We start from the raw sequence: 71,195 nt of genomic DNA on the forward strand, positions 1-71,195 counted from the left end.
GAAGAAGCTCCTCCTCATTCTCTCTGTTTTGGCCTTAAGGGAGCGGAAGCGCTTCCCAGACCTCAACAGTGAGAAGAGTCCATTGTTGGGATGGGAGAGGTCCATCATAATCTTCCTAGCTTTGGACTTGCACCGCTTGGTGTAGATGGACAGCAGGTCAGGGAGCTCTGATTGAATGATGCGTTCTGCCGAGCGCACCACCCTTTGCAGATCTCGTCTGTCCTGCTTGGTGCTGTTCCCAAACCAGGTGCAGATGTTTGACGTCAGGACGCTCTCGATGGTGCAGGAGTAGAAGTTCTTGAGCACAAGATGGCAACATAGTCACAGATCATGAAAAAATCAATGAAGTGTTCAGGGATTTTTACTCACAGCTTTACACCTCAGAGTCCCAAACTGACTGTAATGCAATTAATGAGTTTTTAGCTAAACTTAACATTCCTGAAATTCCAACAGAACTTAAAACAAGGCTGGATGAACCCATCTCCCAGTTAGAAGTTTCCTTGGCTATAGCTTCGATGCATTCTGGTAAGTGTCCAGGTCCGGATGGCTTTCCGTCAGAATTTTTCAAACACTTCTCTTCATTACTGTCCACGCAGCTTAGTGCAACCCTCACGGACTGCAAGGAACAAGGATCTCTTCCTCAATCATTCTATGAAGCCTATATTACACTTATTAAAAAGAAAGGAAAAGATCCGTTGGAATGTGCCTCCTATAGACCTATTTCTCTACTGAACACAGACGCTAAAATATTAGCCAAGATACTTGCCCGTAGACTAGAAATAGTTCTTCCAAAAATTATTTCGAAAGACCAGACAGGCTTCATTAAAGGTCGTCATTCATATTTTAACATAAGGAGGCTATTTAACATAGTCTACTCCAGCTCTACAGACTCTGATGAATGTGTGGTCTCGCTTGACGCTGAAAAGGCCTTTGATCGAGTTGAGTTTGATTATCTCTTTGCAGTCCTTGATAGATTTGGCTTTGGAGCGAAATTTACTTCATGGATCAAATTACTCTATTCTCAACCATCTGCTACAATACGAACTAACCTCCAATTGTCAAAACCCTTCAAACTTCACAGAGGCACACGCCAGGGATGTCCTCTCAGCCCCCTGCTTTTTGATCTGGCCATAGAACCCCTTGCCATTGCGTTCCGCAGTTGCAAAGAGGTACACGGCATTTGGAGAAACAATACAGAACATAAGGTCTCGCTCTATGCAGATGATCTCCTGCTCTTTATTTCTAAGCCCTTAGCCTCACTACCATCTGCATTGAATCTGCTTAGTCAATTTGGTCAGATTTCAGGGTATAAACTGAACCTTAATAAAAGTGAGCTCTTCCCGCTAAGTAGCAAAGCCAGTATGTTAGACTTCACCTGCTTGCCCTTCAGAGTTGAAAGGACAAAAATTACATATTTGGGAATCACAGTGACAAAAAAACATAAAAACCTTTTCACAGAAAATGTGAGTGCATTGCTGAACCAAGTGAAGCGGTCCCTTACCCACTGGACACCACTCTCTATGTCTCTGGTAGGACGTATCAATTCAATTAAAATGACCATTCTACCCAAATTTCTATACCTTTTCCAGGCCATACCCATTTTCATTCCCAACACTTTTTTCAATAAGCTGGACTCTGTCATCTCATCTTATCTATGGCAGGGTAAACGCCCAAGGCTCAATAAGATGCATCTTCAAAAATCTAAAATTGAGGGTGGGTTTGCACTTCCCAACTTTCGTTTTTATTATTGGGCTGCTAACATACGATGTTTGGTGTTTTGGTATTTTTACCATAATCGGAGTGGTTGTCCTGACTGGGTCACTATGGAATTGCATAGTGACAACAGTATATCCTTACTAGCTGCACTTTGTTCTCCACTCCCATCCTCTTCATTCAACTTCATTCCCAACCCTGTAGTGGTGCACTCATTAAAAATATGGGGCCAGTTTAGGAAATATTTTAAACTTTGTGACTTCTCCCTCCTCAGCCCCATTGCATCTAACCATTTCTTTAAACCTTCTACCCAGGACGGTGGGTTTGCGGAGTGGCACAGAAGTGGAATAACTTGCTTTAAGGACCTATTCATAGCCAACAAACTAGCATCATTTGAACAACTTGCTAATAAATATATTCTTCCACCATCACACTTTTTCAGATACTTGCAAGTCAGGCACTTTATTTGTTCCCAGATTTCAGGCTCAAGCCCTTCACCAGAGCCTACACTACTAGAAACTATTCTACAACTCAATCCAACCAATAGAGGGCTGATTTCCTTGCTTTACAATAAAATGTTAAATTTGACACATACCTCTTCATCCAAGCTCAAGACACTGTGGGAAGAAGACTTAAACATGACAACCTCTGATGAAACATGGGCCTCTATACTCAAACATGTCAACACTACATCACTATGTGCCCGCCATTGTTTAATCCAGTTCAAAGTGGTGCATAGAGCCCATTTCTCAAAATCCAGATTATCCCGTATCTACCCTGAAATCACTCCATACTGTGACAGATGCAAAACTGCTGAAGCCTCACTGGTCCACATGTACTGGTCTTGTCCCAATCTCACTCAGTTCTGGTCAGAGGTTTTTCGTACCCTGTCCAGAATTCTCAGTGTGACGCTGGCCCCCGGCCCCCTTCTTGCTCTGTTTGGCATCAGTGGGAATGAGGTGCTTCTACCGGCCTCTAAAAAACAGGCATTATCATTCTGTTCCCTGTTGGCCAGAAGGGCAATCCTACTGAGGTGGCGGGACGCTGCCCCTCTGTTAAGAGAATTTTTATTTTAGTTAAATCATTAAAGTATAATCAAGTAGAAACAAGTATGCCTTATAATCAAGTGTTTATATATTTTCACACGGTAAAGCTTACTGTTGAAAAGAACACAATGTATTCCTTGCTTAAGTGTGTGAGATGTTTGACAAAGACAGGATATACATGCATTCTTTACTTCAGTGTCTGCGATGTCAGATAAGCATGAATACTGCTGTGTCGTTGTTTTTCAGTTTGTGTGCAGAAGTTAGATAGCTAAGACAATGCCTGAGCTCTCCCCTCTTCAGTTGAAAGAGGAAGTACTATGTAACCCATTTTGCCTTATAAATAAAGCGAGTAAACGGTGCTCGGTGTGTTAGTCTGCTCAGAGACTCTCACCCGTGCGCACGTCTTTGAAACTCTGAGTCGGTCTGCCAGTGTCTCATTTCTCTCTTACTGTGCTTTTACAAATGTCAACCCCTTGACATTTAATTGGTCCTTCGAGCCGGAGAACTGACTGTTATTTTTAACGTCTAGTTTTCCATAGACGGTCTCCATCGGATCCTGACGTCGTGACGCCTGCGCTGGAAGAAATCTGATCAGTAAAACGAAAAACCCGGACACGTGAATTCGATCTCCGGTCAGCGTTCGGCCTTCACGACTCCAGGACCCGATGAGCACCGGATCCAAAAACGCAGCGCCACAGTAGAGGTGAATATGACACGCATTCCACCAAGCGCTAAAATACGTTGATATTGAGATTTTCCTTTAAGTAGTGTGTAAACCTAGGTACGCCGACAGATCTCAGTGTCCATGCGGGACTAGGAAGACGACAGGCAAGAGCGAAATTCTAGAAAAATCGCTATTAAAAGTTCCGGTCGCTCTGGGAGTGGCTGTAACGGAACAGGTTTCCGGTCACTCAAGAAGAGTGGCTGAAGGTGAAGGTGTTACACAAATAAATAGGCCTACGGAAAATCTCAATAAAAATCATAGAAACGCGCTTTGTTTGTGAGGAGTGAGTTGTTTTTACGACCCAATACGCGGTCGAACCACTTCTCAAACTGTTTTCCTGTGAACACTCACGTATTGGTAAAGGTGAAAAGGGTTGTGCTTCATCACGTAAAATCGATAACCGCTCTCTCAATTAGTGAGAGAGTAGAAGGCTGTTATCGAAAACCCATTCTCACTTTTTCATGCCAAAGGTGTCACAGTTCTGACGTAATTAGTTCAAAATGGGTAACTCTAAAACTAAAGTAAAATTAACAGCAGACGAAGAGTGGTTAGAAAAAACTGTTCAAATGCAGGAATAGTCAGTGCAAAAAGGTGGAGAAATCCACATAAAATATATTGTCCAGCTTGGCAAGGCAAATGCACCCCTGATTCAATAAATGCTTTAAAAACCGCTTTGCAAAAAGAGTTATATGTGGAAAAAAGTCAAAAGCCAAACCAGCAGTTGTAATATATGTGAAAGGTGTGCCGTTAAAAATGTTTTGAGACACAGGAGCTTGTAGAACTGTCTTAACTGTAGAAGTCCCAAATGTAACATTCTCAAAAAACACTATAATTGTGAAATCAGCCTCAGGACATGTGACAAAACAGCATCTAACCGATCCCCTTTTTATGTCACATAGAGATAGTGGCCGTGGCTGCAAAAATCAGTGCATTTATGACCCATCATGCCCAGATTGTATGAAATAAATAAAAGGAAATCATTCATATGAAGACCTTTTCTATAAAAAAGAGAGATGCATAAGGTAGATTAAGGCTGTGTCATTGTTCAGCCAAGGAAAGTGTGTGAAAAGATAAATGTTTCCATCCTGGAGGGTGAGTGAGACTGCAGCTCACTCACGGTCCCTGATGGATACAAAATAAAATATAATAATCTGAAGGTTGGATCTGAGATGAGGCAAACAGAAGACCAGTCTAAAAGTAGGCACAAACCTGTTAAGAGAAAAAAGCAAATCTTGTACAGATTGGATGAACTATAAATTATCTGTTTGCCGAGTAAGATGATCCTAACTATTAAATTGGCTCAGTAATAATATAGTGATATACACTAATAAAATATTGTAATACACTATTGTTATTATATAGAGAGAAAAAGATGATAATAATTAATAAAAATATAATATTAATATTGACAAGAAGTATCTTAGCCAGTATGATGTGAGATGGACAATTGTTATGAAGAAGTCTGCATCAAGCTTAAAGGTTTGCTCAAACTCAGTATAATGACATATGAGATGAAGAAAATAAAAGCAATATCTAAACCAATTAGGTGCATAGAGGCACTTAACCTGCTTGAAAACCTGTCATTTATCCTAGATAAATATTACTGAGATACAGAGCACATCTATAATAACAACTAATAAGCCAAACCCTGTAGATAATAACTAAACCTACAGGATTATGAAGCTGAATTAAATGTGTGGACACCGCTAAGTTGATAAGCATGTTACACATTTTCTTTTATTTTTATTGGTTCTTTTTTTTAGAGCAGAGGCTGCATGCTGTTAAAAGCGAACACATACAGCTGTCTGTGAGCTCAGTTTCCCCTCACACTTCTGCTTTGTTTCTGGCAGCATTTTTCTTTGTCTCTTTGTATCCTGACTCATGTACGTTTTTGTTTTGTTTGATTATTTTGTTAGTTTGGAAACAAATTTGTGCCAATACTTGTGGATTATGGTGACACATAGTGATTAGACATATGATTTACAAATGCCCAGTTTTAGAACTGTGAGCTATGAACAATGCAAAGTTTAGGAAATAATATATATACAAAACAAAAAACTTCAAAGTTTGAAATATGTAAGATGTGTGAATTCTTTGAAAAACTAGAAGGTATCTAAAATTGCCTCAAGTGAAAATGAAATTCTCTAATGACACTCTGATAGTTAGGTCAGCATAAGGGCCAGAAGGCCTGTGAAACCACAATATCCTTTGAGTGCAGAAGCAAAGGAAAGAATTAGGCCAGTAATTGCAGACATGCAGAAAGCAGGTATTCTCGTGAAAACTAATAAAGCCACGTGTAATACACCACTAGCAGTAAAAAAGACAAAGTACAATGGACTCCAGAAGCAGAAAAAGCTTTCGTTGATTTGAAAATAGCACTGCAGATATGTACCGTCTTAGCATTACCAGACTATGGAAAACCTTTCGTTCTCCATGTTGATGGTGCAGGAGGGTATATGAAAGCAGTCTTAACTCAAGCTTTTGGAGAAAAACAACGTCCATTAGCTTTCTACTCATGCAAACTTGACTCTGTAGCTGCTGGATTACCTACCTGTGTTCAGGCATGCGCAGCAGCAGCAGAGGCAGTTAAAAAATGTGCAGACATTGTTCTAGGACATAAATTGATCATCAAAGTCCCACATGCAGTGACCTCTATTTTGCTCCAAGCGAACCTCTCTTTCCTCACGCATGCAAGACAACTTTCTTATGTGGGGATTCTACTTACACAATCACACATAAAAATAGAGAAGTGTGGCCAGCTAAACCCAAGTACACTTTTGCCGATTTCTCTGGACGGAGAACAACACTGTTGCATTCAAAAATTAGAGGAAGATACAAAACCTCGCACTGATATATACAGCTCCCCCCAGAGCAGTTTCAGTAATGTTTTTGTGGACGGCTCAGCGTCAAAAGACATTCACGGTAGAAATTGTGTGGGTTATGCGGTCACAACTGTTGATAAAGTGATAGAAGCAAAAGCTCTCAGCTCCTCAAACTCTGCTCAAAGCGCAGAACTAACCGCAGTCATCAGAGCATGTACTTTATATAAGGGTCAAAGTGTTAATGTTTACACAGACAGTCAATATGTCTATTCAGCAGTTCATCATTTCGCTAAAATATGGCATAACAGAGGAATGACAACTTCCTCAGGCAACACAGTTCAACATGCAAACCTTCTAAAAAAGCTATTAGAAGTAATAACGTTGCCAAAAGAATTAGCACTATGCAAATGTGCAGCTCATCAAAAGGATGACACAGAAATTACGAGAGGAAATAACTTTGCTGACAAAGCAGCAAAAGCAGCTGCAGAAAAACAAATTGATGTTTTAACAACAGAAACCATAGATCTAATACCTTTAGAAATACTAGCAGATGCACAGAAAACAGCATCGCTGAGTGAACAAAAATCTTGGGTGAAAGATGGAGCAGAATTAAAAGACAACCTCATGATGTGTAATGGCAAACCAGTGCTTCCAAAATCTTTGCATAGAACTGCTGCTTTAGTGACACATGGGAAAACTCATGTGTCAACAGGAGGGATGATTAATATTCTTAATAAACAATTCTATACAAAAAATTTTGAAAGTTCAGCACAAGAGTTTATCAGAACATGTATGATTTGCCAAAGACACAACGCACAGGGAAATCTACGTCCAAAGCGAGGGCATTTCCCTATACCACCGCATCCATTTCACACTGTCCACATGGATTTCATAGAATTAAATGAATCACAATCCTCCAAATATGCACTTGTGATAATTGATGTATTTTCCAAGTGGCCAGAAATATACCCAGTGAAAAAAGCAGATGCAATATCAGTAGCAAAATGTCTATGTAATCATTTTATTCCAACGTACGGTATTCCATCTCTGATAAGATCAGACAATGGCACACATTTTGTAAATGAAGTAATAAGTAAAGTTTCTGAAGCTTTAGGCTTCAGCATAAAACATCACTGTTCTTATCATCCACAAAGTGCAGGATTAGTCGAGAGAACTAACGGCACAATTAAACAAAGGTTGAGGAAATGTATGGAAGAGACTAAAAAACCTTGGCCTGAATGTCTAAGCTTGGTTAAATTATGGATGAGAATAACTCAAGGAACAGGTGGTCTAACGCCATTTGAAATCGTACATGGCAGACATTTTCCACTCCCCATAATGAGTGAGCCAATTAATAAATCTATTGCAGAAACAACAATGGCAGAATGGATGACAAAACTATTTGAGAATAAAGAAGTGAGATTAAGCAATCAACTGCCGAGTGACTTTTCTTCAGTTTCTTGCAGGTTGAACCCCGGTGATTGGATTCTGATTAAAGTCCTCCAGCGGAAAAACTGGAGTGCTCCAAAGTGGGAAGGTCCCTTCCAGGTGCTACTTACCACACCCACAGCGTGTAAGATAGCCGAACGAGTTTCGTGGATTCATCAATCCCACGTGAAGAAAGTGTTTGCACCACAATAAGACGCCGGTTCCCCTGACTCTTACGTGAACCCCTGCTGGAGGACAGGGCTGAACGGGTTTCCCGCCCTGTGCTTCCTCGGCAGTGCTACTCACGTGGGAGCTCGGGTGTGCCTGGTCGCCCTGAAGATCAGACTGACCTATCCCACCGAAGAGCAGAACCAATAATAACACCAGGGACGCCTGAATAAAATCTCAACAAGATGACTGAGGAAAACAACCTGATAAATCCAGAAGAAGAACCAGCTTCAGAATCAATGCTAGCACCAGTTCCAGCCCCAAAGCTGTTGTGCTTGGGCGCTTGTGACATCAAACGAAAACTACTCATGTGCTACATATTCTGTCTAATGGCTATCCTCCTGATGACGACACTCTTTTGGTTGATGCCCAGTGGAACCCACAAGACAGTACCAATTATTCTCCGACCTAAGAGGTGGACCCACGACAACTCGCACCTGAAGGAGATAGACAAAGAACACAACCACCCGTGGCTGAACAATGCATGGTACCGGTATGTCCATGACAGAGTGCACAGAGAAGACAATGCCGCAAACTGCTATGTCTGCTCACATATGCCCACGACAGCACTCCATGCCACAGTGTATGGAAAACCCCCAACCAAGGCTGAAGCACTCTGCATATATGACAAAGCCATTACCGGGACCTGCTCAACACCAGGAAAACCTGTGATGGTGATAGGTGGATCCATAAAGGACCAAAACAGCAACACATGCCACAACACTACACAATATATAGTCCCACAGAGTGTAAAGTCTTTAATCTACAACATAACAAACTGCACCCATCAGTACCCAAATATAAACTACACCTGCAATGAAGCCTACTGGGTGCATATAAACGTCAGCCATAGAAAACTGAAATCATTCTCAGTTGTTTTGCCACCTGACATACAACACCCAGTGTGCTTTAACTTCACAGGAGCAACCGGACAAACAGGTACGCCCCAGGGTCTGAAGAAATTAGGACAAAACCGAAACTGCTCCATGATCCTGGCGGCACCAGATTGGGATGGCATCGGCTCATCAACAGGTACATACTGGGTACAGGGCGCAGCTTGGGCGTGTGGCCTGAAAGTCTATTTCATGCTGCCACCAAACAGCACCGGACTCTGTGCCCCTGTTCTGGTATCTGACCACACCTTTAAGATGTCAGTGAACAGCAACACCAGAGCTAAACGTAACACAGGCCTCAAGCCCCATGATCCATATCTTGGTTCTGATGTACCAGATGACTTCAAACTCTGGACCAAGAGCCAGAAGGTAATACACGCTTTGTTTCCATGGATAGGAGTAGGGAAACACGCACTACAGATAGAAACCCTGGACTATCGTTTTGGATTATTTTTAAATGCTTCAACCCGCATTAATCAAGGACAGAATGAAGAAATTGATGCAATTCGCATCACTGTCATGCAGCACCGAGTGGCTTTAGACATCATTCTCGCAGAGAAAGGTGGTCTCTGCGTATTGTTTAACACTACATGTTGTACCTACATACCTGATAACATCCATTCATTAAACATGACAAATGCTTTGAATGTTTTGAAACAACTGAGAGACGCTCAGCAGCAGGACTACGTTACCGATACTCAAGGTTGGTGGGACTGGCTGCTGAGCGGCTCTTGGAAATCTCTACTGATTAAAGGCCTGTTGGCCCTTTTCAGTGTGATGTTACTATTTTGCCTTTTCATTGCTTGTATTATCCCATGTCTGAGAAGCATAATGACAAACATGTTCAAGCGTATGTTAGGAAACCATGTCTTGGCTCAGTCAGTTATGGAGGATCCCTATCGTCAGTATGATATGCTGAGTGTGAGAGAGAGAGAAGAAAATCTCTATGACAATCTTGACAAGCTTGTTGTTTAATTATTTCACTGAATGACGTGCAAGTTGAAAATGTGACTAACAAGTGACTATGCATTGAGTAAAATATGTGAAATATATTAACATCAGGAGGGAATGTTAAGAGAATTTTTATTTTAGTTAAATCATTAAAGTATAATCAAGTAGAAACAAGTATGCCTTATAATCAAGTGTTTATATATTTTCACACGGTAAAGCTTACTGTTGAAAAGAACACAATGTATTCCTTGCTTAAGTGTGTGAGATGTTTGACAAAGACAGGATATACATGCATTCTTTACTTCAGTGTCTGCGATGTCAGATAAGCATGAATACTGCTGTGTCGTTGTTTTTCAGTTTGTGTGCAGAAGTTAGATAGCTAAGACAATGCCTGAGCTCTCCCCTCTTCAGTTGAAAGAGGAAGTACTATGTAACCCATTTTGCCTTATAAATAAAGCGAGTAAACGGTGCTCGGTGTGTTAGTCTGCTCAGAGACTCTCACCCGTGCGCACGTCTTTGAAACTCTGAGTCGGTCTGCCAGTGTCTCATTTCTCTCTTACTGTGCTTTTACAAATGTCAACCCCTTGACACCCTCCCACTCACAAACAGTGGTTATATGACCTCATGGCCTGTCTAAAACTGGAAAAGATAAGACACTCACTTCAGAACTCCACTGGGAAATTTCAAGACATGTGGGGACCCTTCCTTGATGCTTTTCAAAATCTATAAGAATTTTTCAGCGAACTCTCTTAAGTCAGGTGTGGAAATACAGTGTGCGGGTGCAGGCAGTGACCTGGGTGGGAATGAATGGGATTGTTTTGCAGGGATTATGTTACTTTGGGATATATTATACATTTGTTTATATTCTTTTTTTTTCTCTTTCTTTCCCTTTTTTCTTTTTCTTTTTTTTTCTTTTATTTCACAGCCGAAGATACATTTTTGGACTCATTTCACAGCTTAAATGTACTACTTAACCTTAATGTACAGACCACCTGGGTCTGGGTGCAGTTCCCCCCTCCAGGGGCAAGGGTACCTAGACCCGGTTCGTAGAGTACGCTTGGGGAGTGTGATCGTGTGTACAGCGTCTCTTTATGTCTGTCTCCACGTTGGTTGAGTGTGGAGTAAGTGCATATGAGAGCATGAGGGTGGGAATGGATGTTTGTGTCTATATGTCAGGTTGGGTATCAGACGCCACCTCTCTGGGGACATCTCAGGCCCTCCAAGGTTTGGAGGCCTATCTCCACCCACCACCACTTCCCCTGCCAGTGGCGGACTCCCTCAGGTGTCGGTGCGTTGGTGGTTCTTTGTGTCTGGGGGTGGGCGTCCGGGTACACACCGGCTCACTCCTTGGCGGCCGCTTATCGGGGCCTGGAGCCTGGGGCTCGCTCGGGCCACTTCGGAGGTGGGGTGCCCCCGGCCTCTCGGCCTGGGGCTCGGTCACTCAGGCACAGCTGGCTGCCGGCGGAGCTCACGGGCGCGTCACTGCAACTCCCCCTGGCTTCTGCTCCGTGGCTGCTGAGTGAGCCCTCATCTGGGACTCTCCTCAGCTCTTACTGGGACAGTGGCGCGGCTGCCCCTCTGTTGGTCTTCCTTGGTCTGTTGTGTTCTGGGGGCCTCTGGATGTCTGGAGTTTTGATCTCCTCCATACCTGCTTCATGCCCTGGTGGACGGGGCTGTGGCCCCCCCCCCCACACCCTCTAGCAGATCATTACATGGAGAAACCTTTGGAATGCAAGCATGCTGATCCACACAGGTATGCACACAGGTGTACACACGGATATTCACAGACGCGGACTACAGCTTTCTTGGCTGCTGCCTCAAAGCACATTGTGCGCTGTCTATCTTGCGTGCTGCACAATATCGTTTATTATTTAGTATCTACTGCTAGCTAGTTTATTGTGATGGTGCCGTTTTTTTTATTATGTTGCTCTTTGTTGTTTGCTTTCTCTTCTGTTTTTTTTCTCCATACAGGTGACCCAGGTGTTTTTTTGTTTTTTTTTGTTTGTTTTTTTTCTTTCTTCCCCCCCTTCTCACCGTCTCTTCTCCCCTTTGGTTTTCTTTCTCTCCCTCTCTTTCTTTCATTCTTTCTCCCTGTCCTATCCCCCAGTCATGTCTGTCCCGTTTGTAGCAACTGTAAATAAAATAAATTCATAATTATAATAAAGGTCAATCAAATGGACCAATATCGCAAGGCCATGATGATCCACTTGGTAAAATAAATCCGCTTGGCATCTTTCTTGGCCTTAAGACAACAATTCTGATGGCTATAGATCCAAACGGGACACAAAAAAAAAAAAAACCCCTTAATGTACAGATCATCTGTAATCCTTCTCTTTTCTTTCTGTCTATATGTATAATATATATGTTGATGTTTATGTGTACAAAAGGAAACCTCTTAATAAAAAAGACATTGTTTAAAAAAAAAGTGGGATACTTAGACGCCGGTTAAGTGGAGCTTCCTGTTAAGCTGCGGGAAGCGCTTATAAATTAACATAAGACTTAGAAATCGGCCCGCTGTCCTGGACAGAGAACGGTCAATTGAACAGCAAGGTGGGCAAACCTGGGCTTAGAGGCTTTTAAATCTGTCGAAAAGGTAGGATGACCGATATCGGAGGCAGAGGAAGTGACGTTGAAAATGTTTGTTTTCTCTTTGATCTTTTAGTAGAATAAGCGGTTATAATGCACACTTTCTTACACATACTGAAAAAGTGCTCATGAAGAGATGATCTGTTGTGAAAGGTGACTTAGAGTGCAGTAAAAGGTCAATGCATGCACGCTTATGGTCACAGATATTACGTAGATTTATTTCTAGGGTAGAGGTGAAACATTTTGCTTTGTCTTTGCTTAGCAAGTAGTGATGCAGAAGGTGTTAAAGATATTCATGCCATGAATAAGTCGACAGGAAACATATGGAGAGTGAGACACCTACAGTGGGGCAAAAAAGTATTTAGTCAGCCACCGATTGTGCAAGTTCCCCCACCTAAAATGATGACAGAGGTCAGTAATTTGCACCAGAGGTACACTTCAACTGTGAGAGACAGAATGTGAAAAAAAAAATCCATGAATCCACATGGTAGGATTTGTAAAGAATTTATTCGTAAATCAGGGTGGAAAATAAGTATTTGGCCAATAACAAAAATACAACTCAATACTTTGTAACATAACCTTTGTTGACAATAACAGAGGTCAAACGTTTACTATAGGTCTTTACCAGGTTTGCACACACAGTAGCTGGTATTTTGGCCCATTCCTCCATGCAGATCTTCTCGAGAGCAGTGATGTTTTGGGGCTGTCGCCGAGCAACACGGACTTTCAACTCCCGCCACAGATTTTCTATGGGGTTGAGGTCTGGAGACTGGCTAGGCCACTCCAGGACTTTCAAATGCTTCTTACGGAGCCACTCCTTTGTTGCCCGGGCGGTGTGTTTTGGATCATTGTCATGTTGGAAGACCCAGCCTCGTTTCATCTTCAAAGTTCTCACTGATGGAAGGAGGTTTTGGCTCAAAATCTCACGATACATGGCCCCATTCATTCTGTCCTTAACACGGATCAGTCGTCCTGTCCCCTTGGCAGAAAAACAGCCCCATAGCATGATGTTTCCACCCCCATGCTTCACAGTAGGTATGGTGTTCTTGGGATGCAACTCAGTATTCTTCTTCCTCCAAACACGACGAGTGGAGTTTATACCAAAAAGTTCTACTTTGGTTTCATCTGACCACATGACATTCTCCCAATCCTCTGCTGTATCATCCATGTGCTCTCTGGCAAACTTCAGACGGGCCTGGACATGCACTGGCTTCAGCAGCGGAACACGTCTGGCACTGCGGGATTTGATTCCCTGCCGTTGTAGTGTGTTACTGATGGTGACCTTTGTTACTTTGGTCCCAGCTCTCTGCAGGTCATTCACCAGGTCCCCCCGTGTGGTTCTGGGATCTTTGCTCACCGTTCTCATGATCATTTTGACCCCACGGGATGAGATCTTGCGTGGAGCCCCAGATCGAGGGAGATTATCAGTGGTCTTGTATGTCTTCCATTTTCTGATGATTGCTCCCACAGTTGATTTTTTCACACCAAGCTGCTTGCCTATTGTAGATTCACTCTTCCCAGTCTGGTGCAGGTCTACAATACTTTTCCTGGTGTCCTTCGAAAGCTCTTTGGTCTTGGCCATGGCGGAGTTTGGAGTCTGACTGTTTGAGGCTGTGGACAGGTGTCTTTTATACAGATGATGAGTTCAAACAGGTGCCATTCATACAGGTAACGAGTGGGGGACAGAAAAGCTTCTTACAGAAGACGTTACAGGTCTGTGAGAGCCAGAGATTTTCCATGTTTGAGGTGACCAAATACTTATTTTCCACCCTGATTTACGAATAAATTCTTTACAAATCCTACCATGTGGATTCATGGATTTTTTTTTCACATTCTGTCTCTCACAGTTGAAGTGTACCTCTGGTGCAAATTACTGACCTCTGTCATCATTTTAGGTGGGGGAACTTGCACAATCGGTGGCTGACTAAATACTTTTTTGCCCCACTGTATATAGGGCAAAATGTGGTTGAGCTTGTAACCGAATGTGTGCCTGCAAAAGTAACAGTGTTGTACAAGACGTGCTCGAGATGATCAGATAAGAGAAGAAGAGAGCGAGCAACAGGAAACAGCTGGAGGGAAGACGGTGAAAGCGGCTCTTTAAGTGTGTTAAAGGTTGTCAAAAATATCGCTTACACAAATAAATAAAATTGAAGATTAAATACATAAAGGATAGAACCCAGAACATGATAAGTTGAACCAACTTTGAATAATTAAGAGAACAATTGATGAATACATTAGATTACTGAGGCGTAGCAGGGGGAGGAGTTTTTTTTTATACTTTACAGCAGCGGTCCCCAACCTTTTTTGCGCCACGGAACAATATTTTCACGGACCGGCCTTTAAGGTGTTGCGGATAAATTCAACAAAATAAAACTAGTACCGATACCGAAAAAAAGAAGATTTATTCATAACACACGTGAAAAGACCGAGGAAAACCGAGTTAACGATAAAAACACTAACAAAATAACACTGAAAACCGATAAAAACCCTGAAAACCATACATTTCACACCTGAGCCTCAACTCTCGCGGCCCGGTACCAAACGACTCACGGACCGGTACCGGTCATGTTAAAAGAATGTTGGAAATTTGATCAGAATACGGTGAAAATGAGAGAAACAGACATTTTTCTCAGATCATTGTGTTAAATCGTCAAAATCCCCGTGTTCTCTTTAAGACTATCAGCTCTACTCTAAACAACCCTGAAAGCCTCTGCTGACACATGTCATCAGTTCCTTTCTTTCTTTGTAAACAAGGTCGAGTCTGTCAGGTCAGCAATAGAACTTCCTACAGATGACCCATCAGTGTTTATTCCATGACTGTAAACATGTTTCCATTCGTCACTTCAGTCTTTACTCTGAAATACAGGAAATGACATCATGGCTCAAAATCTTTGTCGTTCAAACAATTCTTTATTTAACATTTTTTTAACTTTATTTAACAAAATACATTCAATAAAAACTTCAACTGAAACTGATTTTTAATCCAACCACTGAAAAAAAAGGTAACGACTGAACACAAACACTACAGAAGAACAATTTATAAAGATTAACATTGAACTATAGGAACAGTTTGATTCATAGCCTCATTAGAACTTTAACTTAAACTTAAGGAGAGCCGACCTGAACTCTGTGGAGCCTGATCTCCAGGGTTTTAAGTTGGACTCTGAAACCAGAAGAGGATGTTTCTCTCTCTTCAGATTCGCTGTCGTCCTGTGATGGGAACGGTTTCAGCCCTGCGTGATCGCGCTGATGTTTGCACAGAGCAGATGATGAAGTGAATGTTTTGGCACAGTGGTAACAGTGAAACAGTTTATTAGTAACGTGGGATCGTTTGTGTGCAGAGTATGAACTGAGATTACTGAAGCTCTTGTCACACTGCTCACAGCTGTAGTTTCCTTCCATGTGTGTACGTTCATGCTCGTTACGATGACCTGACTGTGAGAAGCTTTTGTCACAGTGTCTGCACTTGTATGGTTTCGCTCCTGTGTGGACTCGTTTGTGTGTTTTAAGCTGACTTGCAGTGGTGAAGGATGACCCACACTGATCACAGAGGTGCTTTTTGACCCCACTGTGAAAGAGTTCATGTTGTTTTAACTCAGCTGATGTGGGGAAGCTTCTCCCACATTCTTTGCAGTATTTCAGTTTGTCTCCAGTGTGTTTACGTTGATGTATTTTTAGGCCGGCTTGCTGACTGAAAGTTTTTCCACAGATGTCACAACGAAAGTCTTTCCCACCACCACAGCGATGACAGGGTTGAGAAGTGGATCCATCTGTGTCGCTCTGCTTCTAAACAAAGACACAAAGACCGTGTAAGTCAGTCCTTCAACACTTTTATCCTGAAAGTCGCCTGAAATAAAGAGCATCTCTGCAGACGTCCAATTACATTTTACTGTTTCGATTAACACACTCAGTTTACTGGGCTACAATAACTACAATACTACCACCATAATACTACAGCAATACTTATTTAATATTACAGTAACATCTGACTTACACTTAAATGAAATGAAAACCTGAATAATGGCTCAGAGCTACTCTTCGGTGGTGCAGAACTGCTAACATGCTAACACAATTTAATGAGCAGACTTGTTCCAAACAGTCAGACTGAACTTACAAGATAAAAATAAAAATACAAACCTCACAGTAACTGCACTTGTAGAGTCTCTTTCTGGTGTGGATCTGTTGGTGTTGTCTCAGGTACTGTGGAGTTTTAAAAGTCTTCTCACACAGGTCACATTGATAAGGTCTCTCCTCAGTGTGGGTAAACATGTGGCGTTGTAACTCTGTGTCTGTTGTAAAGTATTTGCCACACTGATCACACCATTACACATCTTCTCCGGTGTGAATGCGTACGTGTATATTTCGGTACCCTAGCTGGCTGAACGTTTTTCCACAGATGTCACAGCTGTATGCCTTAATTCCAGAGTGGGTAACTAGATGTCTCTGTAAGTGGCTACTGTGAATAAAAGCTCTGCCACACTGATCACAGCTGTAAGCTTTAACTCCACTGTGGACGACTTGGTGTGTTTTCAGGGAATTCTTCCAGGAAAACGACTTTCCACACAAGTCACAGCTGAACGGTCTCTCTCCAGTGTGGATGAGCTGATGTTGTTTTAGTTTAAACTTCCAGGTAAAATCCTTCCCACACTCGTCACAGGTGTTTTTTTTCTCTCTCTTTCTTCTGTGAGGTTTGTCGGCCTCCTGAGAGCGCTGACTTCTCGGTCCATGTTGGTCCTGCAGTGACAGAGATACAAACAGAGGCAGTGAGTGAAATGCAGTCATTAAACAAACTGAAGCTTCAAACTCCCTCCATTAACACTAGTTTTAAACCTGAAGGTGGAGTGTGGCACCAAACACCTTAAAGGTCTCTTATCCCCACCTACTGGTAGTAGTAACACATTACATCCAACCTGCTGTTAAAGATAATTAATCATTGTTCAAACACTCTAAAATCATGCCCATCCCTCCTGCCTGTGCACAAATATTAATGCTAACACACTCAGAATAGTAATAAATGTTTACCAGGTCTGTACTTTTTTATATTTCCTGTTTGTTTCCTATTATATATTTCTATAATTGTATAATTTATTCGATAATAATAAATCATATGTAACAGTTACTAGCTTGGTTCAGTGAAGGATGATGTCAGAGTCTGACTGTAACCTGACGTTTTTTTTTACTTTTACTCGCTACATTAAAAAAAAAAAAAAATCTGTATTTTCTACTCCTTACATTTTCAACACAGGCTTGTTACTTTTGGTTTAAGTCATTTGAGGGGAGTTATTTCATCACTGCGGGCTTCAAAGATCAAATTGATTTGAGCCTAAACAGTAACACATGAAATCCAATCCTGCATCATACACCAGGCTGTGTGGTAAAGTCCTATAAATGGAGCATGTAACGATCACTGTAACACAAACCGTAAATTTTATCTGAGTTTAAAGGTTTAAATCACCATCAATTTCATCCTTCTATGATTCAGAGTTTGGCGACATCCTTATCATACAGAGTTCCGTTGGCTGAGTTGGGAAAAAGTTCTCAATAGAGTTTTTGAGCTCAGCAAGGAAATCTGTCAGTTCATGGTGTGAGATTATTATATTATCTTATGCCACGTTATACCCCTAATTAAAGATAGTGAAATTATTATGTAGTTTTAGTTTGCATTATTCTCCTGACTTTGAAGAAGGTGACAACTATTACAGTTATTAAACTGATTTGTATTACATTAGACTGCTGATTTATTGTGAATGAGTGATATTGTTTTATGATGCATTATACTGCTGAGGTATAAGAAATACTGTTTTCAGAGAGTCATGGCCTTATTTGTCTGATTAGAAGAGAACAGAGCATACCGGAGAGGTTTTCTGCCCCATCTCATCAGGAGGAGATAAAACAGGGAGCCAAGGCCGTCACTTAGGCGCCGTAAGAGAGAAAGAATGTGAATGTTTAGGTTTTATGACTAGGTGGAGGGGGGCTGAAGCTATAAGAATGTGAGAAACACTCAGACGCTTCGAGATCAGGCGGACACCCTCCCGCGCTCATCTCCCCTCCGGATGGTTTATGCTCAAAAGTGTTGAATTGTATGGAATAAAAGATTGTTGATTGAGCATTTATACACCGAGTATTGTCCTTCCTTCAGCCCAAAGATCAAAAGAATTGGGAGATTTAACAATGGACATGGCATGTATGATGCAGTGAAGGCATTTCAAGTGAAGCTGTCACAAATGCACCAGTGCAACCTGTCTCACTTTCCCTGTTGCCAAGTAATGTTGAACCAAGTCGGCGCACTTTGCTGATAAACTGAGCGCACTGAGTTCGCGGCGCTTTGGTGACTGTGAAGCACAAAAAGAGAATTTCAAGCTTCTTTTTTACGTGGAAACTGCACCTGTGCAGATTCAGATGGAGCTGCAGTGTAATGGTACACTCAAGGCAAAGTACGACACTGAATGGCCTGCACAGTTTATTAGTTCCATTCCTGCAGCAATGCCCCAGCTCCGTCTACATGCAGCTCCAACCTTGTGTATGTTTTCATTTATTTTTTCTGGGGTTTTTGCAGCATGTTCATATTTCTAACTTGCATAATTTTGACAGGATATATTTTTATGAAGATCAAAACATTTAAAGTTAAAGTTGATTTTTTAAGTTTATTTATTCTGGAATAAAATTCCTGTCTGTTTTTATTCATATTTCTGTTTAAAAAACATGGTTTTAGTGTGTTCAATAAATGTTTATCTTGTTTGGCCCGCGACCTAAAGTGTGCCTTGAGTTTTGCTCCCTGTGCAGTTGAGTTTGACACCCCTGGTGTAGAGGATGGAAATCAGCCAGGACAACTCATGAAACATCTGCAGACATCTGGTTGAATTCAGTTGTGTACATCCACAGAGAGCAGCAGGTCAGCTGATCACAGCCTGTACATTAAGAACATCGACTGGAGCTCTCAATAGAAATGATTGTGAGCTGTGACTCTTTTCCCCACACTGAGCCACTACAGCTGATTTTAGGGTTGAATCCTGCTGAATCCCACTTTAACCTCTTCCCTGCCCATTTTCCTCTTTAGAGGCAAAGTCACCCTCTACAATGTAGGCATTGTATTATTACATGAATATTACATTACATTAATATAGCACAAGGTTCAGTTAGTTTTGCATAAAATATATATCAGTACTTCATCTTTTACCCCTTTAAGACCTACCATAGAACCAAGAGCTTATGTTTATATTTTTACTAGAGATGGCACGATACCACTTTTTTATGTCCGATACCATAAATTTGGATATCTGCCGATACCGATATGAATCCGTATTTTTTAATCAACAGAACTGTTTTTTTTTTAATATCTTGCTGTTTTTGTATAAGTTCATACTCAAGTTAAAAAACAAAACACTAAAGCTATTCTGTTATACCTGTATGCAAAAAATACACAGCACCCAAATATTTCATAGTTCAGTAATAGTGATCAATCTAATACACTTAATCCTACTCCATCCTCCCTATTCTGGTATTTTAAGGAGTAAGTAACCTAAATAATAGGGCTCTAAAACTCCCAGCAAAAAAAAAAAATAGATAGGGAATCACCCACCCTCCACTTCATGATGCTTAATCAACATAATCAACTTTAATTTGATGCAGTGTGAAAAAAGATTCACAGAAATCAATTATTTTTCAAGAATAATTAAATAGATTCAACATCTTTCTTCAACAGAATTGCAGACTGCACAGATGGTACCTTCCCAAAGGAAAAAGTAGTAAAGCTTACTAGGGTATATTAGGCTTAGTTACTATATACAGTCATGGACTTCTATACATTTTACATCAGATTAAAACTTTGGGTGTAAGATTCAGATAATTATTTATTAAAATCTAGACATTTTAAATGAGAATAAGAAAGAAAAGGATGTCTTTGTGCCCCCTTTTCCCTGTTAATGCCCTATCGGCCACCCTGGCTAAACTTTGCTAGATCCGCCCCTGCACAGTTACCAGCCGTCAGCTAGAAAAGGATCCTGGTGTAGAAAGTAATATTAAATAAATTCTAACAACAGCTTATCAAGGTTAAACGTGCTGCTGTTGTTCAGCTGCTGGTTTCCTCTTTCTGGCGCGAAGTGGGCAATAAACAAACAAGAGAGACGGACTCGCGACAGAAAAGCCGATCAGCTGATCATGATTTCATGACTGAAGTAGCAGCAGGAGAGGGAGGGGGAGAGAAGAGGCAGTCGCTCCATATATGTTCCATCGCAGGAATGCTTTACAAACATTCAGAGACGAACTTACACACTTGCTTTACTTCTCTCTGGGATAACTTCCTCGGAGATGAAATGCCGGATTGGTAGCAAGGCTACAAATACACACAGCCGCTCTATCACGTGAGCACACTGCTCTGACGTGCTACGGTTATGAGCCGAGTTACGCCATGTCGCAAGTTTTGTGAGGTGCTTTTTTGAAATTTAATGGATCGGATTACATTTTTTATTTCTCTCCGATATCAGATCCAGTAATTTACGTCAGTATCGAACCGATACGATACGTGATATCGGATCGGTCCATCTCTAATTTTTACATGCCCTTAATGCAGGGCTCTAGAGTGCGACCAATTTGGTCGCAAATGCGACCAAATTTTTCAGTGGTGCGACTAAAAAATATATTTGCTTGCACCTGTGCGACCAAATGTTCGGGTAGCAAAAAAAAAAAAAAAAAAAAAATCTGCAACCTTCCCTGTGGTCAACAACAGACACACATTATGCCCCTATCGTGGACTAAACCAATCAGAGATAGTAAGGGGCGGGACCTCTCTGATTGGCCGTGGTCCAGTTGAAAGTGCAGGTGGAAGTGGGAGGTGAGTAGCTTGAATAAAGCGATATCAATTCATTAAATCCTGAATCGACTTTTAAATATAACTGTGTTTTGCCAGAAACGCCAGATTCTCAGATTAAAGCTCACAAAACCATTTCAACAACAACCAAACAGCAAATGAGAGCAGGTACACGGACTCCACACAAAGACGTAAACACAGAGCCAACGCATCAGAATCAGCTTTGTCTTTCTCGGCTTTCTCAGCTTAGCGATCCTGATGCGTCCGGTCCACGCTGTGATTACGTCTTTTTGCGCTGATTCTGAGCTGCAGGTTTTGTCTCTCTCCAACCAAAATTCACCGAGCCAGCAGCAAAAGAAGCAGCAAACTGCGCTTCACATTTGATCAATGTCGTAATGAATTTTGCTGTTTTGCTTCCACGACTATTAAAATCACACTTCATGCACAGCTAGCTCTCTCTCTCTCTCTCTGTACTTCAAGAACAGTTTCCCGTCTCCAATCTCTGTTTTCTGTATTATTCATTCGCTTATTACCCACCAGTCTACCGCTGTTTACGGCGCTGTGGCTGCTGTCTTTTTCTATTCTTTTTTTCACTTAAATGACATCGGACAAGCAAGCCTATTTTTTCTGTTGTTCAATACTGAAGAAATTTAAACTTTATATGCAGAACATTGTAGAATATTTTGAAGGTTATCTGCTATAAAAAGCCAGACAAGGAAAATCTCCTTCATGTTTTTCTGTGTTTTATTCTCAGTTACTTTCACACAAAGGCATCTGCTGTGATGTTCACAATTCTGAAGAAGTCAGTACTGATAAATGATCAGAATTATAATATTTCTGACTGTCTGAGGCTAATTTGAATCGAATCGGGACTTTGAAAACCGGAATCGAATGGATTATAGAAATCAGTGATGATACCCAGCCCTAGTGAGCAGCCTAGGCACGACAGAAGTGGATGTAGCTGTAATAGGAAAAGAACTATTGCTAACTTTTCTGTTAAGTTAAGGCCTGATCCTTCTGAAATTCATAGCCAGTGCTCTGACACGGTGTCATCAATCTTTGAATGCTGAAAAAGCACAGTGTATCCAGAAAAACACATTATATTATATAAATTATTATAAAATTTGTGTGCGCCTAACTTTTGTGCTGGTACACCTAACTTTTTAAAGTTAGGCGTACCGGCAAAAAGTTAGTCTAGAGCCCTGCCTTAATGCCATTTTGGGGAGCATTTCAAGTTGCTATACATCAATATGACCATTATATCCCAAATGTTAATAATATCTATGCATTAAGTCCATAGTAACTACATAAAGTGCAAAAAAACTGCAATAAAATACAAAAAAATTTAAATTGTTTTTGTTTTGTTTTTTACACATATTTGTAGTTAGAAAATTGTATCCCTCAAAACTGTAAATTTAAAAAAGTTGCACATTGTTTCCAACCACAGGAAATTTGTTTTTGAGCATTTTTGAGGAAAAACAAAAATAAATATTATAATGCAAATTTGCAAACAAACAGCATGTGCATCAAAATAAACTATTACCAACAGTGCAGTTTGAGTTCTAAGCATCCCAGAAACAATACAGAAAAGAATAAAGTCAAACATGACTTTTAAAAACACCAGTATAGGTGTCGCTGAAGGCAGGTTTTGGCAGGTAAAGTTGGACATGTGATAGTTCGCGCTGGCATCTATTCCAACATAGGAAGTGCTATGAACAGCAAAGCGTGTTTCTGGTATATTATGCTGCAAGTGCTTTTTATGCAATTTCTGCAAATACATATGTGGAAGGAAACGTGACCTAGGGCAAGCTGATGGCATAAGATGTAAGTACAACTATTCCTAAATAAAATAATTGTGTTAGCTTAAGTGCAGTTCTACCGGGATTTTAAAATTGTTACGCAAAACGGAGCATTCCTGCTCCAATAGGCCTTAAAGGGTTAATGGAGTATTTCTTAACACTAGTATCTGTCACCTTCTTTGTCGAACTCATTGTTTTCTCTGCAGTGGCTGAGCTGAGTCCAAGTAGCGTAAATGTTCCCCTGCTGCTCCGTCAGACTCTTCTCCTCCTGCTGATCAGCTGGGACACAAAACAGAACTTTGTTAGGCTCCACACTGCACTGAAGAGTCAAAGTGTCTCATATGTTCATCTGAGAGCACAAACAACAAATTTTAGCTTCCCTGGGTGAGCAACTTGTTTAAAACATACACAAAAGGTTTGAGCACCGATACCAAATTCAGCAGTATGGTACACCAGTACCAGGAGAGCAATTCCTCTTTAAAAAAAGCCCTGGCAAAGAACAAAAACAGAACAATCGATGGACCTGCATAAACGAGTACAGTGTTTCCCAACCACTGTGCCGCGGCATATATACGTGTGCCGTGAGAACTGATCAGGTGTGCCGTGGAAGATTATCCTATCTGAGTGGGTGTAGAAATCTGAGCCATGATCTGAGTAACCCTCATCACTCAGTCACACTCCGATTCTCTACTTATATCAAGTCCATTGCACTACTTTCAAGCATTCTGCAACCTGTCCTCTAATTTATTCTTACTGTCTTACTATTTATATTGTTTTCCATGCACGGTTGGTGTGGAGCACCCACAATTTAGTTGAATATGTACAAAGACAATAAAAGACTATTCTATTCTATTTTAAAAACTCTGCAGTACTTTTAAAACACAGATCCCCTCTTGGGGTTCGAGGCTGTATTTGTTTTAAAAATGAATCTCTGGTATCTCTGGCCTATCATTATTATTTTGCTAACAGTTAATCAGGCTCATTTACTGAATACTGATCAGAATTTATCAAATTATCTTTGAAATGATTCTAACAACAGGCCTCTCAGAGTGAGGCCAGTTTTTACAATCACATGCCCTGTGGGCTGACACAACTTTGCTGATAAGACAAAGGCAGCTGTGTTTTAGTCTGGAATACATTTATTTTTTACCTTTCTTTTAAATTGATTTCATTATAGCACTTTTACCGCCAACATATTTGGATTTTTTGGCGCTGGAAGTGACCTTATATTGATGATGGCTGGCGTTAGCTAGCTAGCTTGGATAGCATGCTGCATTCAAAAACTATGCAGGTGCCACACAGTGACAGAGATGCTAACTAGCGCTTAGTAACAGACTAATAAAATAATAGAAACTCTGATTACACTTAGCTAATTTAAAAGCTTTCTTCTAATAATAACACTGTTTTCTTCTCTGTGTTTCATTAGCATTTGTTAATATTTTCTTGTAAATTAGTTTATAGCAGCTTGACTTGATGTAGAGGCTTTTTCTTTCAACTGGTTCACAAATAACTGACAACAGAGACCGAGGAGAGCAACAGAAAACTTCACTCAGGAGCTAAATTCAAGATTGACTGAACTCAGATCAAAGTTACCTTAGTGCTTCACTTTAGATGAGGAAGAAAAATAAACTAAAACACAAACGCAATGAAGCGGGAACTTCGCGGCTTCTTCTTCTTTGGGGATTTTCTTTGGCGGTTAGAGCTTTAAGGTGCATTACCGCCACCTGCTGGACTAGATGGTTCTTAAACTAAAACTAGACATTTAAAAGTATTTTAATAAACAATAAAAACAAAGACAAAATGTTTCAGTGTGTTATATTCATGAACATAAACATCAGATGGCTTCAGCTTACGCTTACCCCCATTTATTTAAGAGAATTTGCTCTCTGCAGGCGAGGATTTTTTGTTTAGAGGATCTTTGTAAGCCTGTATTTACTTTAAAAGAAGGGAAGCACTTCTTCATTCTACAGAAAAGGTGACACATTACAGATGAGTTCATAAAAAGTGTCTCTGTCACTCTTTCAAGGCTCTGTCACTTTTTCTTTTTGACTGGAACAGCATGGTAAAGTAGGCCTAGGCTGCCATCTTGTGGCAGTGTGTTGTTACTACAACATATGAAATTGTGTTTCTATTGGAAATATAATTCAGCACCACTGAGCCGCTCTCTCAGTTACAAACTGAACCTGTTTCTTAGACGTATAAATCACTAAGTACAGTGAAGCTTTTGGTTTTGTAAAAGTGTTTCTTATTCTAAATGCATGTTGATTTTTATCAGGGTGAAGAGCAGTTAGCAGTGCATTCATGGACATCTTTAAACTATTAATTGAAGAATCTTTGGTGATGATGGCATGAACTAGAAGCGCAAGCTCCAGGTGAGACTGCACAGAACAACAAGTGTCCTTAAACTGCATCAACTGATGACTTCTCACAATTTTATTCCACTGTGTGTTTTTATCATTGAACGTTTCTGTCTTCAGGTTTCTCTCAGACCAAGATTGAATGTGATGACAAGGGTGATGGATGGTGTGACATGTGCTGCTGGCCCACAGAACCAGGTGAGTATGCTGTCCATGTGCTCTGCAACAATGAGGACATCCAACACTCTCAGTTAAGATTAGTTTTCATGATTGTTGCCTCAAGGCCTGAGATCATGGTGGTGGGCTTGTGATGGACACACATGGCTGAAACCTCTCCTGTAGAGGCTAAGCCCAGGCTTGAAACCACTGGGGTGTTCGTTGGCAGGGGTGACGCAATGTCACTGGTATGCATGAATTTATTAAACTTGATACAGTCCAATAACTCCAGCCTTACTCATCTTGTCCTTCAGATTCTTTATTTCTAGGATTTAACAGCAGCGCAGCGGTCACAAACTGTTTGCTTCCTCCCGATCAACAACACAGCTGCCGCTAATTACGTGTGTCTACCTTAAATATCTTCACAAACTCAAAATGTGACCTCTAGCACCAAACGCTTGCTGCAGTTCTTGGTGTCAGAGGTGACACACAAGGTATAGCACAGATGTCGTTATACTGCTCCAGCTGTGTATTGCTAGCTGTGGGGAGGCTTTTTATCTTGTTTACAGCATCTCTCCTGAGCAGGAAGCTCTGCCAGCCCAGCTCGGCTCTGAGCCAGACGTTATAGTATGAGTGGACCAAGATGATGGTGCTTCCCATCATACTCCACTCGCCAAATACACTCTCTGATGCACCACAGCACACCGCAACCTGGTGAGGTAACAAATCACTGACAGTGAGGCAGAGACAGTGCTGATGCATTACATGACAGTGTTGGTTTACAGTCAGAACTTAGCAAAGAGTTGCTGTACGTGTGTGTGACACATACCAGAAACTCCAGCAATCTGTAGGTCCCATTTACACAATATATGACTTCATCCATGTTCTCCACTGGAGCTTTATGAAACTCCTCCACCATGAAGAGAACAACAGGTCAACAGAGTGCCAAGCACCTGGCGGTAGAGTGTTTCAGAGTTATTATGGAATTAAAAAACAAGCAAATATACATGTTTAATTATTATTGGCCTGAACTGTTTGGGTAGAGCAAGTTTAAACTATTTAATTTAATGTTTTTGCACACTGCGATGCGGTTGTGTGTTACCTGGAGAGAGGTGAGGATTGAGGAGGAGATGATGATGAGAAGCCAGAAGTCCGTGTGGAAGAACTGGCAGATCATAAAAGCCATGTACGCTGGAAAGATCAGCAGGAAGGGACAGAGAGAAACTGCACGGAAGTGCTTCCACAAACTCCTACGGGACGGGCAGCAAAACCAGCGTATGAGAAAGCAGTCAGGTTGATAACAGGCTTTGCAAACACACATTCAGTCAGATTACATTTATTGATGTCAAAAAGACAAACTGCCTGTTTAAGAATGAAGAAAGAAGGACAGTACACCGTAGTATTACTTAACTTATGATGTTAGCATGAGTTGTACTGATGACCATAGATAATGAATTCTGTGATAATTAACTAACTGCCCATAGTTATTAATAGTTGTTTATGATCAGTAAAAAATAAAACAAACAGTGGGACACAGAGTTTTCTTAAAAATAAACACATGAAAAAAGTCTTTGGTATATTATCTTAATTGCCTCTACATGCTCCCAGGGCTAGGACTCAGCTATCTCCAGCATGGACTGCAGGATGGAAGCAACAACAATAAAGAGGATGATAGAGAGGAGGAAGGCTCTGTGGATGACCTGCAGCTCAATGAGGCCAGTTTGGACAGCAAGGATTAGCAAGGTGATCCCTTCAGTCATCCCCCTGCACAGAGAGGAAACAAATTAGAGCAACACACCACAATTATATGCCTTGGCTTTGCACTCAAGTTGGAGATCATATACACGTTTATCCAGACTTGACCTTTGGGTATACAATGTCAATTATTTTATCCTATTAGACAGTTGTGTGAAATGCAGACATCCTTAAAGAACAGTGTAGTAGCGGCCGGTAATAAACCAGTCCTCATAAAGGAACAGTGCTCTTTAATGAATTCAGCACAGACTTTACATCGTAGAGGTAACAGGGAGACACAACAAGTTATCAGTTAGCCATCTAACTATACTCTAACTCTAAAACTTTTCCAACTCCACTTTACTCTTATTTCACGACACCACCCTCTAGTGGTGCAATATGGTACGATCATTACAGGACAACATCTCCTCTCTCTTTATGAAAAGAGTTCACCAAATAGCGTAGTACAGAAATAAAGTAATTCACTGTTTAGCAAGTCACACATACACTTGTGAACTTAAATGTCGCAATAGTTATACCATCAGAATACTACAACTAGCAAAGTTTAATAAGCCTGAAACTATATTGCACTCCTACGTAAAATGAAAAGAAATTATTATTCCAGTTTTTCCATGACAATTTTTTCTTAGTGCATTGGTGGCAGAAAATCAGTTCTTTTTAAACTCAAGATAGAACAAGTAATAACATTTCTCTAATGTTCTTTTTCAAGCAACCTATTATGCTACAATATAGTCTTTGTGCCAGCGAGGCTTGTACTTGACGCGTGGCAGTCTTCTGGCAGTAGGTGAGCCAGTCTGAGTGTGGTGCAGCCTAGCAGCTCAGTAGGTAGAGTGGTGGCCCCATGATCGGAAGGTCGGGGGTTCGACTCCACTGAACGGCTACCCTGAGGTACCCCTGAGCAAGGTACCGTCCCTACACACTGCTCCCCAGGCGCTGCACTGGTGGCTGCCCACTGCTTCACTGGGTGAATGGGTTAAATGCAGAGGAATTATTTCCCTATGGGGACTAACAAGCTCACTTTACACTTTACTTACTTTTACACAGTGTCAGCGTTCTTTTCAGTCACTGGGCGACAGCGTGCTAGATGAGTGGCATTCCAACTCTTTCCATCACTCAGCAAGAAGGCATTCAAGCCTTTGGCTTTTGTTACTGTTACAGGAGGGGTAAATCTGGGATGTCCTTTGGGAACATGGTGGGGTTTCCTTATCCTCACACTCTCTCCTGGTAGAAAAGAAGGTTTCCGTGCGTGACGCCTACCATCAGTGTAACGTTGCATTTTCAACTGATATTTCTGAACTGAGTGACGTGCAACGTATCCAGTGGAGACACAGCAGGAGGCAAAGGGAGTACATCCAGTATAGTACGCATCTTCCTGCCACACAGGAGTTCTTAGGGAGAGGGAAGTAGAGGGAAGTAGTTGCATGCGGTGTTGCACAGTAAACTTGAAGCCAATCCAGCACAGTCGCCTTCCATGGTTTCGACTGCTGGATTGATGTCTGGATACAGGTGCGGAGGGCACGATGAAACCGTTCGATTGCTCCGTTTGCAGCTGGGTAGTAGACAGATGTTCTGCTGTGGGAGATGCCTCTATTCTGGAGGAATGAGGTGAACATTGCAGAGGTGAACTGTGCATCATTGTCAGTTATGATGTTCTCTGGGTTGCCATGACGACTAAAGACAGATGAGAGGAACTGAATGACATCATCAGTAGTAGCATAAGGTGAAAAGGCAAGCTCAGGCCATTTGGAGTAGTAGTCAGTCAATGTTATGACGTATCTACAAGCAGGTATTGCAGTATCAAAAGGCCCAACAATGTCAAGACCAAGTTTTTTCCACGGTCCATCAGGCAGTGGGACGGGTTGGAGAGGAGCAGGATTAGTATGTGCAGTTTTGTCATTGGACTGGCAAAGGAGGCATGAGGTTATGGCAGACTGAACTTGTGAGTCCATTTTTGGCCACCAGTAGAGATCTCTTAATCTTTGTTTTGTGCGCACAATGGTGACTTTCATGTGCCAGTGCAATCAGTTTAGGTCTCACTGAAAGTGGTGCAATGAGCCTTGAGCCTCTGAGAACATAATCACTTAGGGTTGAGAGTTCATTACGGATTTTGTAGTAAGGTGCAAGCGTGACATCAAGTGCTTTGATTGAGGCAGGCCAGCCACTTTGTATTTGTGAACGCAAAGCAACCAGTTCAGGGCAAGTTGAACAGGCAGAGTCAAAGCCCGCAACTGGAAGTGAGGACATGGCAGCAGAAACTTGGGCTACCATTTCATGATCTGAATCTGATGTGGAATGGGAAGAAACGGGCAGGGGCAGGCGAGAGAGACAGTCAGCTGTATAGTTCTGAGAACCTGGGCGGCAAATAACATCATAGTCAAAACACAGGAGGCGGGCAGACCAGCGGGCGATGCGCATGCCAACCCTATTAAACCCTTTGGTGCTCAGCAGCGTTGTCAGAGCTTGGTGGTCTGTCCGCAGAGTGAAACGTCGGCCCCACAAATACGTTCTCCATTTCTCTGCAGCCCACACACAAGCATAAGCTTTTTTTTCAACAGTTGAGTACTTTTGATCTGTTGCAGACAGTGTGCGGTAAGCAAACGCCACAGGTTTTTCTGTGCCATCAGGTTGCACTTGAGCAAATACAGCACCAAGCCCATAGTCACTTGCATCAGTAGAGATCACAACACGCAAGGCAGGGTCAAACAGTGCCAGTGCAGGACTATTCACCAGGAGTTTTTTTACTTCTTCAAAGCTCGCTTGTGCACCTGAAGTCCATGTGAAAGTGTTCTTGTCGTTAGCACAGCCACACATAGGGGCTACAACAGTTGCAAAGTTTGGCAAAACTTGGAGTACCATGACACCAAGCCCAGGAAGGATCTCAAACTGAGGGAACTGAGGAGGATTAAAGGGGCAGCACAGCAGCGTTTTGGAAAATAGTGTAAAGGCTTTTCAGGAAGCTTTTAGGACGCTGTGAAAATACTGAATTTGAATAGTGGAGGCTAGAAGTAGTGAATGTATCCTTCCTCTCTATCATTAGATGGAGAGAGTGTACAAAGGCCGGCATAGTGGGTCTGTGGCCACTCTTGCGCTTTTGCGTGTCCGTCAGCCAGCTGTGGAGAAGAGCAAAGTTTTTACATGCAAAGAGCTGAAGTGAAAAGCAGTGCTCCAAACAATGAAATGTGTCCACTCCTTGTGCTTTTCATGCAGTAATGTTTGATGTTTGAAGCTATTTCTGCTGTTGTCCCATTCCCGGTGAAATCCGCTGTCCCTCCAATCCCGATCCTCTTGCAAAGCAATCAGCATTTGTCAGACGCATCAGTCATTGGCGGTACTCAGACAGGATCCTGGATGACTACACGTCTGGGGTGCCTAAGAGAGCAATTGAAGGATGCCATGTTTACTGAATATGTGCCTAATTTTGTCAGGACATAGCTGGGTCCATTGCTTCTGCGTGCTCTATTTTCACAAGCAAAGGCCTGGCTCTTTCTCCTGGCACCTTCTCAGGTGATCTCCATGCCGTGGCTTCTTCTCAAATCAACGTCTGGACTGCCGCAAAACAGCTGACCGTTGTCGACAGGATTCGAACCTGTGCGGGGAGACCCCAATGGATTTCGAGTCCATCGCCTTGACCGCTCGGCCACAACAACCACATTTGGTTTTGGAGCTACATACTTGAAAGACATACGTCTTCCAAGTCCTACGCCACACGTCTTTCAAGTAGGATGTGCACAACAACGGCCACGCTGGATTGTAAATGCGGTAGCTGCATGACTTTGGTGAGAAAGCTTGTGGTTTTGCAGTTCCGTGAGATTGGTGCAGCACAGCTGCGGTTGAAGCTAGCTGGCTGACATTAGCTTGCTTGTTTGCATGAACAGTAACACACACAGCTGATGATTTTGCCACCGCAAAGAGCTGATCAGTACATGGTTAGTAAAATGTTATCTTCATTCCAAACATTCAGCACAATATTTAAAGTGGGACTGGGTGTCTTTATGAAGAAGTAGCGTGTCCAATCCCAGTGTCATGTAAGAAGGTATAGGTATGAAGTGATGAGAACTCAAAGCCTGTGTGAACAGTGTCTTTCCACAGCAAACGGTAGCAGCGAGGCCGATGAAGAATGCACCTGGCCTGACATTGTAAGCCTTTGCAGAAAGAGCGGAGAACGTTTTTAGTGTAAAACAGTACGCAGCCCACATGCTTGAACAGCACTGCGAGAAGCAACTGCGATGGCCGGGAATCGAACCCGGGTCAACTGCTTGGAAGGCAGCTATGCTCGCCACTATACCACCATCGCTGTGAAAAACTGCAACATCACTGATTCATTGTCCGGCTTATGAAGCTTTCAGGACAATTAACAAGGTGGGCATTGGGATTACTCGCTTGTCAGGTTCTAAACTGGTCAAAAGGTGGATCACTAAAAAGACTAGTGCTCTCATGCAACTGCACATTTAATCTCATCAGCTAAGCTTCTTTGCTACTCAAGTGTGGCCTCTCACGCATTTAAACTCTTGTGTGATTTTTAGCACCTTGAGAGTCGCAATGGTCACGCGAGTTCTTCAGGTCACAGCAGACAAGGTGCGAATAGGTGTGAATCTGTCTTGGGACGAATCTGGGACGAGGACGTCTTTGGCTCCTCTCTCAAGTTATTGGACTTTGGCAAAAAGGTTTCACGCTTAATTAAAAAATGAGAGCAAGTGTCTGTGTCCCGAATACAAAGTGGGAGCTGGTTCCACAGAGAGGGGCCTGAAAAGTGATGGCTCTGCCTTCCATTGTACTTTTAAATCCCCTCGGAAGACAGCAGTCTGAGAGCAAAGCACTCTGTTGGGATGATATGGCACTGTGAGATCTTGTAGACAAAATTGGGGGTGATTATTCAAGACCTTGTGTGTGTGAGGGCAAGTATTTGGATTTTTATTTGGGATTTAATTGGGAGCCAATGAAGAGAGAAGTCCATATGGGGGAAATATACTCTCTCCTTCCAGTCCCTGACTGTGCTCTGGATGCAGCGTTTTGGAAAATAGTGTAAAGGCTTTTCGGGAAGCTTTTAGGACACTGTGAAAATACTCAATTTGAATAGTGGAGGCTAGAAGTAGTGAATGTATCCTTCCTCTCTATCATTAGATGGAGAGAGTGTACAAAGGCCGGCATAGTGTGTGTACCAGAGCAGGGCTGTGTGTAAAGCACAGCCAGGCAGCTGAACACTGTATTGTTCTCTATTTTGTCCTCTTTGAGCGGGAGACGAGCCACCACAGCTGGCAACACCTGTCAGTGAACACATTCAGGATGAAGATGGGCCACACGTCACGAAGCTGCCAAATGCCTTCATGCTCTATCTCAAAGAGCAGAGGCCAAAGGTCATTGCTGAACTCAACATCCCTGGAAGTGCAGCCGGAAATGCAGTGGTGGGACAGAGAGTAAGTGTGTAACTCTGCATACATTTATGCATCTGTTAATGTTGTCTGCTCATGTTTTTGCATGTGTCCCAGCTGTCCTGTAGTTATGTGTAGTAGCAGTGCTCACAGTGTGTTCTTATGATCTTCTGTCCACAGTGGAAGTCGCTTTCAAACGACCAGAAAGCCAGATATTTCAAGCAGGCTGAAACAGAAAGACAGAATCATGCCAAAGAGCATCCAGCCTGGTCGACCAAAGAAAACTATGTATGTCCAAAGTGCCAACATGCAGTTCCTACATGTGTGCATCACTGCACTGAATGATGAAACAGTCACTGCACAGAGTTTGTATCAGCTAATGAAAACTCTGTGTTTGTTTTCCTCATTGGACTCCCCTGTTGCAGCCCTTCAGTTCCAGACAGAGGAAGCCTTTGTCGCAGACAGTGAGGAAGAACTGCTGTCAGTGCTGGAAGAGCTCGACCCCCTCCCCATCACTGCGCAGTCTCAGCAGCCCTCACCCACCCCTGCCTCTCCTGTAGATGCCTCTCAAACTGCATCAGTTCAACCCCGAGTTGAATTATTTCAAGACCGAGATGAGCCCATCTGTTTTGCTGAAATCCAAGAAGACATGTGGTCAGTGCTTGACTACCTCCCCGTCTCTCAGCAGTCTAATGTGCTCTCCTCTCCTCATTCACACAACTACTCGACTCCTAAACAAAATCTCATCTGTCCTGCTGATTCCCCTCCATCCAAACTGGCGTCCTCCCCTGTTGCATTCACTGAATTGCCGTCAACAACCCCCATCTTTTGCCAACTAATGAAAAACAATAATTTCACTATAGACGATTGGACCGATTTCAATTGAATTAAACTGTTACTCCTGTTATTTCAACATCTGTCTTTGTGTAAATAAATGAAAAAACAAACAAAAGATGCTTCTGTCATAAGTTACAGCAGGATGAAACAACCTTCATGTAGTTCTTGTTTTTAACACTGCAAACCTTCTTTAGTTCTTTTGTTTCCTTTCATATTCAGCACACATCTGTCAGTGTCCACTAACTGTCAGGGAAAAGCCAGATAAAAACACTGTGGGGTCTTTTGGGACACGTGCTCGTTGGGTTTACTCATAGATATCAGAAATGATCTGTTCTGTATTCAAAGGATACACGAAGGACGTTTGTATTAAATGCAATATAGCGACTGATCATATGCTGCTTTCTTTGGGGGCTTTTCACCACCATGTTACACAAATCCAGTTTCTAACTGAAAAGAAAATCCTTCACCATTTTCTAATCAAATTCCCTGGTTTCCCATGTCAGAGATGTCATGGCTGAAAGGATCATCGCATATTGAGCTCAAAGCTAAACTCTTGTGTAGGGCCTCTTTCCATGTTGCACCATTCATTTTAAAAAGTCCTGGTAACAAGAGACAGAGGTGACTTGATGTATTACAGTTACTTCCCAATTTACAGAAATGATGTGACTTCTGACATTTTCCTAGCAGGAAATGTGCTACTGTGGGACACTGAAAGAATAAACAGCAAGGCACGTTTTGTTTTAATAACTTTTCTTTACTTCATTTGTATGAACTAGGTTTACCTTACAAAATCTTATACTGTATATAATGTTTTATGTTTAATTCATGTCAATGTCAGCTCGTGTTTACTCGGGTGAGCAGTACCGGCCCACAAAGAGAATGCTCTTGGTGGGTTTATGTCGGATGAAGAAGATGAAGGGATGGTCGGCAACAAACTCAGCGGGAATCGTTATAGAGCGGACTTCCATGTCAACCCCAGTGGCAGCAGCAGCCTCAGCTCCTTCTTCATTTACATCCACCAAAGCCTTGTGGACAACTTTGGACACTATCAGGTCATTTGCTGGAGACATTCCTAGTAGATGAAGAGCCCAGAAATCAGTTGTGTTTTATTCTTTAACAGATGATGTTTTGCAGTTTTTGTGCTCTCAATATAACTGTATAATTGATTCAGTGTGTCTCATTGGTGCAATATTTCTCACCAGAGAAGTCTCTCTTGTAGATGTCAAAAGCGTTCTCCATTCCCATGTTGGTCAGGATTTTCTCCAAGTCATACTTCTCCTCCATCTTAAATCGAGGGAGCTTGACATCAACCTCGTTGGGGCTCATCATGTCTGGGCGAGTCCAGTCCACAAAGTTCTGATAGGTCAGCTCCTTCTCCAGCTGTGTGGATACAGTGTCACTAGCTTGTCTGATTGAAACTGGACATTAAAGTACTGGTAAGTGCATCTTACCTTTTCCAAGCCTGTGGTATCATCTTCTATGTCATTAGGCAGGAATATGAGCATGCTGAGGTCATTTCCTTTATACGGCATCTCAAGAATCTGTCCAGAAACATTGTTTTTATTTATTACTCCATCAAAGATGATCTGACTTCCTAATCTAGAAATTTAGGCTGATATTTGTAAAAGACAAGTTTTAGATCATGCTGGTGAAATCCTGTAATAAGCTGAAAGTGATGGATGTTACCTTGCAGTTGGCCTCAGGAATGGTCGCAAAAGGAAATTTACTTTTCTGCTGCATCATCTTCACCGGCTTAGTGTCGTTCTGAAAAATAGGGGAGACAAGAGAAATGTTTTTTGTGTTTAGTCTCAAAATGATCTCAAAAAGTTCTGTCATGGTTTTATTCCAGCCATTGAGTGGATTTGGATGTAGAGCACACGTCACAACACAACTTGTTCTTGTTAGCCGAAGTTTGTGATGTGCTGTTGTTTGAGATTTATTTGAGAACTTATTGGATATTACATGAATAATAAACTGCATTGCATAACTGCATAAAGTTGGAAAGTGATTGTCCTAAAAGCACGATTTTATCCCCTCAGAGCTCCAGGCTTTATGTTCTCATTCAGCAAAGTCCACAGCTCGTTTGTAGTATGACAGATCAAAGTATAACTGCACCATCCTATGCTGCCTTTCTGCACTGTTACCTTGTTCAGTCGAAACTGCACATCAGCAGTCTTCTCCTCCTTAAACTGCGTGTTCCAGCTGCCCTTGAAGTAAATGGCATTCACGAGAACCAGCTTCGTCAGGCTACCCACTGCATCCTGGCTTAGCAAGTCCTTGATTTTATCTGGTAAAAAGGATTTATGAAAACTATTAACTATTACCAAAGATGCACTAGTTACTGTACAACATCTTCAGCTATAAAATCAGAAAACAGGGCAACAGCAAGATGGTTTTTATTTTAAAAAAAGGGGGAAAAAGCTTTATGATCAGTATAACAGGGAACAAAAAACAAAAATTCAAGCGTAGGCTTGAAGCCACTGAGGTGGTTGTTAGCGGGGGTGACGCGATGCTTCTGGTATGCATGAATTAATTAAACAGTCCAATAACTCCAGCAGTACTTATCTTGTCCTTTTTGGTCTTTGTTCCAAACATTTTAAGATAAAAGCGCAGCGGTCACAAACGTTTTGCCTTCTTATGATTAACAACACACCTGACGCTGATTACGTGCGTCCACCTTAAATACCTTACATAAACCTACCATACAGGAACTTAAAAAGGTGGAATCCTCAGTGGTGCTTGGTGCCACACCCTCAGGGACTTTAATGTTATATAAAAACACTGACAGCTCAATATCTGCCTCAGTCACTCTCCCTGATCCAGCTGAGTCACCAATAGGAAAAATCTGCTTTTCACAGGAACTTGGTAACAGCAATAAGAGAATACGTAGTTTATTCCAAGAAGATATCGTCTCTCTCCCATATATAACATCTTATTGGAACCGATATGTTCCAGATATCAAGTGGAAGACAGTCTGGATGGTCCCCCATAAATATTTGATTGTAAATAAGGTGAAAGAAGTCTCATTTAAAATTCTACATAAATGTTATCCAGCCAGTCACTACATGGTCAAATGTAAAAGGGACATAAATACTAATTGTACTTTCTGTGGGGATCATCCAGAAACTGTGACGCATCTTTTTTGGTACTGTTCTTTTACACAGAGATTCTGGAAGGAATTTAGCAGGTTTGTTATTGTCCATATTTTAAGGGAGTTTTCTTTACGATGGGAAAATGTTTTATTCTGTTTAAGTTCCCCAAGAAGTATGAGAAATGTTTTTTATGATGAATTTGTTCATACTTTTAGCTACATTTTTTATCCATAAATGTAAGTTTACTAACAAAACACCATATTTCTGTCATTATTTTAAGGATGTGGAAATGTACATACAATCAATATCAGACTCCACCAACACAAAGGCTCTCAAAACAATACATGTATGTGAATTCTTATAATTGTTACCTTTTTCTTTTACTCTTGGCTTTTTGTGTTCATGTTCTGTTGTTTTGTATACTTCATCTGTTCGTATGTTGTATACTCATTGTTTGTTAAATAAAGTTTAAAAAAAAAAGAAAAAACTTAAAAAGGTTACCTCTAGCGGCAACATGAGGTATCAACCCAAAAATGGCTCCTACAAAAATAATGGGATTAAGATTGTCTCATTTCCAGCAGGTGGCACCACAGTCCTATAACCCTCATAGAAAGTCCTTGTATCCTATTATTATAGATGGTAGATTTATAAATGGCCTGTATTTGTATCGCGCTTTTATAAAAACAATGAATGAATTTCCTGCTGCACTTAAGATAATATAAAGATATAGAATCAATAGCAGCCAATCCTAAATGGGCCTGAAAAATAAAAATATGTTAAAGACACAAGTGATCAAAGTAGAAGTACCCATCACATAATATAATAAGAATAGAAGAATTGGCCTGCTATTTACAGCAACATACTGCTGTGATGGTTTTATTAATAGCATGAAACCAAACAGTAAAACCCAGAGATAGTGCTGCTTAATACTGAATAGAAATTAGACTGGAAGAACTGGAAACAGAAAATAATGTGGACGGTGGACAATCCGGTAATAATGTCTCAACTGAACACAACACAACTGATCCCCAAGGATTTACAGTGGAGATCATTTAAAGTTACATTATGCTTACCTTGTGTCTGCTTCTCCACCCAGCTGTTGATGTGGACCCTGGCCTCCTCTGCATTTCCTTTGAAGTCCACAGACTCGAGCTCAGCGTTGTAATGCTTTTTGGTGCCTTTTAAAAATTCCTGGAATTGTGAAAATAAGTCACTCGAAACAGATTCAACAAACTACGGAGACTTCAATCAAGTTCAGTCACTGTGTTAAAACATTTTCAGTCCTTTGGATGCAGTTGAAGCTTGAACTAACCAGTCAGCCTTTGTCTAATAAAAGATTAAAGCAAATAGCTTGTTGGATGCCAATTTAAGTAGCCAGCATAGAAAAATACACAGATTGTGGGTAAGCTGGTTTGTAACGTTTCGGTTCAGATGGCAGCAGTTTTTGCTGACAAATGTAAGTTTTAGTATTTCTAAGTATTAATAAATTATTGTTTTACTTCTTTATATATTTCTTTATACTATTTGCAAATATTTTAAAAGTTTAATCTGCTGTGATGACTGGAACACAAAGGAGAGAAATGGTGCCTTGTCTCTTGTTATGAACTGTAAATAGCTAAGTGCTTAGAGCAGCTGGTCCTAGCACACTTCAAATCCTGTCTCCCCCCCACCCTGGACCCCCACCAATTTGCATACCGCCAGAACAGGAGCACAGAGGATGCAGTCTCCATCGCACTGCACTCTGTCCTCTCACACCTGGACAACAACAACACCTACGCCAGAATGCTGTTTATAGACTTCAGTTCAGCATTCAATACAATCCACCCCTCACAACTCATCAGGAAACTGACAGACCTGGGCATCAGTTCCCTCATCTGCAAATGGTTACTGGACTTCCTGACCAACCGCCCCCAACATGTCCGGCTGGATAACCGCTGCTCATCTACCATCACAATGAACACCGGTGTACCACAAGGCTGTGTGATGAGCCCTTTCCTCTACTCCCTCTTCACCCACGACTGCAGACCTGCTGATGGTTCCAACACCATCATTAAGTTTGCAGATGACACCACGGTGATTGGCCTCATCAGTGACAACGATGAGGCCGCCTACAGGGAGGAGGTGGATCGTCTGGCTGAGTGGTGCGACACAAACAACCTGCTGCTTAACACCGAGAAGACCAAGGAGCTCATCGTGGACTACAGGAGGAATGCTGACCCACATCCACCCATCCACATTAAGGGGACGGCTGTGGAGCGTGTGAGCAGCTTCAAGTTCCTGGGAGTCCACATCTCCGAGGATCTCACCTGGACGACCAACTGCTCCAAGCTGGTCAAGAAGGCTCACCAGCGCCTCTTCTTCTTGAGGACTCTGAGGAAGAACCACCTGTCCTCAGACATCCTGGTGAACTTCTATCGCTGCACCATCGAGAGCATCCTGACCAACTGTATAACAGTCTGGTACGGGAACTGCTCTGCCTCGGACCGGAAGGCGTTGCAGAGGGTCGTGAAAACTGCCCAGCGCATCGCCGGAGCACCACTTCCTGCCATAAAGGACATCTACAGGAAGCGGTGTCTGAAAAGGGCTGGGAAAATCATCAAAGACCCCAGTCACCCATCACATGGACTCTTCACCCTCCTGCCCTCTGGGAGGCGCCACAGGAGCCTCCGGACTAAGACCACCAGGTACCGGAACAGCTACTTCCCCACAGCTGTCAGACTCCTGAACTCTGCCTCCTGACATCTGACCCACGTTAAACTCATGCACTGAACATACACACCCCCACAATGGACAACTGTACCCTCAAACACACAATAATAACATGGAGTGAACCACCACTCACAACCACTAGCACTTTATATAGCCTCTGTAGAAACTATCTACACCCTCACTTATCTTAACTGCACTACTGTATAGCTCTGTGTAAATAATCATTCTGTACATTCAATAATCTTTAATCCTACAACTGTTTACAACTTGCATAGTTGCCGGGGATTCCCATGATGCATTGAGTTTTTCCTTTCCAGTCACCTTTCTCACTCACTATGCATTAATAGACCTCTCTGCATTGAATCATATCTGTTATTAACCTCTGTCTCTCTTCCACAGCATGTCTTTCTCCTGTTTTCCTTCTCTCACCCCAACTGGTCGCAGAAGATGGCCCCGCCCCTCCCTGAGCCTGGTTCTGCTGGAGGTTTCTTCCTGTTAAAGGGGAGTTTTTACTTCCCACTGTCGCCAAAGTGCTTGCTCATAAGGGGTCATATGATTGTTGGGTTTTTCTCTGTATCTATGAAGCGCCTTGAGGTGACTTTTGTTGTGATTTGGCGCTATATAAATAAAATTGAATTGAATTGAATTGAATTATCTGAGGAAGAAGCAGAGTTGGTTTGTTTCCAGCTGAAATCATCCAGGCTCAGGAATTTGAATCGATCCACATCATTTCTGCTTGAACTAGAGAACATGAGTGTCGACTTACATTTGGTCTGTGAGACACATGTCATAGTGACAGTATTTGGGTTAATATGGCATTACTCACCCTGGTCGCATTTCTTCAATATCAGGCACCAAGTTCAGGAACTCGTTCTTTTGCAGCCCGCGCAAGGTAGGAGGTCTCCAGAGTGGGAACCATCGGGAAGTTTTCACAGTCTGAGCAGGAGGGACTGGAGGCACGTGAGCTGTTCTCAGGGGTCCTTTAACACAAATCACACCAAGTTAGAATCAAATAGATAACCTGTCAATAACCGTTTGCAGATCGAGGTCAATGTTCCTAAAAATATGTTTACTTCTGGCCCATGGAGCCACAGCGCGAGTCCGAGAGAGAGGGGCAGGTAGAGGAAGGGGTGAGGGTGGCACTGCTGAAGCTCGTCACGGATGGATCACGTCCGATCGGTGAGATGAGAGAAAGCTGAAGTGAAACAACAGCAGGATGAGGTAGACGTCAATATAGGAACTCCCTGATGTGACACAGAAAGGCTATTTTTTTATTTCTTTGTATTATTTCTCACCTTGCAGTCACTGATGCTGTTCACCAGCTGCTTGTATTCAGTATTGAAGGTGTGTGTCAGAAGGCGCAGGCACTACAACACAACAGGAACAAGACCGATCAGCTCCGAGCAGAGAAGGAAGAAGGCAGCAACAAGAACGCCCACTAAGCCCACGTTTTTCTCACCTTGGTGGCCAGCTCCTTCTCACGCTTTCAAAGGTGGTGCTGGAGATCTGCGAGGAGACGGAGGTGGATGTGGACAGAGTGCCGGAGCTCACGCTGGGGGACAGAGACTCACTCAGGGACTTGGTGGTGGGAGCTGTTCCCACGGGAGCCGCCTCTCCCAGAAGGTGACGGGTCTTTTCCACCTGGACGAAAGATGGGGGCGAATGTGAGGTGGGGAGAAGAGGGGAGGTTAGTCATGTAAAGTCTGTACTCTAAGAAAAAACTTTTTAGAATAGCACTTTGGTCTTTGAGCTGAAAAGTCATTTTTCCCTCAATGATATTAAACAGATTTATTTCTTTATGAATCTTTTAAGGCCCCACCTCCTGCAGCTGCTCCATCTTCTCCAGCTCCCACTGGTGCTCTAGGATGAGGCTATCTCCTCTGGGCTTCCAGCCGGCCAGGTTCTCCTCTCCACGCACATAAGCCACTGATGTGTCCAGCACCTTCCTCCTCCTCCTCTGCATCCCTGCTCAGGACATGAGCCCTCATTAGGATGAAGCTCTCCACAGAATTATGATAAAACAGCTGCCGTTCTTTAAACATGTTTCATGGCCGCTCACCTGAGCTTCCAGTGTCAGACATCTTACACAAGCTCAGCTCGTAGATCCCAGTCACTCGGTTGTTATAATGAAGCAGAAGTTTTGAACAAAGAAACTTTGTAACGAAATGCCAACGACCGCCTGTCTGTTTTCAGGGCTGTATTTGAAGCCATGCTCCAATCAGGCAAAGTTTTAAGTGTTGCACATTTCGATGGGTTTCTTTCAGCTGACATAGTTTCCATTTGGGTCATGTGGTGTTAGATACCCCAGCGTGTGGTCATAGGGTGAAGAGCCCGGACGATTAGTGGGATTTTAGGTGTGGTGTAAAAATGACGCTGCAACTTTAAAAACGTTGTTGCTTTAAGGATTAACGTACAACCATACTTGGGCTGAGTTTGACACTGGTTCTCTTCAGTAATTAAAATAGCTTTAACACATGATAAGATCAAATGTCAGCTACACTGTGACAGTCGAGGGGCCACACTCAGATATATTTATTCGCTTGTTCTCTTTGTGTGATAAGGGTTTCCATCTGAATTTAACCCCTGTGTGGGGCTGATCTTTCATTTCATTTTATTTCAAGCTCAGATTCTTTGCCTTTGGCACATTTTCTGTGACGAGACTTCAAACCATTCCCACCGTCCTTATTAATCAACATGGTGAAGTGATTCTTCGCAAGGTGATGGGATAGGAAGAGTTTCAGAAAATGAGGCCTTTTGTCTTTATTGGAGAGGTCAGTGCAGACAGGACGGATGGGGGGAAGGCGAGGGGGGAATGACACACAGGAAACGGTGTTGGTCAGACCCAAAGACAGGCGTGGGCAGTGAGGACTCTCACCTTCAGACTCACTGTCTAATCAGTCTGACAGTGAGTCTGAAGACAGAGCAACCCAACACACGTTACTATGTTCATCATCATCATCATTGTTTATTTATATAGCACTTTAAAAACACACAAGGCTGACCAAACTGCTGAACAATAGAAACATAATAGATACCATAAGAATAATAAATACGATACAATAATAAACATAGCGAAAAACAATAAAATACAAGTCAGTCAACCACTGAGTCAAAAGCCAGTGAATAAAAATGCTTTTTCAATCTGGATTTAAAAACCAGCACTGATGTCGATTGCCTAATGTGAAGAGGAAGATTATTCCAAAGCTTAGGAGCCACGATAGAGAACGCTCGGTCTCCTCTCAGTTTCAGCCGTGATTTGGGGACTGAGAGCAACAGCTGCTCAGCTGACCGGAGCGAACGAGTGGGGACATAGGGCTTCAGCAGGTGCCAGACCATTTAAAGATTTAAAAACCAATAAAAGAACTTGAAAATGAATCCTAAATTCAATTGGAAGCCAGTGCAGGGAGGCCAAGAGTGATGTTATCACTAAGCAGGACATTAAATCAAATTAATGAGACACCAAAACAAGAGCTGGAGCCCAAGACAGCCATGAAGTCACAGTGTACACAAATACACAAGAAACACAGAAACCAGCTGGGTGGATGTGGCTCGGGAACCTTCTGTTACCTTGAACGTCGGTGTTTTGAACGCTGGCTGCTCCAGTCTGCTTGTATTTGTCCAAGATTTCCCCTCATATCTTGGTTATGGTTATTTTTTCTTTTATTAAACTGATCACACTCCTGTTCATGAATAGAAAAAAACCCCATCAGTGTATTTTCACTTAAACAAGCAGCTGTTTTTTTTGCATTAAAGTTATATAAAAATGTAACAGTGCAAATTCCTCGCTGACAGTTTAACCAAAAGGCATTTCCAGTGGAAAGTAGCCGACATATCCTCAGCATAACCATGTATAATATCCACAAAACCTGAGAAGGTTGGAGAGAAGGTAGGCGAACTCTGCTGGGATCTGCGTTTAACAAAGTGTCTAAAGACGAAACAAAGAAATCTTTCTGTAAATGTTCAGATGCACAGACTGGACTGAAAAAGAGTGAAAAAGCAGCTAACGTCCAAAAATAAGAAAACTTTGAAAGAACTCCAAAAAAACCTGGAGAACTTTTGCTCAAAAAACAGTTTTGTTTTTTTTAAATTACAAGGCAATCTGACAAAATGTCATCAAATGAGACTCAAGACTTCTGCAGGTCTCTGCCATGACTCAATTTTTTTTTCTTAACGGCAGAAACAATTGTTCCTTTTTTACTTTGTTTCTATTTTCTCTTCTTGTTTTTATCTGTTGAACAACAAACAACATTCATGCTGATTCACATAATATCCTGTCTCTACTCTCTGGGATTTCCTCGTAGCTCTTTGATGCAAAGAACATCCATCAAACGCTCCAGCTTGTGCTCAACATCATCGTGAACGGTGAAGGTACTCTGACGAGAAAATACTCAGTCGACCTTTTGGTTGATTTGTTAAAGAACCCCAAAATAGCTGATTACCTAACAAAGTATGCAGATAATTCACAGCTCTTTTCCTGAATAGCTGCTTTAAAACTCTGCTGAAAGCCTTTGTCCATTTCCCGGTATCCCCACTTCTCGGCATGTGTGTCTCAAGTGTTAGGACTGCTGCATTGGAAAGACCCAGACCCTGCAGCCAAGGTGAGAGACGACAAATATGATAACCCACACCAGCTGTGCTTAACTCTGTAAGTTCCCAGTATTCCCTGAAACCATCACGTGTGACACAGTTTACATCAGACGTGATGCAGCTGACGTCAACACTGACCTTCTTGTGGTAACAGAGACTTAAAAAAATAATAATAAAGCAACAAAGTGGGTCGCTCTTTGACAGTAAATTCCAGTGCGGTCCGCTCCAATCTCCTCAGGCTGACTCTCTTCTAGGCTCTCCTGACTGTTCCCTTTACATGCTGATGATGTGTCTTGTAAATCTGGATCCCTTTCCAGCAGGACGCTCCTCTTTTTCAGACAGTACCTCAGCTGCTCTCTCTCCTGACAGTCAGCTGTCCACCTCTGCATGGCCAGTCGAGCCAGCGCCGGCATTTGAGGCAGAGCTCGGAGCAGAGCGGGCAGCCAGGCTGAGCACGGAGCAGAGATTGAAGGTCGCAAACTGACATCCACGTCTTCCAGAGAGCCCAGACCTCCTGCTGCAAACAGACTGCACCAACCGTTGTCTCCCACCAAGCTGTTGTAGGACAGATCCAGTGCACGGAGTGAGGAGAGACAGCCCCGTCTGCACACGGCAGCTGCACAGAGGAAGAGGACCCATTGATAACTGATCACTTTATGCCTGTTCACTTTACTGTTTTGTTCACAATGTTTCTGATGGAGACAAAAATAACACCGAATAGTTTCATTGTTTTGTTTTATACGACAGCTACAGATGCTGGCAGCATGAAATAAATGAAAGAAATATCAATTTCCTTCAGGCTTTACTTGTCTTAATATACATTTATGCAGCCTAATGATCCACTACAGACCAAAAAAGAAAAAGTATAATGTCATTGTGTGTTAGTTACCCAGATGTTGCATGTCATCAGTGGTGAGCTCGCAGCTGCAAAGACGGAGCTCGCTGACGACTGATGGCTGCAGAGCATCCAGCAGGAGCGCCAAGTGACCGCCAACCACTTTACACCAGGAAATATCCACCGTGCGCAGATAGGACACCGCCAGGGCTGATGCATAAACACAAAGTTTTCACCATTTCAGGCTAGAGGGTGGAAGAGGTATTCAGGGAGAATGACTTGAAGGAAAACTTCTATAAATAAACGTGTGTGTGTGTGTGTGTGTGTGTGTGTGTGTGTGTGTGTGTGTGTGTGTGTGTGTTACCCAGAGCAGTGAAGGACTCGTTGCTCATGTAGCAGCTGTTGAATGGCAGCCGCCTCATTTGTGTCGCAGGGAGGGCGGAGACCAGCAGGTGGACCACACCTCCCACTTCCTTATTGGATGACACATCAAGCTCGGTCAGTGCAGTGAGAGAGGGCAGCACCTGGACTGAAAAACAACGAGTCACATGACTGCTGCAGCGAGCATGCGATTAGTGTCCGGCGTGTGAGATTGGTAGCAACTGACTCAGAGCCTCTAGATCATCTCGCGTGAGGCAACACAGGTGGAGGTCGAGTCTCTCCAGGTGTGTGACGTGAGCCAGGTGAAAGGTGAGGCGGCTCAGTCCACCAGCTAGAAGCAGCTTTACAGTATATTAATCAGAACAATGCTGCTCTCTAATGTATCTTGGTAAAGCGCAGAAAAATCTAATGTTTTATATGATACAGTGTGATTTCAGTAACATATCATAATGGAGGCTTCAGCAAGTACTTACGAAGGAAATCTTTCCTCTGCTCTTCAGTTAGTTCATCAAATACCTCCCAAAACATCTGTATGGTGGGGTGGCGGTCATGATATCTCCAACCATAACTTGTGTTCTGAAAACAGTGAAAATGACTGTTATAATCATAGAGTTTGTAAGGTCAGGCATACACTATGTTGCCAAAAGTATTCCCTAACACATCCAAATCATTCAATTAATGTGTTCCAATCACTTCCATGGACACAGGTGTATTAGATCAAGCACCTAGGCATGCAGACTACTTCTACAAACATGTGTGAAAGGACGAGTCGCTCTCAGGAACTGAATGAATTCCAGCATGGTAATGTGATAGGATGCACCAGTGCAACAAGTCCAGTCATGAAATTTCCTCGCTATTAAATATTCCATAGTCAGCTGTTAGTGATATTATAACAAAGTGGAAGTAATTGGAAATGACAGCGAGTCAGCTGATGCTAAGGCTCATAGTGCACTTAAGTCACCAATATCTGCAGTCTGCTGTTGTTACAGATGTCCAAACTTCATTGGTTTCCATGGCTGAGCAGCTGCATCCCAGCCTTACACTGACAAACACAATGCAAAGCGTCAGATGGAGTGATTTAAGCATCTCAACACTGGACTCTAAAGCAGTGGAGATGTGTTTACTGGAGTGACGAATCACACTTCTCTGACTGGCAATCCGATGGATGTGTCAGGGTTTGGTGGTTGCCAGAAGTACTTGTCTGACTGCACTGTGCCAAGTGTAAAGTGTGGGCATGTGTGCACATGGCTGGGCACCAGTGCACAATACAAGGTCCATAAAGACATGGATGAGTGAGTTTGGTGTAGAAGAACTGGACTAGCCTGCACAGAGTCCTGACCTCAACCTGATAGAACATCTTTGGGATGAATTAGAGCAGCAACTGTGAGCCAGGCCTTCTCCTCCAACGTCAGTGTCTGACACCATAAATGCACCTCTGGAAGAATAGTCAAAAAATTCCCATAAACACACCTAAACCTTGTGGAAAGCTTTCCCAGAAGAGTGGAAGCAGTTATAGCTGCGAAGGGTGGGCTGACTATTATATTATACTATCATACAAAAGTCTGGATTAAGACTGAGATGTGACTCAAGTTCATATTTGTGTTAAAGCAGCCGGCTGAATGCTTTTGACAGTATGCAGTACACAGTTATTGTGCTACAGGACAGCTGTGAAACTACAGCCTGTGTCTGTTTGGCTGACTGTACCTGTTTGAACTTTTCCCAGTCATGCACGTCCTGGCCGACCAGCACTCCCTGCAGCTCCTCTGGTCGAAACAGCCTCACCAAATCCTGCTCACACACCAGGAAGAAGCCTCGCTTGAACTCCTGGAACAGACTCTCCACTGATGTGTTGAAGGCATGATTCACATAGGCCTCCACAAACTCCTTCCTGTTTAGGAGGGAAAATGTTAAATTAGCAAACATTTCACAGAGACAAAGGTGCTGCAGATGAACCTCACAAACACTTCATGTTTTATATTTACCTCATATTAAGACCTACTAAGGACCTGATTGTTTTTAATTATGTCCTGATACATAAAACCTGAGAGCTCACATAACTGCATATGCTCAGAATAGACAGCACACATGGATACAAATTACTGCCTTGCAGCAGCAATCTTCAGACCATCACTATGAGCTCCATACAAGGTTACACTGTTCCTGTTATTAACAGCAGGGGGCACTATCAGCCACAGACTGGGAGCCAGATATGCTCTGCTGGTGCCTCATTGTTACAGAGGAAAGACTCTATAGTGAGAAACAGCTGAGGGGGAAACACTGATCTGGAAACGTCTGAGTGTTACAGAGGATATACATAGCACTGTGGTTCAGTGTCACACAATCACAAACAAATACAGCAAAGTACTAAAAAGGGTGTTGCCTCCAAAGATTGCTTTTACTGGTTTGGAGCTTAGGAGGCTTAATAACAACAGGCATGAATGAAGACAGATCAGAACAGCTGTTTGATCACAGCATCCAGTACCAACACAATCATCCACACTCAAGAGCCTGTTGGCTTCAGAGTCAGCAGCTGAATGTCTAAAATATCAAATGTCATTTTTGGTCCATCAGCTACAGCATGAACTGCTTAAAGTGAGAAGCAGCCTGAAGCCCGACAGATTCATCTTTCCAGACTGAAAATATCTCAGAGTGAACCGAGTGGTGCGTTTTCAGGGTGATCTCACAAAGTCAAATCCCTTTAATGATGTTCTGTCCTGTCTTCCTCTATCAAAAGCACACAAACACTATAAAACATTGTTTCGGTGCTTTGGGGTTTTGTTTTCTACACAGAGGTATAGCACGACTAGACCCTAAAGGCAGGCTGCTCACCTACAACCAGCTCACGAACATCTTTCCAATGGAGCTCGCTGCCCTTCTCGTGGATGAGGGTCACTGTGATCCTCCGCTGGATCCCCTGCAGCAAACATAACAGGAGCTCAGGATCACAGTGAGCACAGCTAGAGCAACATTACGCTTTAAAAGAAGATATTCAACTGTGTACAAAGGAAGCAGTTACCACTGTGTGAGTAATAAGGAAACAACATGTGCACCAATCCTGTACCTGGGGAGCACTTGCTGAACCTTCTTGGTACCAGCCAGGTGAGCGCTGATATCTGGACACTTCACAGCTCGAGAGCGCTCCATGAGGAGACGAGCATCCCAGCTCTGCAATGGAAAACAGACAATGAATTCTCTGCTTTTTATCATTAGATGTATTTCTGTATTAAAAAATTCCGTTTATTGGGCCACTTTGTGCTAGAAGAATTTTTCCAGCATAAAATAGCCTCTATCATTTCACTAACTAACTTATTTCACTGCTGCTAATGACGTTTCACAAACTGTCACAGGTTTTTTAGCTTCGTTCGTATAAACTTTCTTGTGGTTGAGATTCTCGAGAAAACAGCCAGCACACTGAGCAGCAGAGGGTGACAACAGTTGGTTTATAATACGCTGAGATTTGACAGACAGAGACAGAAGAATGAAGGAGAACAACACAGAGTCACGCTATCAAGGAGAACCTGGACGGTAGATTCAGCAGTTTGGCTTGAAGCTTGCAAACTGTTTTAACTTGTTATGTCCGATTAAGTTTTCCTTCCAGGATGCTCGCCAGTTTTCTTTCACTTGTTTCCTGCCAGCAGAATGCATACACAGCTGCAGTAACTACACACAATGTTGCAGAAAACATGGAGCAGCAACAAACATGTGTTGGTCTCTAATCACCCATTCAAACTCACACAGCGACAGGTCTGTGGTCACTTATATCAGCCAATCAGGGCTAGACTTGGTGTTGCTTAGCAGGGAAAGAAATAAACTCAATGATAATGACGCTCCAGTTTCTCATGAATACGAATCACTTTAAGCAAGTCTGCAGGTTTCATTTAGTGTTTTTAACTAAACTCTTTGATGTAATCATTCTGAGTGCAAATCAAAAGTTGGACCTGTTCAGAAGTGTAGTTGTCGGGCATGTAACCGTTCCTGAAACACGCCACAGTTTGCCGTCCCTGAAGTGAAAGTGACACAAAAGACACAATCCATGTCGACACACAGCGACCTCCATCTCCTCTTCATCCAGTTTGGAGGCCTTCCTTGAAGTCTCTCGTGCTGCTGTCCACTGGGAATCCCCACATGTGCCTCTTCCCCGTGTCTACGACATGTAACAAATATAATAAAATAGCAAGAAATTATAAAGTAAATGACAAGATTTTCCATTTACTCTAATTTAACAGTAGTCATCTTGCAGAAGACAGTCGTTTGGTTACTATAGTAAAAACTATTATGTCACACAAACACAAACACAAAGAACATCAACAATGAGCACCTTTCTTTTTGCTGAAAGTGATATAGCTTTCTGTTACCATCAACTGAAACCGCCAACATTTCAGGTGTGCATGCTGGGCAGCTGAAGCTGACATCACAGCACAGCTGCTCTTCCTCATCAAGAAAGCTGTGCTGCAGTGCATCGCTTTTGGCACGCCCAGTCTGTATGTACAGAAACATAACAGAGGAGTAAATATTTGCATCTGCTTATTGAAAAACAATATCAAAGAAATACTTCACTCAGCCTTCCCCCACACTTGCAGTTGCTTGCAAAAGTATTCGCCCCCCTCAGATCTGTGGCAAGATCTGAAACTGCTGTTCACAAACGCTGTCCATCTAATCTGACTGAGCTGGAGCTGTTTTGCAAAGAAGAATGGGCAAAGATTTCAGTCTCTAGATGTGCAAAGCTGGTAGAGACAGACCCTAAAAGACTGGCAGCTGTAACTGCAGCAAAAGGTGGTTCTACAAAGTATTGAGTCAGGGGGCTGAATAATTACGCACACCCCACTTTGCAGTTATTTATTTGTAAAAAATGTTTGGAATCATGTATGATTTTCCTTCCACTTCTCACGTGTGCACCACTTTGTGTTGGTCTTTCACGTGGAAGTCCAATAAAATTGATTCATGTTTGTGGCTGTAATGTGACAAAATGTGGAAAAGTTCAAGGGGGCCGAATACTTTTGCAAGCCACTGTAGTACCACGCTCCAACAGTTTTGCAAACTAGAGGCCATCCTGCTACACATAAAATATATCAGTGTCATAAATGTTAGTTTAGTCACGTGTTTGTTTATTATCCTTATTGTTTTATCTGGGACTGTTTGCAAACATCTCAGAGAGAGGAGACACCAGCATCTGAACAGAGACTCAAACCAGCAACCTGCAGCTCCCTGCTTGGCTGCTCCAGTTTTCTCCTCTCTCATGTTGCCCACCAGTGATTTCTAGCTGCCCACCCACACAGCAGGCTAGAATATGCACTGAGCCTCAGCACCATGGTTGCAATACTTGGACATGTTTTCTTTATTAAATAATGAACCAGACCCCAAAAAGTAAACAGCTGTTATTGCTAGGCAACGGGAGCAGCATTTGGTGATGCAGCACCTGACATTCCTGACCATGTGGGCGGAGCATGCATGGAATGGAATGTTTTGTAGAACTGTGCAACACAAGCACTTAGTTACAGCATTTTTCATTTTATCCAGACACAGCTAGAGACACATCTACAGCAGCATCTCTGTGCAGGACAGACGACGGTTGAAGAAAAAAACACATCGAAAACTTCACTTCTCTACAAAACTTTGGTTCCTTTGTTTAAAAGGCCAAAATGAATCAAGGGAGATCGAGAAGAGGATTGGTGAGTGCGTCACCATACAGTACAGAACAGTCTGAGCTGATTAAACTACGAGAAGAATTTCAAATAATACAGGCTGAAAATGTCAAATTAAAAGAAGTGGCAGAAGAATCAAGAGGAGAAGCTGAAAATTCAAAGTTTGAAACCGAAGTAGTATTGAAGGAATTACTGCATGTGGGTCTAAAGCTTAAAGGAGAGAAGATGGGAAAACAACAAGCAGAAAATGAGAATGAAAACATCAAGAAAGAACTGTTGGAAGCTCAAAAAGCATTGCAGGAAGAGAAAAGCACAGCACAAGAAGCTAAAAATAAATATCAAACTGCAAAGAAGGAGGCAGAAAATGTGATGCAGGAATTACAGGAGGTGCAGGAAGCTTTTGAAGGGGAGAAAAGGAAAATGCAGTTGGCAGCACAAGAAGCTGAAAATGTAACGGCTGAAGCTGAAATACTCAGGAAGGAATTACTGCATGTAAAGCAACAACTTGAAGAGGAGAAAAAACGTAAACACGAGGCAGAAAATGAGATTGAAAATATGAAGAAAGAATTGTTGGAAGCTCAAAAAGTGTTGGAGGAAGAGAAATTTAAAATACAGGAAGCAAAGAAAGAAATGGAAAATACAAAGAGTTTCACTCAAAACATGAGGAAGAAGTTGCTGGAAACAGAGGAAGAAATAGAAAAAGAGACACATGGAAAATGGGAGGCAAAACAGGAAAGTGAAACTCTGAAGAAGAAACTGATGAAAGTGCAAGAAGAACTTGCAGAAGAGAAAATTGAGTTGAAGGTATTCAAGAAAGAAACGACAGCCTCTGAGGTGACCAAGAAAGGCTGCAAAGATGCACTTAAAGAAATGCAAAAGCACAAAAAGGAAGCTAAAGAGCTCCTGAAACAGAAAGTCAAACTGGCCAAACAGCAGCTGAAAGAAGCATTTAAAGACGCCGAGGAGCAGCTAAACAAAACTTTAAAAGAGCTGAAGGCAAAAGAAAAAGAAAAGAAAGCCGAGGACAGGAGTGGATTCTGGAGCAGACTGCTGAGAAAAAACTGACCCAGCAGCATCAAGTTTAAGGAGAGCAATAGTTTCTTCCTCCTTCCCCCTCTCTCAACCTTTCTTTCACAAAAATCCCCCCAAACTTGACTTGGGACGTTTGTTTGTTTTTAAAAACTCTATTCTGAATACATGTACTGAAATACACAAATAAAAATGCCATAACTTGACCTCACGTTGCCGGCTTCTTTTCTTGTGTGTCTGTGGATGTAAAACAGTAACACACTTTCTGCTCTGTGTGTTTTTAATTGTAAATAAATGCAATATATCTTCATTTTAAAAACTTCTGCTCTAAATCTTTTTTTAGCAAAATGCTTTTTTTGCCCCTTCCTGATTTCTTATGTTTTAACATGTTTGTTACATTTACATGTTTCCGATTTCAAGTGTTAACACAGATGGTCAGAGACAGAGGTCTGGACAGCTCTTTCCCTTTATTTGTATTTATTCAGGTTATTTTTATACTCAAAAATCCATCCACAAGCTTCAACGCGTCCAGAACTCTGCTGCCCGTATCATCACCAGGACCCTGCGGCTTTTAGTCAGGTGCGGCTTTTCTATAGATTGTCCATGATTTTTGTGATATCGTAAGACGATTTGTTTTGTTTGTTCCGCTGTTGTACGGCACTACGTTGCCTGGCGGAAGGATCGGGGTTCAAGAGTGGTATGTTGGTCACATGTCCATCCGCCAGGCAACATAGTGCCGTACAAGTAGCGCGAAAAACAAACTTCAAAGTAGCGCTATGCGTTCAGCGGGAGTCGTGGATGACGAGCGGCGATAAACTTGCGAAAAGCAAGTTGTGCTCAACTCTACCGGTGGATTCTGACAGCGTGGAAAAGTGTGCAAACATCCACGATCACCAACGGATTTCGAAGGGCTGGACTGCTGCATGATGAAGAGGAGGACACCGCCACGGCCCTTCAGAGGGTGTTCGACTCCGACACTGACAATGACAATGAGGATTATCTTTGGTTTTGAAAGTGACAACGAAGGAAAGAAGCTGAGAGTGGATGACGAAGCCATCCTGAGCCTGTTCGTTTCCGACACTGGAGAAGAGGACTTTGGTGGTTTTAGTGCGCAGGAAGATGGTGGTGAATGACTGAGTTTTCTTCTTGTTAAAGCCGTGTCACTGCACCTGAGCCTAAAAGGTAGTCTGAATCTATTTTTCTGGTGTGCTGTAGGTTACTGTTATGTACTACATTTGTTACTCATTTATGAAGCACAGCACATGTGCAAATATGTACCCATAACTTGATTTTCAAAATATTAATAAAAGGGGTGTGTCTCCAAACAGCCATCTCTTTCCTGACAATTCGCTTTGTGCATATTCTCTTACTTATGATAAGTCAATATTGAAACACCTGCGGCTTTTGGTCAGGTGCGGCTAATGTATGTACAAAACAGGATTTTCCCCTGATTTTAGCTTGTGCGGCTAATATTCAGGTGCGCTTTGTAGTCCGGGAAATACGGTAAGCATATAAAACATGAAGTGTTTGTGAGGTTCATCTGCAGCACCTTTGTCTCTGTGAAATGTTTGCTAATTTAACATTTTCCCTCCTAAACAGGAAGGAGTTTGTGGAGGCCTATGTGAATCATGCCTTCAACACATCAGTGGAGAGTCTGTTCCAGGAGTTCAAGCGAGGCTTCTTCCTGGTGTGTGAGCAGGATTTGGTGAGGCTGTTTCGACCAGAGGAGCTGCAGGGAGTGCTGGTCGGCCAGGACGTGCATGACTGGGAAAAGTTCAAACAGGTACAGTCAGCCAAACAGACACAGGCTGTAGTTTCACAGCTGTCCTGTAGCACAATAACTGTGTACTGCATACTGCCAAAAGCATTCAGCCGGCTGCTTTAACACAAATATGAACTTGAGTCACATCTCAGTCTTAATCCAGACTTTTGTATGATAGTATAATATAATAGTCAGCCCACCCTTCGCAGCTATAACTGCTTCCACTCTTCTGGAAAAGCTTTCCACAAGGTTTAGGTGTGTTTATGGGAATTTTTTGACTATTCTTCCAGAGGTGCATTTATGGTGTCAGACACTGATGTTGGAGGAGAAGGCCTGGCTCACAGTTGCTGCTCTAATTCATCCCAAATATGTTCTATCAGGGTGAGGTCAGGACTCTGTGCAGGCTAGTCCAGTTCTTCTACACCAAACTCACTCATCCATGTCTTTATGGACCTTGTATTGTGCACTGGTGCCCAGCCATGTTGGAACAGAAAGTGGCCATCCCCAAACTGGAAGCATGAAATTGTCTTGATATGCTGAAGCATTAAGAGTTCCTTTCATCGGCACTAAGGGGGCGAACCCAACTCCCGATAAACAGCCCCACAACAAAACCGCCCCTCCACCACACTTTACACTTGGCACAGTGCAGTCAGACAAGTACTTCTGGCAACCACCAAACCCTGACACATCCATCGGAGTCAGAGAAGTGTGATTCGTCACTCCAGTAAACACATCTCCACTGCTTTAGAGTCCAGTGTTGAGATGCTTAAATCACTCCATCTGACGCTTTGCATTGTGTTTGTCAGTGTAAGGCTGGGATGCAGCTGCTCAGCCATGGAAACCAATGAAGTTTGGACATCTGTAACAACAGCAGACTGCAGATATTGGTGACTTAAGTGCACTATGAGCCTTAGCATCAGCTGACTAGCTGTCATTTCCAATTACTTCCACTTTGTTATAATATCACTAACAGCTGACTATGGAATATTTAATAGCGAGGAAATTTCATGACTGGACTTGTTGCACTGGTGCATCCTATCACATTACCATGCTGGAATTCATTCAGTTCCTGAGAGCGACTCGTCCTTTCACACATGTTTGTAGAAGTAGTCTGCATGCCTAGGTGCTTGATCTAATACACCTGTGTCCATGGAAGTGATTGGAACACATTAATTGAATGATTTGGATGTGTTAGGGAATACTTTTGGCAACATAGTGTATGCCTGACCTTACAAACTCTATGATTATAACAGTCATTTTCACTGTTTTCAGAACACAAGTTATGGTTGGAGATATCATGACCGCCACCCCACCATACAGATGTTTTGGGAGGTATTTGATGAACTAACTGAAGAGCAGAGGAAAGATTTCCTTCGTAAGTACTTGCTGAAGCCTCCGTTATGATATGTTACTGAAATCACACTGTATCATATAAAACATTAGATTTTTCTGCACTTTACCAAGATACATTAGAGAGCAGCATTGTTCTGATTAATACACTGTAAAGCTGCTTTATGGTTGAGTTAGTCATCAAAAACGTATGCCAAGGAAAGTGGGCCGAAATTCCTCCCAACGCTATGTAAAGATTCGTTACCAGTTATCACAAACACTTGACTGCAGTTCTTGCTGCCAGGATGCTTCCACCAGTTAATACATTTAGAGCTCCATTGCTTTTTCACATAGGGCCAGCTAGGCTTGAATATTTTTTCCCTTAATGAATGAAATGATAAATTAACAATTGTGTTTTGTATTTACTTATTACACATAAATGTGACAAATATGCAAAAATATCCAATGCAGTTTGCATACAGGCCCAACAGAGGAGTGGAGGACGCACTTTTGACTTTACTAAATCTAATTCTTAAACATGTAGAGAGTAAAGGGACTTTTGCAAGACTTCTTTTCATTGATTTTTCTTCGGCTTTTAATACAATACAGCCCCATATTTTAATTAAAAGACTTTTAGAACAGTTTGAAATCAGGAAAAACCTGGTGGGCTGGATTTTAGATTTTCTAACTGACAGGTCACAAAGAGTGAGAATAAATGGGGTTCTGTCTGACCCAGTGTTCTCCTCCACAGGTTCTCCTCAAGGGTGCGTCCTATCGCCCTTATTATTCACTCTCTATACAAATATGTGTCAGGGCAGACATGAAAACAGGGTCATTATTAAATATGCAGATGACTCTGTTATTGTCAGCTTACTGAAAGAGGGTGAAATTAACCACGGTCCAGTCATTGATGACTTTGTTCAGTGGTGTGAGGAGTCTTATCTCCAGCTGAACATATCTAAAACAAAAGACATGGTTGTTGATTTTAGGAAACAACAAAATGGGCAAGCAGTTACTTTAATTAAAGGTCAGAAAATAGAGCAAGTACAATCATATAAATATCTTGGGACCATAATAAATGAAAAACTGAACTTTGATCAAAATTGCAAATCAGTTTGTAAAAAGGGTCACCAGCACCTTTATTGCCTTAGGAAACTTGTTCATTTCCACATTGACCAAAAAATTTTAACTTTGTTTTATCGTTCTTTTATTGAGTCTGTTTTATCCTTTTGTTTGGTGGCATGGTTTGGTCAGACCTCTGTCACAGAGGAAAAACTCTCTAAATCAGATAGTGAGATGGTCCAGTCGTCTGATAGGTGAGCCACAGTCTTGTTTAGCCTCCCTGTACTCTAAGCAGGTACAGAGGATGGCTTTATCAATCCTTAAAAATGGTTCCCATCCTCTAAGGGGTGAATTTCAGCTTCTTCCCTCAGGACGGAGGTTTCTATTTCCGAGATGCAGGACAAAGCGTTATAAAAATAGCTTTGTCCCCGTTGCTGTCACTGAATTAAATAAGAACTGTTTTTGATTCGAAATATTAAAGTATGTGTCACAGTGAGTTTTATATATTTACTAGGTATGTGTGTTTTTAAAGGGATGTCAAATGCTGTCATTTTTCTGTAAAGCAAATTTACCTTGCCTTTAGGTATAAATAAAGTTACCTTACCTTACTTTTTCCTGTGATGTGATGATGATATGTATAGGTATGTAAAAGTTTTCAAAAAAAATAAGATAAGTAAAATGATATTTTCTTTCCATTGCTGTTCTTCAGGGTTCCTGACTGGTTACAGGAGAGCGCTCCTATTCTTGGCATCGACCAGGTCAAGATGAAGGTTTTTGCTATTCAGAGCAGCACCTGTGAGCAGCACTTCCCTGAGTCAGAGACATGTCACTCTAATCTGTATCTGCCTTTTTACTCAACTAAGGAGATCATGCGAGACAGACTGACAGAGGCCCTGCTAGCAGATACAGATTTCACACTGTGATGCTGGATCGTATGCAGCTCTAAAGGAGCGTGCACTGTGTCTGAGCCGAGGAGGAGGGATGAGATTTATTTGTACTCTTGGAACTCATCTTCTTTTCCTGTGGTACCTCAGGATAATTTACACTGTGCATTACAATAATATTACACTATAGCAAATGCAAAAAATTCAACATCCCTACATAAGACAGCTGTGTAACAGCATCAGCATCATAAGGCACTTTAGAATTATCTGACTTTTCTTAATATGTCATAATTTATCCAATAATTTAAGTTACTGCTGCATTATAATTCTTATGAATCAAATCTAATTTTTATGCTCAGACAAACATGAACAGGAGAATGTATTGCTTTATAACTACTATATTGCTATAAACATCTGACTATGTAATACAATCCAATAGAGCACTTCTGTATTATTTATCACTTTATTCTTTGTGTTTTGTTTAATTCTGGTGGGGTTGAATTATTTCCAATAATAAATCTTTAACATATGTAACATTGGTTATTTGTTGGAACAATAAAAATGTGTATTTTACACTAAACATTGCTTACCTGGTGTCAGTAAATCCCTAATTACTGCAGTCTGAGGTTTGCTTAACACGATTTGAAGAAGCAAGAGTACAGTAGTACTGTACTCTTGGCGGACGTGATTAAGGATGCCGTGCAGGTGTGTCCGCCCTCCCTGCACGGCACCGCAGGCCACGCCCCACCGCATACCCCCATCGCCCGACTGAGGCCGGGGAGCCATCCGGTTGAAATGTTAAAAGAATGTTGGAAATTTGATCAGAATACAGTAAAAATGAGAGAAACAGATATTTTTCTCAGGTCATTGTGTTAAATTGTCATAATCGCCGTGTTCTTTAAGACTATCAGCTCTACTCTAAACAACCCTGAAAGCCTCTGCTGACACATGTCATCAGTTCCTTTCTTTCTTTGTAAACAAGGTCGAGTCTGTCAGGTCAGCAATAGAACTTCCTACAGATGACCCATCAGTGTTTATTCCATGACTGTAAACATGTTTCCATTCGTCACTTCAGTCTTTACTCTGAAATACAGGAAATGACTTCATGGCTCAAAATATTTGTCGTTCAAACAATTCTTTATTTAACTTTTTTTTAAACTTTATTGAAGAACTTTAACAAAATACATTCAATAAAAACTTGAACAACAGGAAACTGATTTTTCATCCAACCACTGAAAAAAAAGGTAACAACTGAACACAAACACTACAGAAGAACAATTTATAAAGATTAACATGGAACTACAGGAACAGTTTGATTCATAGCCTCATTAGATCTTTAAGGAGAGCCGACCTGAACTCTGTGGAGCCTGATCTCCAGGGTTTTAAGTTGGACTCTGAAACCAGAAGAGGATGTTTCTCTCTCTTCAGATTCGCTGTCGTCCTGTGATGGGAACGATTTCAGCCCTGCGTGATCGCGCTGATGTTTGCACAGAGCAGATGATGAAGTGAATGTTTTGGCACAGTGGTAACAGTGAAACAGTTTATTAGTAACGTGGGATCGTTTGTGTGCAGAGTATGAACTGAGATTACTGAAGCTCTTGTCACACTGCTCACAGCTGTAGTTTCCTTCCATGTGTGTACGTTCATGCTCGTTACGATTACCTGACTGTGAGAAGCTCTTGTCACAGTGTCTGCACTTGTATGGTTTCTCTCCTGTGTGGACTCGTTTGTGTGTTTTAAGCTGACCTGCAGTGGTGATGGATGACCCACACTGATCACAGAGGTGCTTTTTGACCCCACTGTGAAAGAGTTCATGTCGTTTTAAGTCACCCGATGTGGGGAAGCTTCTCCCACATTCTTTGCAGTATTTCAGTTTGTCTCCAGTGTGTTTACGTTGATGTATTTTTAGGCCAGCTTGCTGACTGAAAGTCTAAAATACTTAGTCATTTGTTTAATTGTAATTTAGCATTATATAACTCACATATAAAACTATCAATTGTAATTTTAAATAGTTTAAAAGCATGTAGAAGAGGATATTTAGGCAAGTCCATTTCTCCTTTTGTTATCAAGAAGCACAGACAAAAAGGAAAAATAACCCTGAATCATTGGTCATTGGTCCCCACCAATGCCAAAACGAAATCTACGCCCACTGTCTCTTCCATTGCCGTTTCACTCCAAACGTAACAAATGTCCAACTCAGACAGTGTTCTCAATTTGCATTCACACACAGTGAATTTGCAGCTTGTTGGAAATGCATCTCCATCCATCCAGTCATGATGATGGTGTTTTCTCCTTGCTGATGCCTTTTGCACATACTGCTGTTGCTGCTGGACCCCTCGCTGCTCAGGATACTGCTGTTGTCTCTTGACCTGCCATGTTGTTGCTTTTGGATCTGCATTTCTCGACAGTCAAGTGGAGGGTGCGTCTGTCCTCTCAGTAAGTGAGTGAGACAGTAGACAGTGGTGAGGAGGGCTGTGTGAAAGCAAAAACACATAAATATGCCTGACACCCGTAAACGAAGCAGCATCTGGCTGCAGTTTAAAGACTCTTTTGTTTGTCTTGGTCTCGTCTCGTCTCGACTTCGTCTCATCTTGGTCTTGGTCTCGTCTCGACTTGGTCTCGACTTGTTCTTAGTCTTGTCTTGGTCTCGATACCCTCTGGTCTTGGTCTTGGTTTTGGCAGTCTTGACTGCAAGTCTAGTTGCACCAGTGGTGCCATGAGCAGTATCTATCTGCTGCTCATCAGCTGCTATGCCGTGGTTATTGTCACAATGTGGTGTATTTGGATCACTCGATCCTAAGTGGATATGGATATGATCCAGTGTTACATCCTGGGAGGCTGTGGGAGTGTGTGGGCGTGGTGTTGTCTTCTCTCTCTCCTCCTCCTTCGTTCTGGCCCCTCCCCTTGTCTCTCTCTGCCCCTGCCCTCTCCTTTAGGTCACACCTGCTGCTCATCTGCTCTCGTTACAACCAATTACCCTCAGGGGTGATATAAGCTGGAGAAGAGCAGTGTGGAGGAGGAGGGAGAGGTTTCTGGTGGATTTCCTCTGTGCTGGTCAGAGCGTGCTACTGGCTTAGGTGTGGAACAGCCTGCTGCGTATGACCAGCCTTCTGGTGTGTGGCTCTTTGTGAGTAGTGTTTAACTGAGCAGTGATTGCCCATGAGTGACGGCGGCCTTCATTAGTTTGTGTGGCCTGCCTGGATATTGTTTGTTAGCAGCGTTGCTGTCTCTTTCTGTTGAAACCTTATTGTTGCTTTCTTTGTTGAGTGGTCATTACCCCTTTGGGTTGACCTCCCTGATTTCTTATTATAGCAGCGGTGCTGTCTCCTTTTGTTGTTGCCATTTATATGATTATTGAGGTGTTTGCCTACAATAAAGATCTATTTTATGTTAAATACCTCTGCCTGGCGTTCTTTTCATTCCACCTGGATCTAACTGTTACTGTCCCCCACCCTCATCGCCTAGACTTTTATGTGGGGACGTAACGAAGTGGGGGCTCGTCCGGGATCGGAATGAAAGGAATTGGGTTGATTACAAGTGCGTACAGGTGTTTGTGTGTTGTGTGAAGGTCATTTGGCAACTGCTGCTCTCCCCGGCTAGCACAGGGGAGTGTCTAGCTGAGCATTTGCTCTTCCTTCGGACACTCGTTTTTTTGTTTTGCCTTTTTTATTTTCGGAGCAAACCCGGGTGGGGATTAATTCTCTGTTGGGGGTAGGCTTGTCGGTGCCTTTTGGCACTTGATGATTCGCCTTTAAAGTGGCCTCGAGCCTGGTACGCTCCAGAAGCTAGGACAGGCTAGATTCTGAGCAGGCAGGACTGGGGGGAGTGTGGGCTTTTCAATTAATGGTTGACTTTTCATGGCCACTTTTGATATTGCTGGGTTTACAGCAGAGCCGTCGCTTGCCCTGCTAGATGTTTGTAGGAAGAGGGATCTGCATGAGCTGGCTACACATTACGGGATCAGTGTCTCCACTGGTCTACGCAAAGCCGAGCTGAAAGCCGCTCTGGTGTCCGGGTTGTTGGAGAAGAGGGTGGTTGTAATGCAAGAACCTCCGAGCACACCCGGTCCGGCTGGACCAAGTGCGGCGCCTCCTGTTCGAGGCCAGGTTGTAGAACCAGCAGTGTCCACACCTATGGACCAGGGGTTGCCCGAGGGGGGGCCTATGACGCTGCCCCGTTTTGATCCACTCTCCATCCAGTCATCAGAGGGTTCTAAGCAGGATGCTAGGCTCAAAGTCCGTCTAGCTCGCCTCCAGCTGGAGAAGGAGCAGAGCGAGAGAGAGTTCCAGCTGAAGAGGGAGATAGAGCTTAGGCGTTTGGACGCAGAACTGGCTAGGGCTAGAGAGGTTGAGCTGATGAAAGTGGAGGCGGAGACGAAGGTCAAGCTGCGACAGTTGGAACTCCAGCAGGCCTCCACCCCTCCTGTGGTGGCTTCGCTGTCACATACAGACGTTCAGTTTGATGTAGGAAGGAATAGTCGTCTGGTCCCTGCATTTCGTGACACTGAGGTGGAGATTTATTTTGAATCGTTTGAGCGGATAGCGACAGCCTTGCGTTGGCCGCGGGATGTGTGGGCCATCCTGCTACAGTGCAAGCTGGTGGGCAAGGCGCAGGAAGTTTGTTCCTCGTTGTCCGCTGAATGCAGCTTGGACTACGACAAACTGAAAAGTGCAATCCTGTTAGCCTATGAACTAGTTCCCGAGGCTTACAGGCAGCGATTTCGGGGGCTGAAAAAGGTGCAGGGTCAATCCTTCCTGGATTTCGCAAGAGAAAAGAGTATCCTCTTTGATCGGTGGTGTATGGCCTGTAAAGCTGCAGACCTAGCTTCGGTACGGGAATTGATTCTCATTGAGGAGTTCAAAAATTGCGTCACCGAGCGGATGGCGGTATATCTGAATGAGCAGAAGGTCTCTACGTTGCAGCAGACCACGACCCTGGCTGACGAGTTCGCACTCGTCCATAAAACCAGTGTTGTTAAGCATGAGCGACGCGACATACTAGCAAAGGCTAGTGGTGAGCAAGACACAAGGAGAGAGGTGCCTGTGCCTCGTCCCAGGTCAGACCGGAAATGTTTCTATTGTTTTAAATCCGGCCATTTAATAGCGGATTGCGAGGCCTACAGGCAAAGACAGCCAGTTTCAACACCACGTAAACCAAAAGGGATAGGGCTGATTAAAAACGCTTCTTCTGGTAGTAGACCACTTAGCACTGAAACGCCTGACGAATGTTTTAAACCTTTCATTTTCAAAGGAGCGGTGTCACTCTCTGGTAAGCCTGGAGATGGGCGTACTGTGACCATTCTACGCGACACAGGTGGTTCACAGTCCCTCATACTGGCTAGTGCACTTGCCTTTGATGAAAAGACCGCCAGCGGCACTGATGTTATTGTTAGGGGCGTTGGAATGACTTATGTGCCAGCCCCCCTCCATCAAATTTGGGTGCAGAGTGACCTAGTAAGTGGCATTTTTCCTGTAGCTGTGTGTCCTTGTTTCCCGATTGATGGTGTGGACTTCATAATGGGCAATGACATTGCAGGCGGGAAGGTTTATCCTGCCCCAGAGGTTACAAAGACCCCTGACCCAAGCCCCTTGCCAGATGTTTTAAACCGGCAGCACCCGGATGTATTTCCCGTAGGTGTTCTTACCCGGTCACAGGCCCATCGGCAGGGAGAAGTGGTTGACTTGTCAGGGTCGGTGGTCGGCTCTATGCTGGGGATGGATGTGATGCCCTCTGAGGAGGGGGAGGTGGGTCCTGATGCCAAGGAACTGGCTCAAGAAGTGGCTGAGCCTGCTCCTGAACCCGCAGCCCCCCCCTCTCCTCACACGGGAGGCCCTTATTATCGCTCAGAAAGCAGACCCATCGTTAACCAAATGTTTTGCTGCCGTAGATGAGAGTGATCATCTGGCAGGAGACAGGAAGCAGACATTTGTTGTATGTGATGGATTGCTAATGCGCAGGTGGACTTCAAAGCCAGGGGAGGACTGGAGTGTAGTCCAACAGATAGTGGTCCCGGCTAGTTTACGTCAGCACGTGCTACAGTTAGCCCATGACCATTCATGGTCAGGACATTTGGGGATAACTAAAACATATGACCGTATTCTGCAGCACTTCTTCTGGCCGGCAATGAAGACAGATGTTGCGAAGTACTGTAATACTTGTCATACGTGTCAACTGGTGGGCAAACCAAATCAAACTGTGCCCCCCGCCCCACTATGTCCAATACCAGCTGTTGGTGAGCCATTCGAGCATGTTTCGGTCGATTGTGTTGGTCCGTTGCCAAGAACACGAGCAGGCAATCAGTTTTTGTTGACCATAATGTGTTTGTCCACGCGGTTCCCCGAAGCAATTCCTCTGCGGAGGGTCACCACTGCAAACATTACTAAGACGCTAATCAAATTTTTCACCACCTTTGGTCTTCCAAAAACAGTGCAAACAGACCAGGGAACTAACTTCTTATCTCGAGCATTCAAACAGACTTTAGCTTCCCTGGGCGTCTCTCATTCTGTGTCTAGTGCTTATCACCCAGAGTCGCAGGGTGCACTTGAGCGTTGGCACCAAACACTTAAGGCTATGCTAAAAAAGTACTGCCATGACACGGGCAGAAGCTGGGATGAGGGTGTCCCCTTTGTACTGTTCGCAATACGCAATGTTAAGCAAGAGTCCTTAGGATTCAGCCCAGCTACACTTGTGTTTGGCCGCGAGGTGCGGGGCCCGCTAAAGATGTTGAAAGAGAGGTTCCTTAGTGGGGGTGCTCCAAAAACTAACGTGGCAGATTTTGTAAAGACATGTAAGGATCGTTGGCAACGTGCTACCTCATTAGCTAAAGAGGCCCTGTGTACTGCCCAGGCGTGCATGAAGACGTGGCATGATAGAAAGGCTGTGAATAGGCATTTTCAGGCTGGGGACAAGGTTTTAGTGTTGCTACCGGTGCCTGGTTCTGCTCTTACGGCCCGTTTCGCGGGACCGTACGTCATAGTGAGGAAAGTGTCTGAGACAGATTATGTTCTCAGTACCCCAGAGCGCAGGAGGAAAACACGCCTGTGCCACATCAACATGTTAAAACCCTACCATGATAGGGAAACCCATGAGACTGTTGCCAGTGCGGCAACCTCCAGCTCTGTCTCCGCCACCGTGCTGAGTGTAGAGGCCAGTGCTGACGACGATCTGCATATACTTTCTGAGGGACAACAGTGTGGACGGTTGGCGAATTCAGCTTACTTAGCCGAAGTAACGGCCCACCTGTCTCATCTGTCCCCTTCACAATGCGAAGATGTGCTTAATCTACTGCACTCCTACCCCTCTCTCTTTGGTGATGTGCCCTCGCGTACTAATGTTTGTGAACATGATATCGATGTTGGGGACGCAACCCCAATCAAACAGCACGCGTACCGCTGCCCTATGGGAAAGCGCGAGGTGATGAGGAAGGAGGTCAGTTATCTAGCGGAGAATGGTTTGGCGAAACCGAGTCACAGCCCTTGGAGCTCTCCATGTTTACTTACGCCCAAGTCTGATGGCACCCCACGTTTCTGCACCGACTACCGTAGGGTAAATGCAGTGACTGTCGCCGATTCTTTTCCACTTCCTCGTATGGAGGACTGCATTGACAACATAGGTCCTGCCACATTTATTTCCAAACTGGACCTTCTTAAAGGATATTGGCAAGTGCCTTTGACCCCCAGAGCCTCTGACATTTCTGCATTTGTCACACCCGACCATTTCATGCAGTACACCGTGATGGCGTTTGGCATGAAAAACGCTCCGGCCACATTTCAGCGGTTGATGCAGCTGGTTGTAGGAGACGTGCCTCAATGTAATGTGTACTTGGATGATGTGGTGATATACACAGCCACGTGGGAAGAGCATGTGGCCATCCTACGATCAGTATTTCAGCGACTGGCTGACGCCTCGTTGACTCTAAATCTCGCTAAGTGCGAGTTCGCCAAAGCGACAGTCATGTACCTGGGGAAACAGGTGGGTTTCGGGCGGGTACGCCCAGTGGAGGCAAAAGTCGAGGCTATCCTCAGCTACCCGGCCCCAGCCACTAGGCGGGAGTTAAAACGGTTCCTGGGCATGACTGGATACTACCGCTGTTTTTGCAAGAACTTTGCGGTAGTTGTGGCCCCTTTGACAAGGCTATGTAGCCCCAAAGTCCCTTTTGAGTGGTCAGGGGAATGCCAGCACGCATTCGAGTCTGCAAAATCCCTCCTTTGCAGCGCCCCAGTTCTGGCTGCCCCTAACTTCTCTCAGCCTTTCAAGCTGGAAGTCGACGCCAGTACCACCGGAGCTGGTGCGGTGCTATTACAAGACGACGCAGAGGGTGTGTGTCACCCAGTCTGCTACTACTCTGTAAAGTACAAGCGCCATCAGCTAAACTATTCCACCATAGAGAAAGAGGCTCTAGCGATGCTGATGGCCTTGCAGCACTTCACTGTGTATGTGGGCTCTAGCTCCTTTCCGGTAACGGTGTATACAGATCACAACCCCCTCACTTTCCTCCAGCGCATGTACAACCACAACCAACGACTAATGCGCTGGGCTTTGCTGGTGCAGGATTATGATCTGATTATCCAGCACAAGAAAGGGACTGAAAATCTGGTGGCTGATGCACTCTCACGCAGTGCATAGTGATGAGTTTCTTCTGTGTTTTGTATAGTGTGGATTTAGGGTGGGGGGAATGTTACATCCTGGGAGGCTGTGGGAGTGTGTGGGCGTGGTGTTGTCTTCTCTCTCTCCTCCTCCTTCGTTCTGGCCCCTCCCCTTGTCTCTCTCTGCCCCTGCCCTCTCCTTTAGGTCACACCTGCTGCTCATCTGCTCTCGTTACAACCAATTACCCTCAGGGGTGATATAAGCTGGAGAAGAGCAGTGTGGAGGAGGAGGGAGAGGTTTCTGGTGGATTTCCTCTGTGCTGGTCAGAGCGTGCTACTGGCTTAGGTGTGGAACAGCCTGCTGCGTATGACCAGCCTTCTGGTGTGTGGCTCTTTGTGAGTAGTGTTTAACTGAGCAGTGATTGCCCATGAGTGACGGCGGCCTTCATTAGTTTGTGTGGCCTGCCTGGATATTGTTTGTTAGCAGCGTTGCTGTCTCTTTCTGTTGAAACCTTATTGTTGCTTTCTTTGTTGAGTGGTCATTACCCCTTTGGGTTGACCTCCCTGATTTCTTATTATAGCAGCGGTGCTGTCTCCTTTTGTTGTTGCCATTTATATGATTATTGAGGTGTTTGCCTACAATAAAGATCTATTTTATGTTAAATACCTCTGCCTGGCGTTCTTTTCATTCCACCTGGATCTAACTGTTACTGTCCCCCACCCTCATCGCCTAGACTTTTATGTGGGGACGTAACATCCAGGATTGGATGTTTTGTAAAAAATTTGAAAGGAACAATTGTTCCTTTCCCCTTTGCTGTGTACTCTGCTGATGCTGTTTTCAAAACCTACCACACTCATGTACAGTATCAGTGTCACACTGAGATATTTCAAAGATAATAATAATACATTTTATTTGAAAGCGCCTTTCAAAACACTCAAGGTCACTGTACACATTAGAATAAAAAGCAACATAAAAACAAGCAGTTTACACAATCGTAAAAGCATAAGACATAAACTAATTTAAAAGAGCAGAGTGGAGAGGTTATGTGGGATAAGCTATTTTGAACAAGTGAGTTTTGAGTTGGGACTTAAAGAGAGAGAAGGAAGAGATATTTCTTAAATCAGGAGGTAGGGGATTCCAGAGTCGTGGAGCAGAGCAGCTGAAAGCCCTGCTCCCCATGGTGGCAAGACGGGGGGAGGGGACGGAGAGTGAAAGGGAAGAAGTAGATCTGAGACAACGAGATGGGGCGGTGATCTTAACCAGATCAGAAAGATATGGAGGGCAGAGATGATGAATAGCCTTAAATGTGTACAAGAGTATTTTGAAATTGATACGATATTTGACCGGGAGCCAGTGAAGCTGCTGCAGAACAGGAGTAATGTGGTGGATAGAAGGGGTCCTGGTGATGATACGGGCAGCAGAGTTCTGGACGCGTTGAAGCTTGTGGATGGATTTTTGAGTATAAAAATAACCTGAATAAATACAAATAAAGGGAAAGAGCTGTCCAGACCTCTGTCTCTGACCATCTGTGTTAACACTTGAAATCGGAAACATGTAAATGTAACAAACATGTTAAAACATAAGAAATCAGGAAGGGGCAAAAAAAGCATTTTGCTAAAAAAAGATTTAGAGCAGAAGTTTTTAAAATGAAGATATATTGCATTTATTTACAATTAAAAACACACAGAGCAGAAAGTGTGTTACTGTTTTACATCCACAGACACACAAGAAAAGAAGCCGGCAACGTGAGGTCAAGTTATGGCATTTTTATTTGTGTATTTCAGTACATGTATTCAGAATAGAGTTTTTAAAAACAAACAAACGTCCCAAGTCAAGTTTGGGGGGATTTTTGTGAAAGAAAGGTTGAGAGAGGGGGAAGGAGGAAGAAACTATTGCTCTCCTTAAACTTGATGCTGCTGGGTCAGTTTTTTCTCAGCAGTCTGCTCCAGAATCCACTCCTGTCCTCGGCTTTCTTTTCTTTTTCTTTTGCCTTCAGCTCTTTTAAAGTTTTGTTTAGCTGCTCCTCGGCGTCTTTAAATGCTTCTTTCAGCTGCTGTTTGGCCAGTTTGACTTTCTGTTTCAGGAGCTCTTTAGCTTCCTTTTTGTGCTTTTGCATTTCTTTAAGTGCATCTTTGCAGCCTTTCTTGGTCACCTCAGAGGCTGTCGTTTCTTTCTTGAATACCTTCAACTCAATTTTCTCTTCTGCAAGTTCTTCTTGCACTTTCATCAGTTTCTTCTTCAGAGTTTCACTTTCCTGTTTTGCCTCCCATTTTCCATGTGTCTCTTTTTCTATTTCTTCCTCTGTTTCCAGCAACTTCTTCCTCATGTTTTGAGTGAAACTCTTTGTATTTTCCATTTCTTTCTTTGCTTCCTGTATTTTAAATTTCTCTTCCTCCAACACTTTTTGAGCTTCCAACAATTCTTTCTTCATATTTTCAATCTCATTTTCTGCCTCGTGTTTACGTTTTTTCTCCTCTTCAAGTTGTTGCTTTACATGCAGTAATTCCTTCCTGAGTATTTCAGCTTCAGCCGTTACATTTTCAGCTTCTTGTGCTGCCAACTGCATTTTCCTTTTCTCCCCTTCAAAAGCTTCCTGCACCTCCTGTAATTCCTGCATCACATTTTCTGCCTCCTTCTTTGCAGTTTGATATTTATTTTTAGCTTCTTGTGCTGTGCTTTTCTCTTCCTGCAATGCTTTTTGAGCTTCCAACAGTTCTTTCTTGATGTTTTCATTCTCATTTTCTGCTTGTTGTTTTCCCATCTTCTCTCCTTTAAGCTTTAGACCCACATGCAGTAATTCCTTCAATACTACTTCGGTTTCAAACTTTGAATTTTTAGCTTCTCCTCTTGATTCTTCTGCCACTTCTTTTAATTTGACATTTTCAGCCTGTATTATTTGAAATTCTTCTCGTAGTTTAATCAGCTCAGACTGTTCTGTACTGTATGGTGACGCACTCACCAATCCTCTTCTCGATCTCCCTTGATTCATTTTGGCCTTTTAAACAAAGGAACCAAAGTTTTGTAGAGAAGTGAAGTTTTCGATGTGTTTTTTTCTTCAACCGTCGTCTGTCCTGCACAGAGATGCTGCTGTAGATGTGTCTCTAGCTGTGTCTGGATAAAATGAAAAATGCTGTAACTAAGTGCTTGTGTTGCACAGTTCTACAAAACATTCCATTCCATGCATGCTCCGCCCACATGGTCAGGAATGTCAGGTGCTGCATCACCAAATGCTGCTCCCGTTGCCTAGCAATAACAGCTGTTTACTTTTTGGGGTCTGGTTCATTATTTAATAAAGAAAACATGTCCAAGTATTGCAACCATGGTGCTGAGGCTCAGTGCATATTCTAGCCTGCTGTGTGGGTGGGCAGCTAGAAATCACTGGTGGGCAACATGAGAGAGGAGAAAACTGGAGCAGCCAAGCAGGGAGCTGCAGGTTGCTGGTTTGAGTCTCTGTTCAGATGCTGGTGTCTCCTCTCTCTGAGATGTTTGCAAACAGTCCCAGATAAAACAATAAGGATAATAAACAAACACGTGACTAAACTAACATTTATGACACTGATATATTTTATGTGTAGCAGGATGGCCTCTAGTTTGCAAAACTGTTGGAGCGTGGTACTACAGTGGCTTGCAAAAGTATTCGGCCCCCTTGAACTTTTCCACATTTTGTCACATTACAGCCACAAACATGAATCAATTTTATTGGACTTCCACGTGAAAGACCAACACAAAGTGGTGCACACGTGAGAAGTGGAAGGAAAATCATACATGATTCCAAACATTTTTTACAAATAAATAACTGCAAAGTGGGGTGTGCGTAATTATTCAGCCCCCTGACTCAATACTTTGTAGAAGCACCTTTTGCTGCAGTTACAGCTGCCAGTCTTTTAGGGTCTGTCTCTACCAGCTTTGCACATCTAGAGACTGAAATCTTTGCCCATTCTTCTTTGCAAAACAGCTCCAGCTCAGTCAGATTAGATGGACAGCGTTTGTGAACAGCAGTTTCAGATCTTGCCACAGATCTGAGGGGGGCGAATACTTTTGCAAGCAACTGCAAGTGTGGGGGAAGGCTGAGTGAAGTATTTCTTTGATATTGTTTTTCAATAAGCAGATGCAAATATTTACTCCTCTGTTATGTTTCTGTACATACAGACTGGGCGTGCCAAAAGCGATGCACTGCAGCACAGCTTTCTTGATGAGGAAGAGCAGCTGTGCTGTGATGTCAGCTTCAGCTGCCCAGCATGCACACCTGAAATGTTGGCGGTTTCAGTTGATGGTAACAGAAAGCTATATCACTTTCAGCAAAAAGAAAGGTGCTCATTGTTGATGTTCTTTGTGTTTGTGTTTGTGTGACATAATAGTTTTTACTATAGTAACCAAACGACTGTCTTCTGCAAGATGACTACTGTTAAATTAGAGTAAATGGAAAATCTTGTCATTTACTTTATAATTTCTTGCTATTTTATTATATTTGTTACATGTCGTAGACACGGGGAAGAGGCACATGTGGGGATTCCCAGTGGACAGCAGCACGAGAGACTTCAAGGAAGGCCTCCAAACTGGATGAAGAGGAGATGGAGGTCGCTGTGTGTCGACATGGATTGTGTCTTTTGTGTCACTTTCACTTCAGGGACGGCAAACTGTGGCGTGTTTCAGGAACGGTTACATGCTCGACAACTACACTTCTGAACAGGTCCAACTTTTGATTTGCACTCAGAATGATTACATCAAAGAGTTTAGTTAAAAACACTAAATGAAACCTGCAGACTTGCTTAAAGTGATTCGTATTCATGAGAAACTGGAGCGTCATTATCATTGAGTTTATTTCTTTCCCTGCTAAGCAACACCAAGTCTAGCCCTGATTGGCTGATATAAGTGACCACAGACCTGTCGCTGTGTGAGTTTGAATGGGTGATTAGAGACCAACACATGTTTGTTGCTGCTCCATGTTTTCTGCAACATTGTGTGTAGTTACTGCAGCTGTGTATGCATTCTGCTGGCAGGAAACAAGTGAAAGAAAACTGGCGAGCATCCTGGAAGGAAAACTTAATCGGACATAACAAGTTAAAACAGTTTGCAAGCTTCAAGCCAAACTGCTGAATCTACCGTCCAGGTTCTCCTTGATAGCGTGACTCTGTGTTGTTCTCCTTCATTCTTCTGTCTCTGTCTGTCAAATCTCAGCGTATTATAAACCAACTGTTGTCACCCTCTGCTGCTCAGTGTGCTGGCTGTTTTCTCGAGAATCTCAACCACAAGAAAGTTTATACGAACGAAGCTAAAAAACCTGTGACAGTTTGTGAAACGTCATTAGCAGCAGTGAAATAAGTTAGTTAGTGAAATGATAGAGGCTATTTTATGCTGGAAAAATTCTTCTAGCACAAAGTGGCCCAATAAACGGAATTTTTTAATACAGAAATACATCTAATGATAAAAAGCAGAGAATTCATTGTCTGTTTTCCATTGCAGAGCTGGGATGCTCGTCTCCTCATGGAGCGCTCTCGAGCTGTGAAGTGTCCAGATATCAGCGCTCACCTGGCTGGTACCAAGAAGATTCAGCAAGTGCTCCCCAGGTACAGGATTGGTGCACATGTTGTTTCCTTATTACTCACACAGTGGTAACTGCTTCCTTTGTACACAGTTGAATATCTTCTTTTAAAGCGTAATGTTGCTCTAGCTGTGCTCACTGTGATCCTGAGCTCCTGTTATGTTTGCTGCAGGGGATCCAGCGGAGGATCACAGTGACCCTCATCCACGAGAAGGGCAGCGAGCTCCATTGGAAAGATGTTCGTGAGCTGGTTGTAGGTGAGCAGCCTGCCTTTAGGGTCTAGTC

At 42.9% G+C, this 71,195-nt stretch overlaps 3 protein-coding genes, 1 long non-coding RNA gene and 2 other non-coding genes across 6 annotated transcripts; 2 read left to right on the plus strand and 4 right to left on the minus strand.

Annotated features, from left to right (window-relative positions):
* Window positions 1-15,289: 15,289 nt before the first annotated feature.
* Window positions 15,290-24,681, minus strand: LOC143418942 (uncharacterized). The gene is made up of 4 exons (XR_013098889.1): window positions 24,590-24,681; window positions 23,171-23,275; window positions 16,529-17,125; window positions 15,290-16,177 (listed from the first exon to the last, which is right to left on the minus strand). It is a non-coding gene; the product is annotated as an uncharacterized LOC143418942 (long non-coding RNA).
* A 6,148-nt stretch (window positions 24,682-30,829) lies between these two features.
* trnas-cga (transfer RNA serine (anticodon CGA)) lies at window positions 30,830-30,911 on the minus strand. Its single transcript has one exon. It is a non-coding gene; the product is annotated as a tRNA-Ser (tRNA).
* Window positions 30,912-31,346: 435 nt separating this feature from the next.
* On the plus strand, window positions 31,347-34,076 carry LOC143418939 (transcription factor 7-like). The gene is made up of 3 exons (XM_076884674.1): window positions 31,347-32,678; window positions 32,814-32,921; window positions 33,059-34,076. The coding sequence occupies exons 1-3, from the start codon at window positions 32,589-32,591 to the stop codon at window positions 33,191-33,193; spliced, it is 333 nt and encodes a 110-aa protein (XP_076740789.1). The 5' UTR covers window positions 31,347-32,588; the 3' UTR covers window positions 33,194-34,076.
* On the minus strand, window positions 31,487-31,558 carry trnag-ucc (transfer RNA glycine (anticodon UCC)). The gene has a single exon. It is a non-coding gene; the product is annotated as a tRNA-Gly (tRNA).
* Window positions 34,077-34,203: 127 nt separating the features above from the next.
* LOC143412431 (leukocyte elastase inhibitor-like) lies at window positions 34,204-41,352 on the minus strand. The gene is made up of 11 exons (XM_076885374.1): window positions 41,331-41,352; window positions 41,169-41,236; window positions 40,754-40,912; window positions 40,345-40,466; window positions 40,140-40,251; window positions 37,636-37,753; window positions 35,615-35,757; window positions 35,157-35,234; window positions 34,922-35,011; window positions 34,670-34,850; window positions 34,204-34,542 (listed from the first exon to the last, which is right to left on the minus strand). The coding sequence occupies exons 1-11, from the start codon at window positions 41,350-41,352 to the stop codon at window positions 34,316-34,318; spliced, it is 1,320 nt and encodes a 439-aa protein (XP_076741489.1). The 3' UTR covers window positions 34,204-34,315.
* Window positions 41,353-52,891: 11,539 nt separating this feature from the next.
* Window positions 52,892-57,367, plus strand: LOC106675803 (E3 ISG15--protein ligase HERC5). Its single transcript, XM_024801642.2, has 3 exons — window positions 52,892-53,528; window positions 54,780-54,882; window positions 56,608-57,367. Exons 1-3 carry the CDS (start codon window positions 53,310-53,312, stop codon window positions 56,664-56,666), a joined length of 381 nt encoding a protein of 126 aa, XP_024657410.1. The 5' UTR covers window positions 52,892-53,309; the 3' UTR covers window positions 56,667-57,367.
* The last annotated feature ends 13,828 nt before the right edge of the window (window positions 57,368-71,195 follow it).

The sequence above is a fragment of the Maylandia zebra genome, linkage group LG6 (genome assembly GCF_041146795.1).
Source record: "Maylandia zebra isolate NMK-2024a linkage group LG6, Mzebra_GT3a, whole genome shotgun sequence".
In the NCBI taxonomy this organism is placed as follows: Eukaryota; Metazoa; Chordata; class Actinopteri; order Cichliformes; family Cichlidae; genus Maylandia; species Maylandia zebra.

Excerpts from the sequence above, each read along its gene's own strand:
- LOC143418939 (XM_076884674.1), top strand. The coding sequence starts at position 32,589 with ATGCTCTATCTCAAAGAGCAGAGGCCAAAGGTCATTGCTGAACTCAAC. Across the intron at positions 32,679-32,813 it reads ATGCAGTGGTGGGACAGAGA|TGGAAGTCGCTTTCAAACGA; the intron begins GTAAGTGTGTAA and ends TTCTGTCCACAG. Across the intron at positions 32,922-33,058 it reads GGTCGACCAAAGAAAACTAT|CCCTTCAGTTCCAGACAGAG; the intron begins GTATGTCCAAAG and ends CCCCTGTTGCAG.
- LOC143412431 (XM_076885374.1), bottom strand. The coding sequence starts at position 41,352 with ATGTCTGACACTGGAAGCTCAG. Across the intron at positions 41,237-41,330 it reads GTCTGACACTGGAAGCTCAG|GGATGCAGAGGAGGAGGAGG; the intron begins GTGAGCGGCCAT and ends TGTCCTGAGCAG. Across the intron at positions 40,252-40,344 it reads TGTGGCTCCATGGGCCAGAA|GACCCCTGAGAACAGCTCAC; the intron begins GTAAACATATTT and ends TTTGTGTTAAAG.
- LOC106675803 (XM_024801642.2), top strand. The coding sequence starts at position 53,310 with ATGTTTGCTAATTTAACATTTTCCCTCCTAAACAGGAAGGAGTTTGTG. Across the intron at positions 53,529-54,779 it reads ACTGGGAAAAGTTCAAACAG|AACACAAGTTATGGTTGGAG; the intron begins GTACAGTCAGCC and ends CACTGTTTTCAG. Across the intron at positions 54,883-56,607 it reads GCAGAGGAAAGATTTCCTTC|GGTTCCTGACTGGTTACAGG; the intron begins GTAAGTACTTGC and ends GCTGTTCTTCAG.